At 34.9% G+C, this 70,080-nt stretch overlaps 8 protein-coding genes across 10 annotated transcripts; 7 read left to right on the top strand and 1 right to left on the bottom strand.

Annotated features, from left to right (window-relative positions):
* Positions 1-3,277: 3,277 nt before the first annotated feature.
* Positions 3,278-6,555, top strand: LOC113759535 (xyloglucan endotransglucosylase/hydrolase protein 2-like). The gene is made up of 4 exons (XM_027302112.1): positions 3,278-3,449; positions 3,714-3,814; positions 3,930-4,108; positions 6,192-6,555. Exons 1-4 carry the CDS (start codon positions 3,278-3,280, stop codon positions 6,553-6,555), a joined length of 816 nt encoding a protein of 271 aa, XP_027157913.1.
* Positions 6,556-19,636: 13,081 nt separating this feature from the next.
* LOC113761382 (bifunctional aspartokinase/homoserine dehydrogenase 1, chloroplastic-like) lies at positions 19,637-30,846 on the top strand. Its single transcript, XM_027304344.1, has 18 exons — positions 19,637-19,960; positions 20,352-20,425; positions 20,514-20,891; positions 21,731-21,819; positions 21,966-22,269; positions 22,499-22,551; positions 22,640-22,854; positions 22,935-23,022; positions 23,135-23,248; positions 24,372-24,470; positions 24,809-25,003; positions 26,921-27,003; positions 27,892-28,117; positions 28,505-28,650; positions 29,137-29,272; positions 29,573-29,656; positions 29,770-29,862; positions 30,299-30,846. The coding sequence occupies exons 1-18, from the start codon at positions 19,728-19,730 to the stop codon at positions 30,542-30,544; spliced, it is 2,856 nt and encodes a 951-aa protein (XP_027160145.1). The 5' UTR covers positions 19,637-19,727; the 3' UTR covers positions 30,545-30,846.
* Positions 30,847-31,144: 298 nt separating this feature from the next.
* LOC113763096 (protein PARTING DANCERS) lies at positions 31,145-35,082 on the bottom strand. The gene is made up of 8 exons (XM_027306804.1): positions 34,846-35,082; positions 32,986-33,110; positions 32,823-32,911; positions 32,656-32,751; positions 32,466-32,560; positions 32,349-32,389; positions 32,182-32,265; positions 31,145-31,561 (listed from the first exon to the last, which is right to left on the bottom strand). Exons 1-8 carry the CDS (start codon positions 34,934-34,936, stop codon positions 31,412-31,414), a joined length of 771 nt encoding a protein of 256 aa, XP_027162605.1. The 5' UTR covers positions 34,937-35,082; the 3' UTR covers positions 31,145-31,411.
* Positions 35,083-35,257: 175 nt separating this feature from the next.
* Positions 35,258-37,705, top strand: LOC113761915. The gene is made up of 3 exons (XM_027305100.1): positions 35,258-35,415; positions 35,584-35,689; positions 37,082-37,705. The coding sequence occupies exons 1-3, from the start codon at positions 35,321-35,323 to the stop codon at positions 37,286-37,288; spliced, it is 408 nt and encodes a 135-aa protein (XP_027160901.1). The 5' UTR covers positions 35,258-35,320; the 3' UTR covers positions 37,289-37,705.
* Positions 37,706-38,419: 714 nt separating this feature from the next.
* Positions 38,420-43,692, top strand: LOC113761304 (TVP38/TMEM64 family membrane protein slr0305). Its single transcript, XM_027304237.1, has 7 exons — positions 38,420-39,089; positions 40,333-40,385; positions 41,083-41,175; positions 41,249-41,472; positions 42,465-42,531; positions 43,194-43,304; positions 43,424-43,692. The coding sequence occupies exons 1-7, from the start codon at positions 38,600-38,602 to the stop codon at positions 43,445-43,447; spliced, it is 1,062 nt and encodes a 353-aa protein (XP_027160038.1). The 5' UTR covers positions 38,420-38,599; the 3' UTR covers positions 43,448-43,692.
* An 865-nt stretch (positions 43,693-44,557) lies between these two features.
* Positions 44,558-45,520, top strand: LOC113759534. The gene is made up of 2 exons (XM_027302110.1): positions 44,558-44,611; positions 44,903-45,520. Exons 1-2 carry the CDS (start codon positions 44,558-44,560, stop codon positions 45,518-45,520), a joined length of 672 nt encoding a protein of 223 aa, XP_027157911.1.
* Positions 45,521-48,877: 3,357 nt separating this feature from the next.
* LOC113759533 (protein NRT1/ PTR FAMILY 5.4) lies at positions 48,878-54,577 on the top strand. Its single transcript, XM_027302109.1, has 4 exons — positions 48,878-48,938; positions 49,068-49,285; positions 50,008-50,570; positions 53,698-54,577. The coding sequence occupies exons 1-4, from the start codon at positions 48,878-48,880 to the stop codon at positions 54,575-54,577; spliced, it is 1,722 nt and encodes a 573-aa protein (XP_027157910.1).
* A 10,772-nt stretch (positions 54,578-65,349) lies between these two features.
* LOC113763162 (succinate dehydrogenase assembly factor 1, mitochondrial) lies at positions 65,350-69,839 on the top strand. Of its 3 annotated transcripts, none has more exons than XM_027306897.1 (2): positions 65,350-65,549; positions 69,205-69,839. In XM_027306897.1, exon 2 carries the CDS (start codon positions 69,232-69,234, stop codon positions 69,520-69,522), a length of 291 nt encoding a protein of 96 aa, XP_027162698.1. In that variant the 5' UTR covers positions 65,350-65,549; positions 69,205-69,231; the 3' UTR covers positions 69,523-69,839. The 3 variants fall into 3 exon arrangements, with proteins under 3 accessions (XP_027162698.1, XP_027162696.1, XP_027162697.1); XM_027306895.1 differs by having other exon boundaries at positions 69,134-69,839; XM_027306896.1 differs by lacking the exon at positions 65,350-65,549 and adding an exon at positions 66,519-66,587 and having other exon boundaries at positions 69,134-69,839.
* The last annotated feature ends 241 nt before the right edge of the window (positions 69,840-70,080 follow it).

Here is a 70,080-nt window from a genome sequence, read left to right as displayed (position 1 = left end):
GTTGGAATACAGAAGCTGCACCCTGTGGTCGGAAGTTAAAACAGAGGTTTGAACAGGTGACAGTATTTCGATCATATCTCAGGCTACAAAGCTCCGATTTGGATGATTCTTGAAGCATTGGAAAGCTAACTCAAAGGGCTACAACTTTTGTGTTTTGCACAAAAGCTAGTTCGGCCTTTATGATAGAGAAAATCGCAGATGAAATAAGGCCAAAGTGAATACGCGAGTACACAAAACGTGACTTGTAACCGCGTTTTGTGTAGGCGCGTTTTATAGCCGAAATTCTGCAATTTGACTCAGCCAATTCTCTTGTGTTCATACCACTTTCCAGCTATAAGATGCAAGGGAATTCGGTGCACATGCTTCAGAAGACAAAAGGGCAAGAAAAGTGGCTTATTTTCAAGTCAAAAATATTGGTTTTTGACTATGCTAACAAAGTGGAGATTTGGGAATCAAAGGATAGAATTTGACTTGGAAAAATGGAGCATTGGAGTGTATTTTTATGCAGAGATATGGGGAGAGATCTGGAACATTTCGTAGCTTAGTTTCTGACAGAAAAACATAGTCTCTCTAGCTAGGTACTTGCAAGGGACAATTGAGGTTTCATCTTGTAATCATCTAAGTTCAAGACAAGGAGATTTTTGGAAGGCTTCACCATATCTTGGCTAAGACTTTCTTTACTCTTTTTGTATTTGTAAATTTATGATGATTTGCATTAATGAAGTTATGAGTGTTTCATCATTCATGAGTAGCTAATTTCCTTTATCTAGGGAGTAGATGAAGCTTATGGCCAAATGATATGAAGTGATTGTGATTTATGCTTGTTATGTCTTGTATTAACTTATCTACTTGTGTATGTTGGATTACTTGTTGTTGCTTGATCACCAATGGCAGGTTTATAGTTGTTTTTACTCATTGAGAAATGGTAAAAATAATGGAATGACACAAGTAGAACTTGAGTTGTATATTCATGAGAATAGAAATACATTCAAGTGGATGAAATCTGCATTTCATGTGTAAATAAGAACATATTTAGTATTTACCAAGAGATTAGGAAAAACTAATCTGTTTTAACCCATTATCATCATGAGAATGTGATTTTGGTATTTCTGGAAATGAATTCTTGGTTAAACAAGAGCAGTAACAAGTGTTGAATTAATTCATTTTAGATCTTTTGAATCATAAGTGGAATCTACATCCCTAGATCTTAATATTTAGTGAATTCTATTCCTTTTGTGAAATTGCATTTATCTAGTTAAGAATTTTTGTAGTTGAATTACATTCTGAAATTTCTGCTCAAATTAATTGTAAGTCTAAATAATAGAGTAAATTAGTATCTAATAATTGTTTTAATTGCTCCTCGTGGGATCGACCCGATACACATCTTGTACTACAATTACGACCTGTATACTTGCAGTCCAACGGGTGTAAAATCGGAATTAAACTTGCATTGATAAAAAAAATCCCGTCAGATATATGATTTGAAATCTTGTAATTAACTAAAGTGTAAAGTCACAATGTCTTTTAACCAATTCTGAAAGAATAATGAAGTAATCTTACCAATTTACGAGGGTCACATTTATTTTAAACAAATTGGATTCGTATTTGTTCTCCTCAAAAAAAGAAAGGGAAAAAACAAAAAATACTCGAAATTTGGATACGAAAGGGAAAAAAATCTATTATCAAATTTCTGAGATAAAGATGGTGAAGAAACTGAGATGCAAAGTTCGGGTAAAATCATGTTGAATTCAAAGGGAACGATGAAATTTAATATCAGAAACCAAATACTGGATTTTTTCTAATATTCACATTAGGAACTGCATCCAAGAGAATTTGAAGTGGAAAAAATCATGGAATAAAACAGATAAAATTTAGTCCAAATTAATGCGTTCACACGGCATTATATTTATATGAACTCTTCGAAGGTATCTTATTTACTTTTTTTTTTTAAATGGTAGGTATCTTATTTCCTTAATTAGCATGATAAGAATTTAGTATCTTTTTAATGTGCATATCTTTGATATGATATGAAGCAGCACATTTCACGACTTGAATTAGGTGCTGAAGGAGAAATAAATATTATCTCAACTAGCATTCAATTCTTGTGTACATTTACATGCTAAAAGAAAAAGTAAGACACTAAGCATTGGCCCTGTTTGATAATTCAATTCAGTACTTAAATTTAATGAGTTTAAATCTTAACGTGTTTAACATGTTCAAACACGTTTCATGATAAAAAAAAAATAGAGTATTTCAATTAATTAAGTGGATTTGAATTATCTAGGCAAAACTTACCTCAAAAAATAAGTAAAAATTCATTTACGTATCACTTAATGCTGCAGAATACTACTCAAATGTTAGGATTTCAATATTAAACAATTTAATGAATTAACCAATTAAGATTTTAGATTTTAGATTTCGGATTTTGTCACTAAACATACTTCTCATTGGCATCCCCAAGAATTGTGGAGAAGTAAAAGTAAGATGACCAGACATTGGATCTAGCAAGAAATATGTCGATCAGAAGTTAGGGTAGTTTTGTTATATAGTTGCCTAGTTGGTACATTCTATAAAATAGCCGAATAATAATTGGGATCTTTACAAAAATCAAAACCAGAGATTTGGAAACTGAATATTTTGGAACCAACTCTAATTCTTGATACAAATAGTTTCTCATTTTTCTTGTGAACCAAGTATATATGTCTAACCTAATGTATATATAATCCGTTAACTAGAGAATTCTTTTTCCTGCTTGTTTGCATAAATTCCATCTAGACAACAAGGAGGTCCTACGCGATTCTTGCAATAAAATCATGGCCATCCCCACAGGTATATATCAGTGCTTTATCCTTGTCTTAGCAACACCTTTGTATATGTCCTACAATGTTGCTACTAAGGTTTTTTTTTTTTTTTTTGAAGATTGAGAGACATTATTGGGACCATTTGTTTAGCATAATTTGAAAAAAAAAAAAGAATAAATATTGTTCAACTTGCATGATAAACATAATTTTTAACCATTTTTTTATCTCACATTCGTTAGATACAATGTTATTCCAGATAATTGTGCAATTTTGCCTTCATATTAGCATCAAATAGAGTAATTGAAGGCTGAAATACGAGGAACTGTATATAAGCATCAAGTATGTAAATTGAAATCTACAGAATTGGATCTATACAAAAATGTCACCTTGGTTCAGTAATTACAGTACATATAGACATTTATATATATATATATATATGTATAATACTAAACTTAATAATCTATTTCATTAACTTGATGGAATTTTTGCTAGTTGTCTTTTCCTTGGTTCTTGTTCTTGCAACTAAAAATGCCAATGGCGGCGGTGGATTTTCCTTTGATGAGTACTACTATCAAACATTCGGAGGCAATCATCTTACCATCCTTGACCAAGGAAACGAAGTTCAGCTTCTATTGGACCAATCTACAGGTCAGATTACACAAGAGAAAAATTAATGTTGATTTTTGGATGTTAATTCTTTAAGCTTTGGCTGTTAAACTACATAATATTTCCACAGATAAATCTTTTATATATTTCAGACACATGTAACAAGTTATATGAACTTTTCCGTTCATACACTGAAAATATCTCCAAAAATCTAATCTACATTAGGTATAAAGCTACAAAGATATTTTTCCTTTTTAAAAAATTTCTGGCAATACCTAATTGGTATTTTCTTGGTTATACATGTAGGTGCTGGCTTCAGTTCAAGAAGAGATTTTGGTTCAGGGTACTTTGGTATCAGCATGAAGATACCAGACAAAAACAGTACAGGGGTTGACACATCATTTTATGTAAATCACTAGATTTTACATACTTTCATTAATGATTTAGTCTACGTACGACTTATATATATATATATTAAAAATGTCATAATTAATCTTTTCTATGTTATGTCTGAATTAACAGCTAATTTCAGTTCCAGTAGGACAACCAGTTGGAGGTGTGAAGCATTACGAGGTTGACATTGAATTTTTTGGGACTAATGGCAATCCTCATGTGCTGAGTACAAATGTGTTCATGAATGATTTTGGTGGGAAGGAGCAATTATTTCATCTCTGGTTTGATCCTACGGTAGATTTCCACAAGTATGAGATTCTTTGGAACCAAAACCAAATTGTGTAAGAATTCCTTTACAAATTCAAACTCTTATATATGTACTATTTGCTTTTCCCATCTATTCTTTTCAATTTTGATTAATTAATTGGCTAAGCTTCTTACTTTCTTTTGTCAAGTTATCAAAATTCCTTGCTTTGCGATAATATTGTGAAGCTCTTGTTAAAGAACAAATAGAATTGGTTTTATGGGTACTTGGAATTCTTTTTGAATAATATTGGGACATGAGATTATGTATTTTGAAGAATGGATGTGTTCTTGACAAGTCAAAGGTACATATTTGGTAATAATGAATATAAGAATGAATGGATTGGGTTAATATTAAGATCCTTAAATTGATTTCTCAGAACAAAAAGTAAAATAAAAGATAAAGATTCTTGATATGATTAATGGATTTAGATTTTTTGTTCGACTTTTAAAAGGTGAATTTCATTATCATCACTATAAACCACAGTCTAGTTGTTGTTATTATCGTCATCTTCTGTTTTACTTAAAGATTATCAAAGTATACAAATTCAAGAAAATAAAAACTTTTATATTTCTCTCAATGATAAATATTGGTAGACAGAAAAAGAAGCATAGATTCTACAGAATTAAAAGTATTTGAATAGAAGTCAGAAGTGATAATGATTAATGATTAATGTTGTTGATTGGAAAAATCGTTCAAAACGTCCCTCACATTTTGTAAAATAACTTTTTTCGTCCCTCACTTTTAAAAATATAATTTTACGTGCCTTACAAATTCACATTGATCAAATTTGGTCCCTACTTAGGCTTCTGACTAGTTTTTTGTCTGAATTCACCACGTGCCTTGCACGTGATCATATTTTAAGGGCAAAATTATCAAATCAAATTTTATATAATTCGATTCATAATCCCTTACATTTCACAAAATGAATTTTTTCATCCTTCACATTTTTCAAAATGAATTTTTTCATCTTTTTTTGATCATGTGTGTGAACAATTTTTTTTTTTAAATCCATGTATGTATCTATTTGATTTCAACTGAACAGTACGTATAACATGTGAAATCAAATAGAGATATATTACATACTATTCGTACTGCTCAAGTGAAATCAAATAGATATATACATGGGTTTAAAAAAATTGTTAGTTTTTCACTTATATTCTTTTTTTTTTACTCGAAATTTGAAAATAAAGAAGACATTTAATCCTAAAATTATCAAGCGTTTAGATCGAATTAAATTTGGACAGAAAAAATAAACAAAAGAAAAGTATGACAAAAAAAATAAAGTGATTGGCATTTTCAAATTTTAAGACAATCACAAGACAAGTAATTCAATTGTTGATCTTAAAAGTGTCGAGTAGAAATTTCATATTTAAACTGAAATTTGTTAGCATAATTATAGAATTCGAGTTAGGACCCATTAATTAGATGACCTTATTATATAATTCAATAAATAAATTATTACCAAAAGAGAAATGTCACAAATATTGAATAGGTTCAAATGGTGAAATCATATAAATATATACAAGGGTTTCAAACAAAATTATTAGTTTTAAATCCCTATATATATCTATTGAATAGCATGTGTATAACTACGATTAGCATGATTAGATGAAATCCAATAGAGATAAATTACATGTTATTCGTACTGTTCAGGTAAAATCAAATAGACATATACGTGGGTTTATAGAAAAAAAACTATTCATACACATAATCAATGAGGGATGAAAAAATTCATTTTGAAAAATGTGAGGGATGGAAAAATTCATTTTTTGAAATGTGAGGAGCGAAACAATTCATTTTGTAAAATGTTAGGGACGAAAAAATTTATTTTGTGAAATGTGAGGGACTATGAATCAGATTATGTAAAAATTTAATTTGACAATTTTGCCCTTAAAAAATGATCACATGTAAGTCGTGTGGTAGATTCCAGCCAAAAACTAATCAGAAACCTAGGTAGGGATCAAATTTGGTTAATGTGAATTTGTAAAGGACGTAAAATTACACTTTTAAAAGTAAGAGATAAAAAAGTGATCTTGTAAAATGTGGGACATTTTGAACGATTTTCCCTTGTTGATTTTTTGCAGGTGGTTTGTCGATGAAACTCCAATCAGAGTTTGGAAAAACATGTCAAATTGGGGAGTGGGCTTTCCGGCAGTACCCATGCATGTGGAGGCAAGCATTTGGAATCCTAATTGGCTCGGAACCATAGATTGGAGACAGGGCCCATTTACGGCCCATTATCGTGAGTTTCCCATCAACGGTTGCCGCTATCAGGGTTCGAACCCGCGGGACTGCTTTTCCCAAAATTATTATTGGAACCAACCGCAGTACAGCCAATTAAGTCCTGATCAACAACGTAAGCTTCAAGAAGCCAGGAGAAATTACATGTTCGAGGACTACTGTAATGACCCAATCAAGAAAGGTCAAGAATGCCAGTTTAATCAGTAGAATGATTTCTTGTTAGATAGCATCATGAACCATTTTTTTTATTTATTGAGAAATGAGGAATATTAGTTTATTGGCGTTTCTACAAATTTTTTTTTTCAGAAGATGGTTTGGGAAAATGATTAACAGATAATCCATTAATACAAATAATCTAAGAATTGGATATAAATTAATTTTGCTAAAATACCATACAACATATACATACATACATACATATATATATATATATATAGATGTAGGGGTTGTTATTGTTTTCCATATTTAATGAACTTAAATATTTGTTACAACCATCTTTTGGAATTTATCCTTCCTACAATTCATTCATATGCGAAGGTCAACAAGAAGACGAGAAGTATAACAATTTCCAGGATATGGAGGTTCCAAGGTGAGTGTTATTAGAATCTTTTGTTGTTTTCTGATTTACGTTAATGTTGATTTTGGTTTTTTAGTTGAGATTCCATAGGTATAGAAATTGAATCTTAACCATTAATGCTACATTTTCTGTTTTCAAACTTTTACAACCATTGGATTTAAGATGCTTCAAACTTAACCATTTATAAGAGGAAAAAAATGTCTAAATAACTGACATGTTGATGTGTGATTGTAAAAAAATCTATATGTAATTGATTTTCAAAAGTCTAATTATGAGGAAATAGAATTCAAAATTTTTCTTAATTTCTTAAAGGGAAAATCGCCAATTTAGTCCCTAAACATTTTCATTAACGCCAATTTGATCCCTAAAAATTTTTAACTATGAAATTAGTCCTCAAAGTAAAATACATACGCCAATTTAAGACCTCCGTCGCAGCGCCGCTCCAAACTTGTCTCTTATTGAAGTAGACGGCAGTCCATTCAGGGGCATTTTGGGCACTTCATGCCAAGACGATTTTAATGCTTGGATACAAAATTGATTTGCGTCCAACACTGCCCGAAATTAGGAAAGCTTCGTGCGAGAGTGTGTGTGGTCTTGAGCAGATCCCATTCTAAAATGTCTTCAAATTCCTCTTTTCGAACGCACAATAGGAGGAGAAATATGGATGAGGGTTCGTCCAGTTCAGCCACCAATGGAGATCTAAGGAACAGGACATATCACACTTCAACTGTTGGAGGATTCAGTGGTGAAAAGTTTGAAAACTACACTGAAGATGCCCGTGTGGAGTGCCATTGCCGAGAAGTATGCAAAATAGTTAGTTCGTGGACTACAGCAAATCCATCAAGAAGGTTTTACGGATGCAGAAATTACGGTGTATGTGCCCAATTGGAATGGGATTTATTTGGGTTCATTCCTTTTTTTTAGGCTAATTGTTTTTTTTATTACTAATCTGAGAATATATGATAATTTGCAGAGGCGCCATGCTTGCAATTTCTTTTTATGGCACGATCCTCCCATGCCGGAGTACACCAAGAACGTGATGGTGAAATTGCTACGAGAGCTAAGAAAAGCAGAGGAGGAGAACATGGAAATGAAGAAAGAAATAAAAAATTTGAAAAAAAGGATCGTGCTATTACTGTTGGTTGTGTTTAGCTGCTGCATTTTATTAGTGATAATGTTGAGTGATAATGCCAAAAAGAGGCATGTAGATCAAGGATTCAAAATGTTGCAGTAGCTGAGATAGTGCTGGATGTTGAACCTAGTTTAGAAAGCGGCAACCATGTATGAGTAATAGTGCTGGATAGCGGCAACTAGTAGCTAAGATAGTGCTGGATGTTAAGTGATAACTATGTATGACTATTGAACATGGTTAGGTACTTATTTCTCATGTTTAATTTCAATAGAGTTTTACTTTGAATTTGAAAAATCCCAACCTTGAAACCAAACAACAGCAACATAACCAGCTATGACCGCAACTAGATATCAATTATGTCATACTCACCAAAAAAAAAAATTTCTGCAGAGTTTTGCTTTCATTTTTAAGAATCCTAACTAGCAACCAAATACATAGTACGTTAAGGTTTTTTTAGATAACAACCTGAGCAATAAAAAATTTCAGAACCTGCCAATGAGTATCATTCCAACCATTAACAAAAAAGGGACATGTTCATATCAGTTGGACATGATCGTTAGGTACCAAAATAATAGCACAATTCCAGCAAACTAAATGTTCCAACTAATATGATTTAACTAGGGAACTAGGATACATGTTCCATAAGTAGGCTCACAAACAAGGTTTAGCCAAATATTGTTAGCCAAAATACATAAGTAGGCTCAAAAAACTGCCTTCAGTCCCTATATTCTTCAATTAATATATTGATCAACTTTGGATGTGAGCTACTGCAGATACTTGGCCTTCATCATAACCAGCTAGATGGTCTTCAGTTCTGGGTTCATTCTCCTCGACTGGATCATCTATGAGCTTGTGTGCCTGCATAAACATGCAAGTATAAGTGTGCTGTTATAAAGAAAATATGCAAAGTAGAAACAATTAACAATCTCATAAACTAACCCTCTGTTTTACTCTGCGTTTTTTCCCAACTGACTCAACATATGGGCCATAAGCATCCATAGATGCCTTCCGTATTCTCCAAGATTGTGCTTGATATGTAGGACATGTTTTCCTGTTATGTCCTGGAGCTCGACAAATTCTGCATTTTACAGTCTTTGTCTTTTGTTCAGGAACTTCACTAGGAGTTGAAGATGTCAACTCTATTGTTTCAGCTGGTTCTTGAACTTCAGTTCGTGCATAGGGAGCTACAAGGGAAAATAATAATCATTAGTGGCTATATAGATACAATTAACATGCGAGTTGTAATTTGATTATGGAGTAACTATGTCCTGCACCTCCTGTAGCTTGTTCTCCAGCGGGAAAGCCTTGCCAAGCATGATGTTGATTAGCCACAGTAGGACGTAACCCCTCTGTTTAGAGAAAACATTAGCAAAGAGACTTAATATTACTCAAAATAGTGTAGGTATTTGGTAGGAATAACAAACCAGCTGTTGAAGTATTTATCTCATTTGCACATCTTTGCTCGCTGTTGTGGATTTTTTGGCACGTTCTTCTATTGTGACCCAACTCTTGACAATTTCTGCACCTATTCCTGTTGACAGATGGCCCCCTACTGCTACCATGTGTAGTTAGCTGCTCCGTTGGTATAAGTCGGGGGCATTTTCTTTTAGTGTGTCCTTTTTCATGGCAGTTTGAGCAACTCAGTGGACATACTCCTGCTTTTGACAGCTTTGTAACTCCATTACTGCATTTTCGAGGTTCATCCGATTCCCTTCACCTTGCTTTCTTAGGTCTTCCAGGAAGTCTCACTTTGTTAGGTGGCAGTACAGGTTCCTTGGTCGAGCATTTCCACGCATTTGGACCACTTATTGGAGCAATAGCAGGTTCATATGCAACCAAATACGCCTCCCTTGAATAACACTTGTGCACATAGTCCTCTGGTTTGCCACCGGCAAGTGAAATGCATGCAATGGCATGGCAACAAGGCAAGCCTGTGAGCTCCCATTTTCTACAAGTACCCGTACACTTGTCTAGGTCTACCACATAGGTTTCCCCATAGATGTGTTGGATTTCAAATCTTTTGTCATCTGACTGTCGAGCAATATTGGCAGCACACTCAGTTTTTGTCTTTTCCAACTTGTTCTGAATTTTTGGGCAAATGTCATCAGTCCGTTTCTTCATCCATTCTTTTTTTGTCCTTAATCTCTCCATGAGATAAACTCTAATATTCTCAAGCATACCAAGAATTGGTTTTTCTCTGGCCTCTAGGATGACTGAGTTGAAACTCTCACATAAGTTATTCAATAGAATATCACACTTTGCTGCTTCTCTAAAGTGTGATCTTGACCAGTGTTTTGGATTAGTATTGTCTAGCAGCCACCTGTGAGCATTGCCATCATACTCTCTTAAAATTTCCATTTCAGATTCAAATCTCCTCATATAGGATGATCGTGCACACGTCCAAAATCTATTGTTAATGGACTATCCAGGGTGCAACTTCTTCATGTTGTTGTGTAGGTGCCGTACACAATGTCTATGCTCTACTCCTGGAACCACTTCTTCAATAGCAGATCCTAAACCCTGCAAGTGTAGACCAATAAGCAAAAGACGATTCATTGGCACAAAAAAAAAAAAATCCAGCAAGCATAAGCAGGACAATATTACCTTTTGCCTATCACTGATGATAGTCCAGCTCTTTTGTTCAGAAATTGCCAAATCATACTTCAAGAATTCTATGAACCACTTCCAAGAATTTTTATTTTCGACCTCTACCACGGCATAAGCAACAGGGTAAATGCAGTCATTTGCATCAATACCGACTGCTGTTAACAACATTCCGGGGTGTGGACTCCTCAGGTGACAACCATCCACCCCAATCACACATCTACAACCAGGTTTGAACCCTCTTTTCAATGCTTCAAAGCATATATACAATCTTAAAAATCTCTCCTTACTACTGCTTTCGTCAAGTATGGTCTCCATATGCACTGTTGTCCCAGGATTACACGTAAGCAGTTCATCACAATAGTCCCACAGCTTTCTGTATTGATTTTTGTAACTACCATGAATCAATGACTTAGCCTTCATGAAAGTCTTGCTTGCCTGGTGCTTAGTGATGTTGACATTAAGTTCAAGGTGAACTTTTTTCATGAATTGTGCAACTGTCACCTTCTTATTCAGCCTAAGGAATTCCATGTAATGTCTACTTAAGAAACCAGAATTGGCCCGTTTGTGATAAAATGTCCTACCACAATGACAAGATGGTCCCATGGTTCGTATGACAAATGCATCACTATTAGCCTCTTTAGAAGCATAAATGAACCAGCTGTAATTTGCAGCCTTGCAATTAGCCCTCATTCTTCTATTATCATTCTTTTTCCATTGAAAATTTTTTCCCCATTTCACACCATAGTAATCAACTGCCCTCTTGAAGATTTGTTTATCATCGAATAACAACCCAACATAGAATTTTGGTTCTGCCATGTCAATTTCAGGTCTAAACCTGATATATCTTGGCTTCCTCATTCTTAAACTGTCCTCATCCGAGGATTCACAGCAGCTATTTAGATCCTCAGTGTTCATTGTGGTTGATTCTTCAAACACTACAATGGGATCTCCACCATATAGATTCCAGTCATCCTTAGAAGCCCCTTTTTTATAACTTTCTGGTTTGTATGCTGTTGTTTTTCCTAGTGCATCAACAGTTGGTTTTGTGGCATTATTTTGACTACCATTTGTCTCTCCATCAGCAAGTGTTTCTCCTCTTTTCTGATCAGCCCCATTTTTGTTACTTTCTTGTTTGCATGCTGCTGTTTTTCCTAATGCATCAACTCTTGGTTTTGTGGCATTATTTTTACTACCTTGAGTCTCTCCACCAGCAAATGTTTCTCCTATTTTCAAATTAGTTTTTACCTCTTTTTCAGTACTAGCAACAACTTTCTGGAAAATCACATCATCTTCATCTTTGCTAAAGTCATAATCACTATCATGAAAACTTTCAGCATCAGTAGACTCTAATTCTTCATCATCATCAACAATAGAGTCACCTTCTTCCTCAATAACTTCAACTAGCACTGTAATATCTTCAAAGGTAGTGCAGTCATCGAAGGTTATGTCAACATAACAACAATCCTCTTTTGACACACTAGACTCAGCCGCACCAACATTATACCTGTCTAATTTACTCTCCAACAAGCTAATATGAAATTCTTGTACCAAATATAGTTCAACATCACCAATTTGGCTCCCTATGGCAGCCATATCTGCAACATCATCTTCACTATCTATTTTGCAAAGTTTAAATTCGTTCTCTCTGCCAACTACTCTATAATACATTTTTACATTACCTTCATATCTAAGCAAAATACAGAATGCAGAGAGACTTTTCAAACTCAATCCATTTGTAAGAACACCCTCAAAAGATTCCACACTGCCCCCGACATACTTTTCTTCTGGTGGTCCAAAATATACCCCACCATGAAATATTTTCAGCGTAAAATAATCCAATATGTGTCATGTTTCTTTTTTTTTTCATATAAAGACAAAAAAAAATTTATTAATTATTTTTCACATGCTCAACCTTTATTCTGTCCCTACTTCCAGTACCGTAGAAGCAATAAAATAATGTATTTTTGCCAACAAAGAGACCACATAAGCTAAAGAAAACTAAAAAAAAAAGCAACATTCCAACAAAGTGTGAACTGCCGCAGTAAAGAAAAGTACCACCTGAGCTAACAAAGGGACCACATGAGCTAAAGAAAAGTACCATGAAAGCAACAATGTAATGCAGTTTTGTCAACAAAGGGACCACACGAGTTAAAAAAAAATAAAAAAAGCAATATCAATCCACATTCCTGACCCCAGACATCAATCCCATATTCATCACAATAGATTCACAATAAGTTTCGACTTACCAGACTTTCCCGCTACCATTTCGGGGGATTTAGCTCCAGCACTCTTAGGTGGTCCCAATTGTTCCGTCTTTACCGTTTTCCCTTTGTCGAAGTCGCTTTCCATCATCAGATTCAGCTGCACTGATGCAGATTTCAGTCGGCAGCAAAATGCCCTAAATCGGTTTCACACACACTCTCGCACGAAGCTTTCCTAATTTCGGGCAGTGTTGGACGTAAATCAATTTTGTATCCAAGCATTAAAATCGTCTTGGCATGAAGTGCCCAAAATGCCCCTGAATGGACTGCCGTCTACTTCAATAAGAGACAAGTTTGGAGCGGCGCTGTGACGGAGGTCTTAAATTGGCGTATGTATTTTACTTTGAGGACTAATTTCATAGTTAAAAATTTTTAGGGATCAAATTGGCGTTAGTGAAAATGTTTAGGGACTAAATTGGCGATTTTCCCTTTCTTAAATTGAAAAAATAGATGAAATTGATTTGTGATTAACTAATTATACGGAAACATTGTATAGTTTCTTCACATTTGTAAATTGGAGAATGGACATCGTATTTTTGGGGTAGAGAAATTTTTTTAATTTTTGAAAAAAAGAAAACTAGATATGGCCCCATCAAACCGAGGTCTAAACAGAAAGGTATTGTCCATGTATCTTATTCAGGAACCATCTATGTATCATTCATGAGCATTTGATTACTAATATGACAAGGAAGGAGCAAAAATGGAACTTTATTTTCTATTGATTAACTTGGCATTCTGGGCCATGCCTGTTTGAGTCCTCCTTGCAATAATCTTTATACATATAATTTTTTCTTGCATTTTGTAGTTTGCCTTGTTGCTTAGGGTCTAGTTGCCAATACTTGTTTTGATTCCAATAATAAGATTGAGAGGAACACAGGTCCTGCTTGGAACTTTGGTAATTGCATCCATCAATGCCAAATTCTCTATAGTGAGCCTTGAATGGCCCTTGAGACCAATCTGGCGTCCCAAGATAGCTTGGATTCCAAATGCTTGCCTCCACATGCAATGGTCCTGTTGGGAATCCTACTCCTAGTTGTGTATTGTTCTTCCACACCCTAATTGGAGTGTCATCCACAAACCACCTGCAATTGCACAAAAATACAAAATAAAATAATTTTAAAAGAAAGTTAGAATAATCCCTTTTATTTTAGTATGAAATATGTGGTAAAATTAGCTTTCTAGATTACATATTGGTAACCTATAATGGACAAGGGCAGATGCAAACTTGTTAAATTTTTTGAAGCTACTTAATTTCAAGGATAAATAACTCAAAGTTTATTAATTTCTTTTGGGGTTAATGGATTCAGATGCCTTGAAACATGCCAAGAGTCTCAAGTAAAGAAATTCTTACACAATTTGGTGTTGGTTCCAAAGGATCTCATAAGTGTGAAAACCCTTGGTAGGATCAAACCAAAGATGAAATTGTTGCTCCCTGTTTCCCAGATCATTTGCAAAGGCATTGGTACTTATGATATGAGGATTACCATCAGTTCCATAAAACTCAATGTCAAACTCATAATGCTTCACACCTTCTACTGGTTGTCCTACTGGAACTGAAATTAACTGCAACAACAAATTGACGAGGGGAACAAAAACGTGAGAAAGAGTACAAGTGCTGAAATGATACTTAGGCAAATTAATGATTGTTTTGTTTAGGTCATTTACATAAAATGATGTGATGAGCCCTTTACTGTTTTTCTCTGGTATCTTGATCTTCATGCGAAAATAGCCTGATCCAAAGTCTTTTTTCGAACTGAATCCAGCTCCTACACCACCCAAGAAACCAAATATTAGAGACACCAAAACCTGTTTTTTGCATGAGAAAGTTGGTCTAATGTGTTATCTTTTGGCTTTTCCAATACAGATCTTTATTTTAGTGTAATTTACAGATACTGATTTATACTATCTTGAATTTGATTAAAAACATTTTAGATTGATTTTGTCGAAAAGAGTATCTTCAGCTTGATATCCAGTAGCCAAACACAATAGGTTTTTTTTTAAAAAAAAAAAAAAAGCAGAAGACAAATTCCTTTTACTGTTAACCTGAAGAAGAGTCCATTAGAAGTTGAACTTCATGTCCTTGATTGTAAACTGTGAGATGGCTACCTCCCCATGTTTGATAGTAGTTTCTATAAAATGGATCATCACCATTGCCTTGGGCACAGTTAATCGCAGCAACAAAAACAATGGGGAAAATGATTAACAGATAATCCATTAATACAAATAATCTAAGAATTGGATATAAATGAATTTTGCTAAAATACCACACAACACATACATACATATAGATGTAGGGGGTGTTATTGTTTTCCATATTTAATGAAATTAAATATTAGTTACAACTAATCTTTTAGAGTTTATCCTTCGTATAATTCATATGTGAAGGTCAACAAGTGGACAAGAAGTATAAAAATATCCAAGGAGGGTGTTATTAGAATCTTTTGTTGTTTTCTGATTTATGTTAATGTTGATTTTGGTTTTTTAGTTGAGAATAGAAATTGAATCTTAACCATTAATGCTACATTTATTGTCTCCTAGAGGATCCCACTTTGAACTACTATTTTTTTTTTTTTCAAATAACCTCCCACCCCCTCCCTACATCCTTTCCAAGACCAACCACCAAGTTTAGAATTCGAACCCTGAACTTGTAAACATGGAGAACTTGACAACCGGGAGAACTTTAAGAGTTCTCCCCTAACCACTGAGCCAAATCCAATGGGTGCTCATTTATTGTTTCCAACTCATTCAAATAGGGAGGGATAGGTGGGATGGTTTAGGGAGTGAGAGTGTAAGTGAAAGGTTTTGAGTTTGAACCTTTCTACTTACACGTAAAAAAAATTATGAGATAAAATGGCTATTTGAATTCGGCTAGTTTAACGATAGTTATAAAACCCAACTTGGCCCAACAGTTAAATCGTTCAAATTAGTGAATCAACTATAGGACTGGACTGAGTTACTAATTAAATCGGACAAGTAATAAATCAGTTGACCAATCAATGATCTGGTATTGTAACCGGTGATTTTATTATTTTTGTAATTTAAAATATATTATTATATTATAACCGGGCAACCAGTGGTTGAATCAGTCACCTCTCCTGGCAGTGGTCCGGGCCAAGTTTTAAAACTATGAGTCTTACAATAGCCTAAGTTTAAAATCATCTCAAGCTCAATTCATTTTATAAAACAAGCAACTCAAGCTCAAATTCGAGGTCGTGATTGATTTTCGATATAATTAAGGTTCTATCCAATGACTGCCCACTAACATTAGGGATGACAATGAGGGCGAGGGGCTAATGGGGTGGGCCCCCCCAGTTTAGAAATGGGGCGGGCTGCAGGGGAGTATACCCCCGCCCCATCCCCCACCTCGCCACCCATTAAAAAATAAATAAATATGTATATAATTATATATAATATTTAATTTAATTACTTACAAACTTATAATAATGATATTATTAGTTATATGTATTATATAATGTATATTAGTATATGTAATATAATTGATATTATCAATTATACTAATAATTATATATGTCTACTAATAGAAATTATTAATTGGTTATACTAAATTTACTAATACATTAATACTAAATCCATAATCACACTTAATACAAAAATACTTTTTTCTCAAAAAAAAAGCACAAATACAATAATGAATTAGTGATTGTATTTGTACCAAAAGTGAAAACTTGACTATTTTAGTTGTATTTATTTCATCATGTTGGATTGTATTCAAATAACTTTTGTTTGATTGTTTTTATGAGTTTCAATTATGAAATTACAGTGAATAATAACTTGGTGATGTGTCGATATTTTAGTACTTGATTATTTGCTAAAATTTAACTATAATAAAATTATATAACAAATGCCATCCTAAACTGACACTAACACTTGTTGAAAAATATAGTTCAGGTGTTCATATTTTGAAAAAATATAATTAATAAAAGAAAGTATTTATATGCAGGTAGGGTGATAGTTGGTACTTACTAATATGTGTATTCATATGGTAGATTGTGAATTGTTTAAGTGTATTAATGAATACAAAAAAAAAAAAAGAGTTTTTGTAACAGTTGCCATAGGGCATTCATTAACACACCTAACATTCGCCTAATCTACTATATATATACACATACTAACAATTATTACCCTCCATTGCATTTATATACTTTCCCTATTTAATCTTACCTATTCTCACTTGTATTTATTTATTTTCTCTAAGTAATCTTATATTTCCAAAAATATGACAACTGAAATCTATTTTAACAAGTGCTCCCGTTAGACCCAAAAAAAAAACCTTATCATCAATTGAAGCAAAGGAAAAGAAAGAAAAAAAAATCTAAGACCTAGAAAATTTATAAATCAATCTGTTCATACCTGGTGAAAGAACAATGCGAAGGGTTTTTTTAAAATAACTTTGCCATCTTTAAGCACATCAAAAAGTATGCCGTCAAGTTCTTTTAATATACCATTTGACAAACAGATTCAAGTAATTGTTTTCATATATGTATGTACGTTGTGTACTAGTAATCTTAGTAGTAAATTCTTGATTGCATTTTATGTCGTGTTAATTATATACTTTCCATTTGTGTTAGTATGATAGGGTACTTAATTATTTAATTAAATTGCACTTAGAAGGTGCCAAAAGTTCCCGAGGTATAATTAGAGACCAGAAAAAACAAGTGAAAAAAAAACCCAATAAAGTTCACAACAAATGGTAGGAGACTCTCATCCATATCATATGTACGTAAATTACCATTGTTGTTAATTTCATTGGGTTTTTTTTTTATTACCCCTATCCTATTTTTACAATCTAAAAATAAAAAAATAGATATCCTTATTAACAAAACATGGGTCATCAACATTTAGCTTCAATTTAGGTACGGATTATAAGCAAAATATACTTCGAAAAAAATTAAATTGATCCTTGCCTTTAAAGTCTAAAAACAGAAAAGAAAGTAAAATTACCTTAATAAATTTTGGCACCAATGTTAGGCGCTTAAAGGCATGATTTTCTAATTTATGTAAAACAAGTATGAACTTTATATATCTCCTTATGGTGTTCTAAGCTTTCATTTAGAGTTTTTGAAAGTTTTCTTTTCTATGCCAAAAAAAAAAAAAAGATGCAGTAACAAATACAAAAGTGAAAAAATTTTAAAACTATTCTTTCTCTTTAAATCAGTGATTTTGTACATGATATTAGAGGTAAAAATTGTAAATTTTGATTTCTCTTTTCCTTTTGCAGTAATTATGTGCTTATAATATAAACCTTGAAATAAAATACTTTTGCAGCTCGACAAAGCAAGAAACATTATTCTTATTGCATAGTTAATACTTTGGCACTAATATTTTCGAAAGAATATTATTTAGATCTTGTCTTTATTTCCAACCTTTTATCTCCATACAAGATTGTTATAATTTAACAAGTACGACTATCAAAGGGCATTTGTGGCATGAAAATATTTTTCTCTCTTGAAACGACCTTTTTAATCTTACATATTATGACATGGGTTGAAATGTTACACAAAAGTCAGAATTTTGGATGGTAGATGATATTTTCAAAAATTCAGGGGATGCTAACGTTAGAAGAGGTTTCTGAAATTATCCTAAAAAACAAAAACCAAAAACAAAAGACGAAAACCAAAAAGGTATTATTGGGTATGTTTCACGTGAAACATCTTGAAAACATATTTTGACCATATTCTCTAATTACGTGCCTAACTTTTTCCCCTCATATTCTATAATCACATTAGTATTGGTCTCATAACTTTCTAATCATGATTGGTTTGTTCAAGTAATTCACACATAATTTATTACTTAAATTCACCTTGAAACATTTTCTTAATTTAACTTTACTATTCTAAAATATTGCCACATAATATTTATTTTAAGAAATGCGATTTGGACTCCACATTCATCCGATAAACTTTTTACAAAAGCGTTATGGCATTACTATTTTAAAGTTTCTAAATGCACCCAAGTTTTACTTAATTTATCATTTAAATACACATAGATATAAAAAGCATTGCTCCTTTGTTATGCTCTCAAATCCCTTTGTAATTCACAAATTATTAAATCTATTTAATTACTCAAATAATTGTAAGATTACAAATTGAAATACCATCCAACTCATTCACACAATTTAAAGATTTGAGAGAATTTCCAATATTTCATCAAAATCCCTCAATCTAAATTGTTAGCACCTAAAAATCGTACAACGAAAGTATATTTGACACATATGAAAATGGGTGAGAGAAGGAAAGAAAAAACTAGAAGTATATCTGACTCTTATATTGAGAGTGATATAATATCAAAACAAGATTGTCCTTACAATAATCACGACTCTCTGCAAGATTTCCTCACCTTTTTCAATTGAATACAATACTAAATTACCTGTAGCATATAAGACTTGTATAATTGGGAAACTACTAAAACAAGAAACTATCAAGTAATTTCTTTAAATCTTAATCAAATAAACTACTAAAATTTGACTAGAATTAATGTTAATTTAGAAATAGTAGGAAATTTGGTTTAATTATGCCATTATAAGTGCATAGCTTTAGACACATTCCTGATTTAAATTCAACTCTTTTTCTTTTTTAAGGATGAAACTAACACCTTTAAAAGATGCAATATAAATCAGGCAGTCCAGCCAATTGATTAATCATAAGCACTACTATAATAAAACTAGTTCTACTATTTCCCTGCAGCCGCCAATTACTTAAGTAGCCGACTATCTGCCACTTCCCACTGCAACCGACCCCCTGCGGCTGACGGCTGTTAGTTCTCCTTCTTGGCAGCGGCGGCAATGGCGTTGTCTTCTCCGATTTCCCAGCCATCTTACTTCCATAATATCACGTCTTCATTATTCTTCGCCGGCGGAGGCGTAAATGGGAATAGTAGCAATTGTGGTACTAACAGGACCACAACACTGATGAGGAGCCGTGCTAATAACAACTATAGGAGCAAGAATTCTTCACTACTGCCCAAGATCTATCCTTGTTCTCCCCTTCTTCGCCAACATCCCAACGCTTTCTTTAGGTATTTGTCTTTCCCTTCATTGTGCTTAGAGTTTCTTCTGTTTCGTTAATCTGGGGATGCCAATGTTTTGCATTTTATGTTAATTTGCTGTCCGACTTTTTCATTGTCCATAAGCTATTTGATTAAACTTTTTGCAAATGAGGGCCCAAGGACTAAATTTAGTTGTTACTTTAATAATTATGCCGAATAAAGTATCAGAAGAAGTCTATAGATTGAGAGTGGGGGAAAAAAACCAAAAAGTCTTTAATTTGATACAAAAAAGAATAGTTCTGCCTCAGCTTCATCTTAAAATGAAGAGAAGGAGAGCGAAAATTCATTGCTACGGTAATTGGTTTCGCGATACTGAAGTCAACAACTGAAAATATTAGTATATGTTTTTCTCTTGTTTCAGCTCAGACTTCAATTTGAGATGTGGAAGAAGGGATTCGTCTACATCCAACATATTGGTTTCAGTAGCAAGCGCAGGTGTATAAAAAAATTATGGAGAATGTTAATCATAAATTTTTGGAGTTACTGAATAAGTTATTTACTTTTCTTTGGGTTATTGTTTCAGCTGATGTTTTGCTGGATGAAGCTGTAGAACAAGCTCAGCTTCCGAAGGGTGATACTTGGTCCATACATAAATTTGGTGGTACTTGTGTGGGAAGTTCGGATAGAATAAAAAATGTGGCAGAGATAATAGTTAAGGATGAATCTGAAAGAAAGTTGGTCGTTGTCTCTGCTATGTCAAAGGTTACTGACATGATGTATGACCTTATTAACAAAGCGCAGTCGCGTGATGATTCTTACATAACTGCACTTGATGCTGTTTTAGAAAAGCACAAGTTAACAGCTCTTGATCTGCTCGAAGGGGATGATCTTGCTGGTTTCTTGTCTAGCTTGCATGACGACGTCAACAACCTCAAAGCTATGCTTCGTGCAATACATATTGGTACCTTTCTTTGTTATCTTACTCTTCTTCTTTTGTTTTTTGTTGTTTATTTTATCAAATTTGATATTAAAAATTTGGGAGTGCACCTTTCTACGGTGTGTGAGTAATACAGAACAGACAAAAGTACAAGTGGTTGAGAGAGATTAATTTGTACAAACTCACAAGCAGACTTGGTCGTTAAGTTGGTTTTCATAAGTATTCTGGAGGTTAATGGATGTTCTGATTGAACTCGGATTGTATGTGATAATTTCTGATACTTCCTCCACCCCATTGGTACTGTCCTACTTTCCCTTTTGGGTTGTCCCAAAACTCATGTAACATTCCTAAAGTGGCTAGTAGTTTTCAAATATTCTCCCGTCTATTCCACTCCTTTACCAGCCAGGATAATACTTTACAATTTCTCTCACTATAGTGGACCCTCAGTGAAGTTTCATGTTCTGGTGCTGTTTCCTACAGAAAAATGTGCTTAACCGTGCATGGAATGGATTACTTGGATTCTTTCTGTGCAATCACTCCTTTTAGAAACAACACTTAGTAAAAATGTGACCCCGCCAAAAAGATCTTATGAGAGGGGAATAGGAATGGAAAGCAGAGCAAAACAATTCAATTGTTGGTCACTTACCGAAAAGCACAACATTCAAAAAGTCCAATATTTATGGGACGGAGGGAGCATTGACTTGATTAGTAGAGTGCTAATAATGCGTAGGAAAAGCCATATCATAGATTTTGAGTCCTACTTGATAGGTGTTTGTTGTTGTTACTTTTGTTTTTTTTAACAACTCCTTGTTTTCCATTTTGAAGGAATTTGGCTTATAAATTAATGGCTTACTGTATTGCAGCTGGTCATGCAACAGAATCTTTTTCGGATTTTGTTGTGGGTCATGGTGAGTTGTGGTCTGCTCAAATGTTGGCGGCTGTTGTCAGGAAGGTGGCTAATCCCTCAGTTACCTCTTTTTCATAGTGTGCATTGTTTGGGTTTTCTCTATACTATCTTCATTCAGCAAATACTTTTTCTATGATATTTTATGTTCATTCAGCATATACTTTTTTGTGGTTTTTTCTATCCTTTTGTAGAATGGAGTTGATGCCAATTGGATGGACACTAGAAAGGTCCTCATTGTAACTCCTACAGGTTCAAATCAGGTTGATCCTGACTATTTAGAGTCTGGGAAAAGACTTGAAAAATGGTACTCAGAGAATCCGTCCAAAACAATCATTGCTACTGGTTTTATAGCTAGCACCCCACAAGATATACCTACAACTTTGAAGAGAGATGGGAGTGATTTCTCTGCTGCTATTATGGGTGCATTGTTTAGAGCAGGACAAGTAACAATCTGGACTGATGTTGATGGCGTATATAGTGCAGACCCGAGAAAAGGTTTGTTTTGGCTCATTGAATTTGTCTGCTGATTGCCTCCACAGAAGCAGATTGTACTCTTCCTATTTTTCTCTACTTTGAGGCCATGTGATATGCAGAACATCAATCTTCCCCAGATCTGTTGCCTGTAGTTGGATGCATTTTTAAGTAGATAAATCAAGATGCTTACCATTTCATTTGTACTGCATGATAAAATGCTGATCTCTTTCTTTTTTTTAATCTTCGGCAGTCAGTGAGGCTGTTATCCTGGAGAAATTGTCTTATCAAGAGGCATGGGAAATGGTAAATGCACCGTGTCTGGTACTTGGAATACATTATAAGTCTGCTGATTAAATGCGTTTCTGACAGCATAGTTTGAACTTGTCAACAGTCATACTTTGGAGCAAATGTTTTGCATCCTCGGACCATTATTCCAGTTATGCGGTATGACATACCAATTGTCATAAGAAATATCTTCAACCTTTCTGCTCCTGGAACTATGATCTGTAGGCCATTGGTCAGTGAGACTGAAAATGGTCAGAAATTGGAATCTCCAGTCAAAGGATTTGCAACAATAGACAATTTGGCCCTTGTGAATGTTGAAGGGTGCGATACTATATCATTATATTTAAGTATATTGTGACCTCTATGCTCCATCAAGTCTTAATTGCGAATGCTTTCTGCAGAACTGGAATGGCTGGTGTTCCTGGTACAGCTAGTGCAATTTTTGGTGCTGTCAAAGATGTCGGAGCTAATGTAATCATGATATCCCAGGTATCTTTAATCTTGTCTTGTTTATGTATTTGTTAACTTGTGATTGTTGATCCTCCGAATTTGTCATTGTCACATTTTTGTTAATTAAAGTTTTCATTTAATACAAGTGCAGGCTAGCAGTGAGCATTCAGTATGCTTTGCTGTACCTGAGAAGGAAGTTAAGGCTGTTGCTGAAGCTTTGGAGGCTAGATTTCGTCAAGCTTTGGCTGCCGGGCGCCTTTCTCAGGTTTTTTCTATATTTCCAAGTGTTCACAGACCTTTTTTATTCATTTTTCTTAAATGCTGAAATGACTTGCTGACTGGTATTGATGCACTGACAGCTTGAGTACTAGAAATGTTGTGCCTTCTAATTGTAGAGCCATGATCATGATGACCATAAAATCAATTTATTTTAACCTGTGCTGATTCCTGCACTTATCTTGGTTTTCATTTTCTTTCTTCTTTGGGACTAGGGGAGTAGGGAATGGGGTAGGGGTCCTACCAAGTTCTCTGTTTTAAAGATCTTTGGTTTTCTACCTAAGCTGTGTCTATATACCTGTGCGAGTGGCAGGCCCTTGAGTGCTAATGATGCTCTGATTGTACAAAGTTCGCTGCAAACTAGTTTGAAGGATTGTGTTGTCTTGTATGTGTTACTATTAATAAAAAAGAGCATTGTGGAGTGCTGATTCAGAGAGGTATCCCGTGAATTATTATTACTTTTTTTTGGACAAGAGAGTTGTATGCTGCTGCATTATAGAGGAATTTAAATGAAAAAGGGGCAATTTTGAAGCTTGTGATTTCAGAAATTTTTTTTTTTTAACTTTTGCTGGTGCAAGAATTATCGGAGGTGGGCGATCTGTCTACTCTAAAAAAGCATATTAATTTTGGAAACTTTTTATCCTACTAGTGACAGACCTATCGAACCTGTGAATTTTTCCTTCTTTGCTTAACTATGGACCATGCGCTTTGTTCTAACCAGGATGCCTATTTTATCAGCGAATGACAGGGCTTACGTTGACTGTGGGGTTTGCATTTGCTGCTTCAGTGTCTTAGTTAAAGCAATTCGAGTGATCATAATTCCTTATACTTTAGGATCTAAAGTCTTAAGACAAAGTTTATAGCATATAAGAGATGCTAGTACAAGAAATTGTACAATGATTGAATAGAATGCTTCATTTGGTATGCTTTTTCTTTGCTGGTTTTGGTTTGTTAGCCGTGTTTTCATAGTTGTTTTGATTTTATCAGGCTTTGTTGAAATGACTTCGCTGATGTCAGTGATGTCTGCACATAATTGCAATATAGCTATTTGATGAGTTTTACTATTTTTATTTGCTTGATTTCCACACTGAAATGAATGCAGTTATTTCCAGGTTGCTGTTATTCCAAACTGTAGTATTTTGGCAGCAGTTGGCCAAAAAATGGCAAGCACCCCTGGAGTTAGTGCTACTCTATTTAATGCACTTGCAAAGGTTGGGAACTTTTTTCTTGCTACTATATAGCACGCCCCCGCCCCCTCTGAAATTTATTTGAAAGGCATCTATTTGAGAACATTTTCTTCTTATTTCTTTTGGAATTTAACATGTTTCTGCTGCATTGATTTGTGATTTTTGTCATGGTAACTTAAAGATGAAAAAGATGGGTGTCTAATCTTTTCCGAGTAAGCAGTGAAAATTTCCTGTTTCTGTTGTAATCATGTTTCTGTACTTTATGGCATTCTTCTATGCTATAATATTGGGTTAGATGCAATAGCTCAAGATATTGTTTCCTGCTATAACAATATTCTAAACTTCATGGCATTTTTCTGCAGGCTAATATTAATGTCCGTGCAATAGCTCAAGGTTGCTCAGAGTACAACATTACAGTGGTTGTCCGGCGTGAAGATTGTATAAGAGCTTTACGGGCTGTGCACTCTAGGTTTTATCTGTCACAGACCACAATTGCTATGGGAATTATTGGTCCAGGGTTGATTGGTGGTACATTACTTGACCAGCTCAGGGACCAGGTAAATCCTGTGCTTTTTTGAGCTGCCTTGCACAAGTTCTGACCTGCAGAATGTAGGCGGGGCTAAGTCCCCTGGTGTATGCTCTGATGCTTATGTTAGTTTTTGCTGCAAGGAGATAGAAGTATGGAATAAGAAAAGAGAAGTGTTAGAGAGAGAGAGAGAGAGAGAGAGAGAGAGAGTTTATTCAACCGCTTTACCGTTGTCACTGGGCATCCATTTATAATGAGTTTATTATCTCTTAGTGGTAGAACACTGTTCATGAACAGTTTTACATTCAGTAGTACGAGCTCCAGCTTGAATGCATGTGTTGAGGTGCATGACCTGGAACATCCAGCACTTGTTTTATACTGATACATCTGGTGATGATCTGTCATCATATCATAGTGCACAACCAGGGACTTCTTCAATTTCCATTTTGTCTGATGATTAGGACATGCATCTAGGATTTCTTCACTTCATGTCCAATAATTTATCAACTGAGTGTTTGTCTATCTTGTTAAACTGAGTTTGGCTTTTCACTATTACTTTAGAACCAAAAATTTTCAACCACTTGACATTGTATTATCTCCATATGTCCCTGTCAAACTTAGTTCAGGAAGTGATAAAATGAAATTTGCACTTAGGCAAGGTGTGCATCTAATAAGTTTCAAAGATTTAACTCAACTATGTGTATCATCATCTGTGACTTCCGCCCCTAGCTGATATCCATTATTGACTTGTGCAGTAGATGTTGTTTACCATTTCCCATATAATCATTTCATCCTAACTTGAGACATTTAGGGGTTTCTCATTTTTCCAAGCAGCGCTTATAATTCCATCTGCTGTACCTACATCAATGGTGTTGATTTTCATGTAGTGTACCTGCATGAAAGAGAAGTTAATCCGTGGAGTTATCCCAAGAATATTCTTTGTAGGTTTTTTGTACATTTTAAATTGAGACAGTTGGCCAGGGACCTAGGAACATAGTGCAACACAATTGATTCTTTCTTTTTGGTTGTTTATTTTTCCCTTCTTTCCTGCTTCAGTTTTCATCCGTTGATTTGTTTTGTATTCATAGTTTTCTTCGAACTTTCCTAAAATTCTGAATTCCTTTGTTGATAAGAGTGATCTTTTGCTATTTGAAACACACCTTTTTTTTTTGGTTTCTTTCACTTTTTTCCTGTATTAGTTTCATTCTTTGATTTGGTTTTCCCCATTCCACACAGTTGTTTAAAAAGTGCCATAGGCCTCTGGGTTTGTCACTGGTAGTGATGTTTCTGATACTCCATTGCTCGTGTACGGAAGAATGATTGGATTTTCTTGTTATCCTGTATTACATGTCTAACTGCCCCTATGTATTGATAGCTTAGTACCTTTTGTGATCTCTATCTGCTGTGAATATGTGGCAGTATTCAGATGAATATGCTTCTCTAACATTACTTTGAAGATTAGCCATGAGTTTCTGCAACGGAAGGATGAATATGCCTGCATGTTATTAGACTGGTTTTCTTGTAATAAGAATTGATCTCATACTTTTCAATTGCATTTGTTATCACACTGTATCGACGTATTTTTTAATGAAGGAGGATCTTTTTACAGAGAAGACATCAGTTGTTATAGTATATTACAATCCATAACCAGCACAAAGAGCAGCAATGAACTTAATTCAACTCAGTTGTTGTAATAGATCACAATCCTATGCAAGCATAATGAGCAGTAATTCAGTGGATTCATCTTTCTGCTTGTCTTGTATATTTACTTTCTCCTTGTACTGCCTTCTGCTAGTTTCATTGAGGGATTTCTAAAGCATTTACCTTTTCCCTTTCTTCATGGATAACATGTAGTCTATTGCTTTTTTTGCTGGTTTTAACTGATGTTTCACTTTTATGTCCACCGGGGGGGGATAACTGATGCTATTTGTGTATTTGTTGATGGCAGGCGGCAGTCCTCAAGGAAAAGTTTAACATTGATTTGCGTGTTATGGGAATTACTGGATCAAGGAAAATGCTTCTAAGTGATAAGTAAGTTTGACATACTCAAGTATGAATTTTAGTTGAAATTCTTTAGGACTTCATTGATCTTCACTGTATGTGGTCTTTTGGTTGCCTGGTCTATGTGAAAGAAGCAGAATATGAGAATGTGGGCTATTTATTATGGCTTTGTAGTGTTTTAACATAGGTTGGCACCTAAGGAGATGCTGCATGGTGATAGGTTGTGGGAAAATGATTCTTGGTTATAGTGTTAAAACTGGTGTTACTATGTTAATTTGGGTGTGGATAAGATTTTATCAGATTTTTCTTGAGAACATTAAGAGGCTAGAATTTTGTGTTCAATTTTGTAAATGATAATTATCAGCTTAATGCTTCTCATGTGTACTCCATCGTTTATACCTGTTGGGTTGAGCATCACTAGTAAGTCAACAAACCTCTTGAAATGTTAATTTGGACCAGCTTAGTAATGACGTATTTATCTATGGGTAAAAACCTCAGCAGTCATTAAACTATTGCTTGCATCGACTTTTGACGATCAAACAATTTTTTGTCACAAATTAGCCATTAAACTAACTAACCAGCACACCCGTGGCCATTTCGTTGATTATTGCTCTTAATCTACAAAATAATTAGAATACGTGTCAAAACACAAGGGTATATTTGTCCACCATGGGTACTTTTTGTCAAAACAAGAGATTGATTATTTTGTAGATTAAGAGCAATAATCGGTGAAATGGTCACGAGTGTGCTGATTAGCTAGTTTATGAAAAATTGTTTGATGGTCAAAAATCGATGGGGGCAATTGTTTAATGGCTGCTAGGATTTTTTGCCCTTTATCTATTGTTATCTGCTTCTTTTAGTGTATAGGTACCATTTCAGTGGTAAATACAAGGCTTAATTTGTTGTTACTGGTCTTAGGGGCATTGACTTGTCTAGATGGAGGAAGCTTCAAAGTGAGCTTGGTGAAAAAGCTGACCTTGAGACCTTTGTTCATCATGTGCACGGGAAGCATTTCATCCCGAATACTGTTTTAGTGGATTGTACAGCAGACTCTGTAGTTGCAAGTCATTACTATGAATGGTTACGTAGGGGAATACATGTTGTCACCCCAAACAAGAAGGCCAATTCAGGACCACTTGAGCAGGTTAGTCTATATTTTAGAACAAATTTGCTTTGGTCAACAAAGGGTATGAAGCTTCTCGCACGAGGTGTTTTTTTTAGCAAGATCTGTGGTTATTTGCAGGAGATACCATTGTTTCTATCAGCAGCGTCACTTTATTATGTCTAAAACTTGTGGTTAAATCTTTCTATGATGTCAATTGTTATCTGGAAGGCGTGCTAATTTTTTTATTCAGCAATATTCCTCATTATCTGCAATTATATCTATCTTGACATACTGCCTTTCTCTTTCCAATCCGTCTCTCTGTCTCTTCCTCACACACACATTACATACACACTTTTTATTGTAGCATGGTCCATCTTGCTTGAAAAATCTCTTAATGATTCCTGCATATTTTTGCACTGAATGCAGTATCTGAAGTTGAGAGCTCTCCAACGTCGATCTTATACGCATTACTTCTATGAAGCTACTGTTGGAGCTGGTCTTCCAATTATTAGCACCTTACAGGGTCTAAATGTAACTGGTGATAAAATATTGCGTATTGAAGGCATTTTCAGGTTAGTAACACTATAAGGGAATCATCTATCGGAGTAGGCAAACTTTTCTATTATAAGGTTTTAGAGGATAACTCAGTCTCTTGAGTTATTTCAGAAAAGGAAATTAGCCATCTATCTCATCTTGGATGAGTGTACTTCAAGTGGCAAGTTGTACATCAAGTAGGCTACAACCTAAAGAATAGTATACTGACTGGGGAAAAAGAGAGAAAGTCGCATGTTTGGTCTGCATGGGTTTCCAGGTAGACAGCCAACATTTTTGTCTTTTTCTAGTCACAGCTTAGTATGTGAACCAAGGATTGAGCAAATTTACCATTGACAAGCGAACAGAACTTGGGTTTAAGAGAACTAGGCTATCTGATTTGTTACGGAATAAGTGTGAGATGCAATCCATTAAAATGAGTTATTTACACATTTTTTTTCTACCTGCATGGACAATTTGTATTGTTTTCTATCTGATCACATTGATTTGATAATTTCTAATTTCAGTGGGACTCTGAGTTATATATTTAACAACTTTGCTGGAGCACGAGCTTTCAGTGAAGTAGTGAAGGCGGCAAAAGAGGCAGGTTATACAGAACCGGATCCTAGAGATGATCTTTCTGGAACCGATGTGGCTAGAAAGGTAGTATGTCTTGATTTAATGATATTGCTGTGCTGCATATTCCTTGTGCAATAAATGTTCTCATACATGTGCCTGTGCTTCCAAAGTTAGAAGACGGTCCATTGACTCTTCTTTAGCATTTGTTATTTTCAGTCATCTATGCTGACATTCAAAGACCCATTTGTTTCAATTTGGTCTCTGCTTGTGCGTTACTACACTGGTTTATTCTGTTTAAATATGCATGCCATATTTTCAGTCACGTATAACAGTTTCATCAATTTTGGGTTGGTATTTCCTAACTGAGTAGCTTCAACATTACAGGTAATTATTCTTGCTAGAGAAGCCGGATTAAAGCTGGAACTCTCAGATATTCCTATTGAGAACCTGGTGCCAGAACCTCTGAGGGTCAGAATTGTGCTTTCATCATCTTCCGCCAGCTCTAAGAGTTTAATATTCCTAGTCTGCTAATATTTTGAAGCTTGGCTTATCTTCGAAATGTTTATAATGTCGATGTTCAGGCTGTAACATCTCCTGAGGAGTTTCTACAGCAGCTGCCACAATTTGACCAAGATTTGGCAAAGCGAAGGCAGGAGGCTGAGGATTCTGGGGAAGTAAGTATTTTTCTAAAATGCATTCTCTGTGTAAATCAGGAGGCTGAGGATCGAGGAATTTGACGAAGGATTTGAAATCCTCTAGGTTGTTAGGATTAATTGGGAGGTAATTGGGTTTGTACTCTACCAATTATTTTAGCATTTAAATGTATTTAAATAATTGGTGGATTGCAAATCCAAATACTTCCCAAGCAATCCAAACAAACCTAGAGGATTTGAGAGGATTTTAAAATCCTTTGTCAAATCCCTCAATCCAAATGCAAGGGATTTCTGTCTGGGAATTTTGCATATCGGTACTCTCTGCAAATGGTCATGGGGGAACTTGGTTGCAGTTTAGTGCAACAGCAGTTTAGTTTGGAAGCTCAATTGATTGCTTAAGTTAACTTTATCTGGCTTCGTTTGTTAAGGATGTCTTGTGATTTTCACATATTTGAAGGTTCTACGCTACGTTGGGGTGGTAGATGTTGAAAACCGAAAGGGGACGGTAGAATTGCGAAGGTACAAAAAGGAAGATCCATTTGCACAGCTTTCAGGATCTGATAACATCATCGCGTTCACAACTGAAAGGTATAAGAAGCAGCCACTAATTGTCCGCGGCCCAGGTGCTGGAGCAGAAGTGACAGCAGCTGGAGTATTCAGCGATATACTGCGACTTGCATCGTATCTTGGTGCTCCATCATAGTGTTAGTCAACTTCGAAACTAGTATAGCAAATTTTGTCTCCCTGAGCTTTTAAATTTTCTTCTCTGTTACCCCTAAATGTGGTTGTAGTAGATACAAGGCTGGCTGAGATGTGTCTGTTGGTTCATGCATAATCTTTTTGCTTAGCCTTCCGTGATTTGTTTTGTGCTCTTCGCACTGAGCACTATTGTAGTCGTTTGTAACGCTTTTTGTGACTCCTGCTATGTGTATCGCTCTAGTTAGAAGAGGTACAAGTTCCAGAAGGAAGCTATTTCGTAGCAAATTTCAAGAGGATATTTCTTCATTTTGTTTTGTAATTGTATTTTCGTGGCAGGACTTTCAAATCAATCTTGTGGGAGGCTAAGGTTGAAAAAGTTGAGCAAATTTGAGAGAGACATGGATGCAGTCAAGGCTATTGCCAACTCAGCTGTACTTGGGCACGTACGGTACAGCCACATAATCCTCAGCAATTTTAACCATGAGAAATCAAGAACGGAACGAAGACAAAATTACTTCGTACTACAAGATGTTAAGCCCAGAACAGGAAAGCATCATGCCGACGTACATTAATTTTCATCATGCGATTAGTAAATGACAATTCAAGCCAACCAAAGCCCCCATTCCAACGTTTTTTACATGCAAATTTAAAGCAACAAATGCAACGACTTGTATTTATACAGCAAACATCAGATAACACCAGGCATGATGACCGTGAATTGAACAGAGAATAAAACCCTTTTTCAGGACAGTCGCTGTGCTATAGTTCTTTTTTAAGCATACTTATATACGAGTAGAACTTAAACTAATCTCTGACACGACAAATTTGCCTCAAGGGATATCCAAAGTAAAGTTGAACTTCTAAGATGAATCTAACTGATTTTGGGACCAAGATAATAGCTTTGATCTCTGAAAAACCTTGTAATCGTCTCAGCTTTCTCCGCAGAAAGATCAGTATATTCCAAAATGTACTCCTTTGATGCTTTTGCAATTGCTTCAATTGAACCAACAGCTTGATTTAGCTGCAGAGGATAGTCGTCAACCTTTGTTACTATTTTGCAGATATAAGAATATAAATGTCTCTAAACATTAGAGCAGATTTTGTGGTTCAAATTGGAACAAAGAAATATTGCCAAATTTCACACCGCAGTCTTCGGACAAGATGTGCAGTTTCATACTCCACGAGGCAGTAAAGAATGAATAAATCATTTTATGTTGTTTGAAAAATTTCTTAATAATAGCATAAGAATAATTAAAGTTCTCCCACCAAAGGAAAAAAAAAAATCCAAAAGTAGAAGATAACTCAGCCCATGAATAATATATGACCAAGAACATGTAGAGAATTTACAGAAATATATTGCTCAACAAGAGGAATGGTTCCCATGCCTCACTGGATGAGTCAAGTTCCGCCAAAACCAGAGGTACGCTTAAGATAGTTGAGATGGTACAGCCATTATACATGTATGCAAATTTCTATATGCAAAAGAAATCATCTGGATCTTCAACTGCAGAAGGACTTAACAAATTGACTCTTCTCAACCCTACCCTTTTTGTCTCTTTCCACCAATACATAGGGAAGGGTAAGGCTGTAATAGAAGGAAAAATGAAAGCTAAGAATGTAATTGGTAGGAAGTTTTAGTACCGCATTTGCATCATGACTATCAATGCCTGGAATGGAGGTGACCACTCTGAGATACGCATCCATTGTTTGCACTGATCTTTCTCGCTGAAAGCATGGAAAAAGGAATTGGCTACGCATCTAATGCAAAGAAGTGCACCAAGAAAATGGTAAGCTATATCTCCACTTACATCTGCTTTTAGTTTTGATATAGCATCTTGTCGCTTAGCAACTGCATTGAGAATTGCTAAAGTCAAAATAAACTAACCAATTACAAATTTATCAGCTGCATTAACTAAGAGTCTTACTCCCGCGAGCAAGTGCAATCTTCAAAATCTTCTCAAATCCCATCTCTATGTCCAGTACTGGCATAAATGTTGGCCTGCCAAACTCCATATCGGATCTTCAACAACATCCAAACAAATACCAAGTCCTTCATTTTGTACAGGGCCATTTTATGGCAAATGCAGTTCAGACGGCAAAAGGGAAGAAGCTCACTTGAAATAAGAGCGAACAAAAGAATCATTCTGCTCCTCTGTTGGTAGATTGACAACCACATACAAGTGAGCAAACTGTTCTTTCAATTTCTGAACTCTGCGTAAAACAAATGATACCTGTTTAGATACATTAACAGAAACTTTGAATAGAATTAGCAAAAGACTGACCTTGTAAACACCGATGCAGTTAAGTTAGAATCCCAGTTAGTCACAAAAATGAAAGCTATGGACAAACCTCCACAGTTGAAAATGAAATCCTGCAAGCAAGGCATTTCAGAAACTGCATGGAATCAACTCTAGAAATAAAAAATCAGACAAAATGGGTAATAACTGGAGCAATTGGCACAATGTTCAGACGGAAAGAATTTGCACTGAGGAAACATGAGATGAAGTTGATGAAGGATGGCTGTTGTTCATCTCGCCATGCAGTGCTCATCATACAAACTCCACTGCTACCTGCAGAACGTTGAAATCAAGACTAATCAACCACTCCAAGAAGCTTAAAATTGGCAAAGTATGATTCAGGTGGCAGCCTCAAAGATCTAAATTCAGGCATTCTAGTGTATCTCTTCTTTTAGTTTCAGTCTCAACCATCCAGGCACATTAAAGTTCCTACATTAGATTTACATAATTAACATTCTATAGCTACAGATCATATAGGCCGCGAAGGATGATATATAGAAAGGCATAGTTAGTATCTGAAAAAATGTACCAACTCATTCTTTTTGGTAAACTGATCTATTCTATACTCTATCCCTACAATAGTTATATACATAACTCCACATCAAATCCTTATTCTTTAGAGAGCAGTTTCTGGGGAATCAACTTTTGTGAAATAAAAGAGGACTAGTACTACAAGCAAGTTCCAAAAGCATGAGAAGTTTAATGCAGCATAGAGGTATCTAGATAGAATGGTCTTTAGAGAAGAACTTTTCATCAATAAATCATACATATGGTAACCAAGTCTTATTAAGGGTCAGATACATTCTTCTTGCTGAAAGAAGACAATTTAGGAGTAACCTTTTAAGAAAAAAAGAAAAAGATTAGTGCAGTGACTTAAATCCTGAAAAGTCTTTTAAGTAATTAGGGATATAAAACCGGAAACCAATGTACTGTGTTCATTAATGACACTGACTGTATAAAGCAACAAATATAAAAACAAGCCGGATAACTCATGGAGGCTTTTAAGCATGTCAATCAAGTGCATAATGCATCAACACAAGCAAAAATCATTAACAACAGTACAAAGTCAATGTCAATTCAACAGCAGACAAATATGTCAAGGAATAAATGTGTTGACGATTGATTACCAAGTTTCACTATTAGCTGGAAAGAAAACAACCACCTAAAAACAATCACTAGGATTTAGGACTTGGAGAAGATAAAGCACAAAACTTTCTTATTGACATAAAAGCTAAACACAGGTCTTGATTGGCAATGATTCCTTTTCCCAAAAAAGGCAGCAAAATCTCAATTTTCCAAGTGCCAAGTAAATAAACTACTCCAATTGTAGTTGTACTATGTTTTAAACGTTCTCAACATTTTACATATTAAGAGATGCTCGATGAGCAGAACAGAATAACCTTAGCTGAAATGCAACTTAGTCAAAAATAAATGTCGAAGTCAAAAGAATATCCTGGTCAAATAGTATCGGGAATCACAAACAGAATTTAATATTATGAAACATAAGCAGAAGTCTCCTTAGAAGTCTGCTGCACCAATTTAATCCAAATCTATTCTTTAGCCAAATGATCACATCAAATTATACATCATAGTGACCAGTTTCAATTTTCTAAGACGAAATAGCATTTCAAGTACATTAGGAATAAAATTTTAAATCAAAAACAAATACGGGAATATATGCCGGCATATTGAAATTTTCTTTTTCCAGTACATAAACTGAAAAATGGAAGGAAATGAAAAAGGTCAGGTACATGAAATAATAAACTTCAAATCTGAAAACTCACAAAAAGAAGAACCAAATCTCGCCTTTTTTGTTTTTATCGATCTAACAATATAAATAATTACACAAATGTCAGCTGAATTGGTTTTCTAAGTATATAGTAGAGAAAACTAATTAAATTAAACTAGATAATAACATACACTACAAACAATAATAATGCGAGAAATTGAAAAGAAAAACAAAAAACAAACATAAAAATCGCATAACACGAAATCGCGAAGGAAGAACCTGAATTGGAGATGGCGATCGAAGAATTAGAAAGTGACGCAGTTGATTCTCCTCTATACCGTCCGACTCCGGCTTGCCTCTTCATCATCATCGTCTTCTAGCCTAGCGTTTATCTGACAGTGCGAGTTCTCTCCTTCCCTCCTCAACTCCTTTTTCAAATTTCGTATTTATAGCCACGAGAAATGGAACAAAAAAAAAAGAAAAAGAAAAAAGCACGATGATTTATCCCGGGGAACTTAAAAAAAAAAATAAAAGCAGTGGACCGGCTAAAACGCCGTCGGTTGAAATCAAAGTGGAAATGAAAGTTGAAAGCGGGTTGACACTTGACACGCGGACCCTGAATCGGGTAACACAAAAAAAGGGGTCTTTTGAGTATTATTTTTCGCCAAATAAATAAATAAACAATAAAAAACCGTACTGTAAGTCTGTAACTGAAACGAGACTGAGGCTGACGCTGAGACTGAGGAGGAGAAAGATGGATAGGGGTCGCCTAAATTCCAGCAATTCTCAGACACAAAACAATAACAATCCTAACAAATGCCTATGGTTCGATCGGCGCTACGGTCTGGTGTAAGTCGTCGGCGATGACTCTTGACTCATCTATACTTTCTGGAGTACTCATTAGTACTACAACTAGGTCTAGGACTTTACCCTTTTACTTTTGATTCATTTTGTTTATGTTTATTTGATTGGATATGAATCATAAGGTATGGGGTTCCTGTAAAATGCTTGTTTCAGGTATGATGTTTGGAAAGACCCACAGGAAGAAGCTTTATCGGGTGCCCGTGGAATGTTCTGCATCTTGCCTCTCACTCAAACCTTCATAAATTCTGCTTCTCATGCGGTACATGACAGATAAATTACTAGCCCACGTATCTTTTTACACATTTATTCTGAATTTATAGTTATATTGTTATAAACTCATCTGGGTTTTTCCTCATTATTAGTAATTCATGGTTTTTTTTTTTTTGGAGAGAGAGAGGGGGGGGGGGGGGGGACGGGCGGAAGGGGGAAGGGGTTATATGTATGTTTTTGATAGTTTGTTGAGAAATTGTATTGTAAATGGTAGTGCACCTAATTAGCATTGTACTAACATTCGTTATTCAGCTTAACATTTATTTTTTGGTAATTGCAGTTGGTATACATTCTTCACTTTCTACTGCATGAGATAGCTGTATTTGTAGAGATATTGAACATTCTTATTCACGTTTTAAACAAAAAATCTTTGGAAGTCGGCTCCTTTGAAATCGTCTTTTATGTGTGGCATGTTATCTTGTTTTAACAAATGTGCCTAGCTATTTTAATTTGACTGACTATTGCATGTTAAATGATGTAGCAATTTTTGAGCCTTTACTTCACAACCTATGCCTAATGATTGACATGGTAAATTCATGCTGGAATGGATGATTACACCGAACAAATCTAATTTTAAGTGACAGCCTTAGCTGTATGGATTGGAAGAAAACTGATAATACAATTTTCTTACAGATCTTGGATTAGAAGTAGAAAAAGGGGATTTTCTACCAGCACTTGGTTTTGAAGTTATGCTTAATTTCTTTTAGACTAGCCGTGGATGCTAGAATCAGCAATTGAATATAAAACTATAGGTTCTTGATAGGGGAGCCTCCCTAATGTAAGAGAGATTAGACTTCATAGCATGTTTTCAGTAAGGACGATTTGATTTGTAGGAACACCCCATGGCTACTTCTCAACTAACTGTGAAAGTATAACTCGTATATCCAGCATGTTCGGGTGTTGAGATTCATTTCTGTCACAGCAATCATGAACATGGTTACTTGCCTATGCCTTTGCAGCGGCTTAGGTTTGAACTACTCTGACATTGTTTTTCCATTTAATTTTCTCCTTGAGGTATGACATGTTCATTTTGGTACATTTTTGTGCTGCGTTTTACAAACATGGTAACCTCTGTGACACATCGAATTGGCATTACAGTATGCTTTGGGCTTCATCTTGAGTCTTGCTAGTAGTTTCTTTGTGTTTTCTTGGTCATTATACATCATTAGATTTATGATTGGTTTAGAGTGTCAAGCTGATAATTGTTTTCTTGATGCATTGCTGAACCTGCTTTCTCTAGTGTTATTCGAGTCTGGAAATATGAATTACTTGGCTTCTGTTAATGATGCATTTTCGTTGATGTCTCTGATGATTTAAATCGTTAGAGTGAGAAGTTTGCACCAATATAGTTGCTCATTGGGATATTTCTGATCTCTTGCAGATCAACCTCACTGCAACATCCGCTCTGCAACTTCTTGAGAAGCCAGACCTATTTACACCTGAAGCTCTGAAGTTAAAACTGAATGGTCTAGTGCAAAGAATTACATCTTGTATGAAGAAACCACAGTTTGATTTGCCTATAGTAAGGAGAAGCCCGACATTTTCATCTACTCCACATGGAGAAAGAAATGAATTGCATAATGCATAGCAGTCATGAGGACGCTGACATTTGCTTTTGTGCTCTAATATTGTTTCTACAAAGTATCAAAATTTGTTACAACTGACCACCACATGGTGCATTGCCTCATCCATATGCATTTTGGTTGGTTGCAGCAAAGCTCTATGCGATTTTAGAAGTTTCATCATGGATCGATAGCAATGACTTGAGAATCCAGTAAAGTTCCACAGTCAGAATATTAGTTCATGAGTGATAAATGTTTCTATTTTCTGATGTAAGTTTTCCAACTGGAATAGCAGTTATTAGTAATGAAACGCAGTCTTGAGATAGAATCTTGGTTGATTGTTGCATGAGATGTCTGATTTTCATCCCTCCACTTTTAACGTGATTATATTTTCTCCATATTGACTTGAAGTAGATCAAATCTTACTAATTCTTCTCCTGCCATTTTCTCAAGGACTCAAAATTGTACAATATACTACCATCAATGTTAATTTGCTGTACACTTCTGCAAGGAAGTGCCTATCCATGGATTGAGGAGCTTCATTGGTTTTGTGTCCATCTTCAGCAGTACCTTTTTAAATCAGTTGTGTCCGGTAGCTTTGTTTGGACAGCAATTTTCCAAAGAAAACTTATTACGATTTCCGTGAACACATTTCTCAATTATTTTTTACCTCACATATATTAAATCGTAATTTTTTTACAAAAAAAATTCAGAAAAATACAATCCAAATGTGCCTAATTGCAACTCTAGTTTGATTGCCAATGTCGCCATTCATTTACCAAGTAACACAATCTGAAAATATATTTTTGGATGATGCTTGTAGCAAGACTTTTATGCTTCCCTGATTAATTGAAATTTATATGCTACATGAGTGTTTTGTGGGATTTGAATCCTCCCCATTTAGCAAAAGTTCGGACAAAGTTTATTCACCAAAGCTGTACCTTTCTCGAATGTATCCATGCAGAGCAAAGTAAGAAACTGAAAACTGCTACAGTACAAAAGAATGGGGAGAAGAATTTCTTAGAAGCTAAAAGATCAACGAAAGAAGCACAAGACGTACGTGCTGCAATAATAGACACACACTTTCATGTGACTTCAAACTTCATTTATCAAAGGGAAAAAAATTAACACATTTTGACAAAATTCCCCAATTAAATGGTTTGAACATAATGAATTAAAAAGCACAGTACATCCTGCAGAATCTTTCGAATCTTCATGGCCTAAAATTAACATCTTCCTAGCCTCCAATCAGTGACCAGAACAAGGAAAAGAGAGCTAAAAGCTCTGCTGAGCTCCCTTTCTTCCCTCTTTATCCTTCAATTTCTCAACAAATTAAAATGCCCACCATTTCTAGATCACCACAATTACAACCACCACCACCAACTCCACTCTGCCTTACCCTCTCCTCACCCCTGCAGCAAAGGCCCAGTCTTAATTTTTCCTTCTCAAACCCTTCTTCATCATCATCTTTTTCTTCTTCTTCCTCGTTATTTCACTTTAAATTCAGACCAAAAAAGTCCCATTTCTTGAAGCCATGTTCTTCATTGAGGGAAACCAACAAACAGCAGGAGCAACAAATGCTTGTTCCAAAGACTGCCCCACCTCCTCAGGGACTGAGGAGACTCTTGAATTTGAGCCCAAAAGAGGATAATACCGATGATGGGGCTGATGATGGGGCAGTAGAGAGTGGTGGTGACACTGCTGTTAAAGGCAGCATCTTGGCTGGTCTTTTGTTGGTTGGTGTCGTTGGAGGATTTGGAACAGTTGGGTATCTTTACAAGGACCAGATTAATGCTTTCTTGAATCAGTTTTCCGGGTTCATTGACGGTAATGTTTGATTAATTTTCACTGCCCATTGAACTTAATTTTATGTTTGTTTTAGAATTTTGATCCAATTCTTTAGTTTCTTGCAAGAATTACGTTTGCTGCTTCTAATTGGCTAGTAATTTTTGCTAAAATAATGTTCGATTCTAGTGGTTCATTCATTGATTTAGTCTATGCTTAGTGAAACTTTTTCCGAAAAGATGAGATTTTTTTAGCATAACTGAATAGTTTGAGCATTTAGATGAGTTATGTGCAGCATTTTAAATTTACTCTTTTGGTGCACTTTTATTGCATTTTTATATTAGTTTAAGCTATGGGATTGGATGTCTTTGACACTATCTTTTCTGTGGTCACATTTTAGTACCTATTACTTGAAACTAATGTCCATGACACTTTTACACTTTTTCAGACCTTTTCAGCCCCGGATTTTTCTACGAATTTTCTCTGGTTTGCTAGACAAAGTTAACTGGTGCTAGATATGTTGAGTATCATGTTGACAATTTACCTTTACTGAAAGTTCAGTACTAAGTTCTATAGCTGGCATTAGCATAATAATGGAGCTGCCATTAGCATAATATAATTTGCTTAGTATAATTTGGTGACACTGAGATTCTACATTAAGTTCTCAAGGATGTTTCCCTTCATCATGGGGATAAGGGCTATTCCTAGCTCTTATTCCATCCTTTGTAACCTAGCTGAGAATTTCATTTCCTTTGGTCATCCTCATAAATATAATTTGTCCTAGTTCTTATCTTGCTACCATGTCAAACACCTGAATTGACTGTACTAAGCAGCGTGATAATAGAATGGTATACATCGGGATTTGTTGTTCTTGTCATTAATAGTTTGTTAATTACTATCTTCGCAAAAGGTTTTCCTTCTTTGACTGAGAGACCTAGAAGAACAATAGTCCTTTGGGTTATCTCATACCAGTGAAGCAGGTGAACTCTTTAATCAGAGGATTCAAGAAAAAGACCAGTTTGGCTAATTTGGGTTGAGATATAGATTAATAGTAGACCGTATTGCTTATATGTTGCATATGTATATATCGGGTCTGATTGTATAGTACTTGCAACTTCCTTTTGGGTGTTATGTTTTGTTTGCTGCAGTAATGCCACAACTCTTGGAAGGTATTTAAAGTTTGACCAGGAAGATTAATAGCTTCTGTAGTTGTTTTCTCTGCATGAAATAGTAAATTACTTTTGTTTGGCCCCATGAATTGCTTTAACTTTTCTATTCTGAGCAGACTATGGGCCAGCTGGATATGCTCTTTTTGTATTGGTCTATGCTGGTTTGGAAGTAAGTTTGACTTCTCTTTCTTGAGTTCATTGAGTTAACCCAAAGCTATCTATGCTAATAACTGGTTTACATTTCCTATTTTTTTCATGGATTATGGAGTTCTATCACTTATATGGCTGTTCTTTGTAAGAAAATTATTTATTCCACCTTAGAGAGGATATGGAGTCAGAATTTGCTGCTTTTTATTAGTTGCTGAATCTTTTGCATTTGGTGTATAATTTTCTGTGATTTCAACAGAATTTCTTTTCAATACTGATAGATGCAGTAGTTAACTTTGAAGCAATTAACTTTGCTATTGCATTTGAAAATGGAATCTAAGAAAATGATTTGGCTAAGATTTCTTTTTGTGTTATTGTGGTAGGAAGGGTGAAAATTCCTAGAACAAGGCTATTGAGATAGGTTTACCTTTTTTATGTTTTAGTAACTAAGTTTCTTTGCTTTGCATATAATATAGCGCTTCTCTGATGTAATTAAGTCTGCTGACCTTTGTACAGACTTACTTTGTTCATTAATTAAAAGTTAACATTTGCTCAGCCAAAGAAAAAAGTTTTCTTTTCTTGATGGCAATATTGATCTTTCTATATGTTTTACCCTGCATTTACCAGCATGTTTCGGATTCAATTATCTCTAGAGTAAGTTACTCATTAAAACTCACTAGTCGTTCTATACTGATTACAGAGAATTATGCTCATGGCAGGTCCTTGCAATACCTGCTATTCCGCTGACTATGTCAGCTGGTCTTCTATTTGGCTCTCTGATTGGGACAATCATTGTCTCTATAAGTGGAACGGTAAGCTGGTTTTTCCATTGAAAGAATAAAAACAGGTCTTCAAAATTAAAGTGTATTTTCCTCCCTCTTTTAGGTGGCAGCAAGTGTTGCCTTCCTAATTGCCAGATATTTTGCTCGTGAACGCATTCTTAAGCTGGTTGAAGGGAACAAGAAATTTCTTGCAATTGACAAAGCAATTGGGGAAAATGGTTTCAAAGTTGTCACTCTTCTCCGTTTGAGCCCTTTATTACCATTTTCTCTTGGGAATTATCTCTATGGACTTACTTCTGTCAAATTTGTGCCTTACGTATTGGGAAGGTGAGATTTAGATGTATAAATTTATGAATGAGTTTCTAATGTGTTACAGATATAACATATGGATTTTTTTGTTAAGTTTATGGATTGTTTTGTTAAGTTTACCCATTTTTGGTTAATCAACTCTGTTTCTATGTTAAATTCCGTTTGACATTTGATATCTTTTTCATCAAAATATTTGCGAATTGTAAGCATTTTTTGTGGATCATCATGCTTGACCCCAAAGATGGACGTATAGCATCATGCCTTGTAAAAGTTCATAAATATGCATATTGGCCAGAAACATAGGGATGTGCAAATTCTTGGAGGTTATAAAGAATGCTTTTCTAGATTACAGTGTTTATTGAGCATGTTTACTGGATTGGATATGTTATTATTATTATTTTTTAACTTTTTATGTATCTTGATCTTTTACTTGAATTGTCTGGTTCCAGAATCTTTGAAAAATACTGATAACAATTTTGTTTGGTCAATCATTCTCCTGACCGCTGGGTCATTGAGCATGGATGATTAACCTTAAAATTTTTGGGGATAAAAAAAGAGATGAATTCTCAAATCGGGTTGAACTAGATCTTTGAACTTCACATCATTAAGTCACCTTCGTCGATTTGTCATGTTTGGCCCTGTTTGGAATTTGGGATCTTATGAGGGGAAGAAAATAAAAAACTAGGTGACCTTTTTCTTGATTTTCCAGTTAAGGAATCAAAGAAGAAATAAATATATTATTGATAAACAAAGGGAGTTGCTATATTGGCATTAGTTACATTTAAATTTTGAAATTTGTTCTCACGTTGACAATGATCAACTACATAGAGCTTTTTTATCAAAGAGCTAAATTTCTACATTGAAAATAATACGTCAAGATAAAGCTGGATGGTAGTTTGTGTGAGAGTGGCAAAAACAAGGGCGTGCAAGTTTGAAGAGTGTACTGTACTATTTCATTCTTTGATAAATAGCTTCCAACTAATGCGGCTTCAACTACTATCTGTGTGCAGTTGGTTGGGAATGCTCCCTGGAACTTGGGCTTATGTTAGTGCTGGTGCGTTTGGTCGAGCAATTATTGTAAGTTATGACTGAACCATCTCAGAAAAAATGTCTGCTTTCCCTTTGCTTTTACCTATATTTCCTGATTATGATTTACTTGGGCGTTGTGGTGAAGTACTTGACCTGTTTTTGCATATCTGGTGATTTTCAATTAATTCGAACTCTCAGAAGCTAGAACAAGCAATAGTGGTTAATTCTTGAAACCGAGTCAGATCTCAACAAATAATGTAACAATCTTGTGAAATGAGAATCTCGTTCACTTGATTTAGTAAATCTCTATTCAACCAAAGCCTGTTGATGTGCTGGCTGATAACTTGGCCAAGCATGTACATGCATTATGACATGTTGGAATCAGAATTGACCCAAGAACCATGCTTAATAGTGTGCCTAGCCTTTCTGATCAGGGTCACTGTAGGTTTGGATTTGCCAAATTTTTCCACTATTCAATTTAGTTCTTATAAACATACGTTAAACTGATTATGTTTTTGGTTCACTTTTTCTTAATGATTTCTTCATAAGTTTGGTAGAGAATCCCCTTTTATGTTAAATTGATCTGATAGGTCTTAATTTTCCGATATCTAGATCATATACGAAGCCATACCAACACTCTGCTTCTAAATGCTTGATCAAGCTGTTAGATTTGCTCATTCTTCTTCTTCTTCTTAATTCTGACCTTTCAGCAAGATGAATCTGATGCTGGTTTACTGGGAGGAAATGGACAGCTGCTAACACTCGGATTGGGGCTGCTATTCACTGCATTAGCTGCCACTTACGTTACCCGGTTAGCAAAGGTAAGCGAATTGCAAGCCTGGTGCTTATGATGAAATTGTCCTTGGCTTGATCATTGGTGTTTGCTTCTCTTTGTACTAGATTGACTCTGGCAATTTTTTTTATTTTGCTTCTGGTGCAGGATGCTGTAAAAGATATCGAGTAGATGGGGGCCTAGGACTGCCCCATTGTAAAGCATAACATAAATGAGATCAACTCAAAGATGCAGCAAAATCCTTGTAAATCCAAATGTAGTTTAAGCAAGTTATATAGGAAATGTACCATCAATTTTGAACTGTAACATCCCTTCCTCTGCTAGATTGAAAGATGACATCTGATATGCATTCTTGTTCATCTTAGACTATGTAAATTTGAGCATCAGAATGAGAAACTCTTTTTGGTCCAAAAAAAGGTGTACAATAATGCTTTGCAGAAGGACAATGCGCTCAAAAGGGTCATATTTTCTCTGAATAGAGATCAAGAAGTCGTTTACAGTCACCTTTTCTTGGCACGAACTACAGCCCCAAAAAGAATGAATCAATCAATAACTAAAATATGGGGGTGGGGAAGCTTTTACATCAGGGCTGCAAAACACATTCCCATTTGCAGATCAAATTTCTGAACAAATTAGCAAACTACCGAGTGAATAGCTATTTTCTGTGCATATACTACTTTCTCGTAAAAGGTACGTGTTTAAATTTTTCTGTTAATGTGATGGTTGTGTTGATAGATAATTTGTAAGCGATTTATGGCTCAAAAACATATTCCGATTCACATCAAAATCGAACTCATTCAAATTTTTTTTCTTAAAAAAATAAAAGAAAAATTACTTCTCTGCCCAAATGAAATAATCTTATTACACGTGACACAACATTAATCATAGAAAAGAAGATCCACTTACGTGGACTGCCCCAAACTTGCATGACATTAGATGCAACTGTTAGCATTCCAGGTGTCCTGGCTACATCACTGTCAAGTTGACCTAGAAATTATAAAATTCTTCTGAATTCTGTGTCATCAGCAGCTCACGAGAATTGCTCAAGTGACGCCACGAATCAGCTCCCATGCAACTTTTCTTCCCCTCATTCTGCAAAAGTGCCAAGTGTCCTTGAACTATAGGAAACTTTGACAATCTTTCATGAAATCACAAACGAAAATTGACTTTATATATGCGTAAGTTACCTTCAGTCCTTCCTTACCTAATATCTTTGAAGCCTGGATTTCCTCGAACGAACAGCTGCCAGTCCTCTGTAGACATTTTACTGCTTTTTCCATGATGGAGTGGTGTCCTGAACATGCCATGAATGCTTACTTGAAGACTTTACATCTGGTAAAATCCCGTTTCTTGCTTTCCTTTGCTCTTTTGTCGGATCCTTAAATGTTTATTTCGGTGCTGTTTCATTAGTTATAACCGTGGGTTTTGTACATCTGATCACTGAAAACCCCAGAGATTAATGCAAATCTTACGCAATAGTATACATAAAATCTGCTCTAATCCCAAAATATGCATGTTTGTTTCTAGACTATGATGAAGTAACTACTGCTGTATTGTGGTAATAAATCTCAGCAAAAAATTGCGTTTTGAAGATTTATCTGACATTTTTCTTCCAACTTCTTGCAGCGTAAGAACTATTCTGATCGAACTAGCACTAGAGGAAGTCCAGAATTTGAGGAGCCTAAGATCATGGAGTTTTTATCAGCTTTGGCAGCTGGAAACTGTGCTAAACTAATAGTTCAAATAACCACAGAGGGAGTGACGCCAGTAACACTTGCATTGGCCGTAGCTGCAAGACAGATAGGAGGCAAATTTGTTTGCATAATCCCTCATGATCATGATGATGAAGAAGATATCAACAAATCTATCTGCACGCATCATCAGCTTAATGGCTGTGATCATCTCAAAGATGTAATACATATTGTTGCAGGAAATCCTTGTGAAATTATTAAACAGTTCAAGAAAATTGACTTCATGGTTGTTGACTCAAAGGTTGGAGATCACTTGAAATTATTGAAGACTGCTGATTTGAATTCAAAGGGATCTTTGATGGTAATGACCAATCTTTTCATCAATGGTAAAAAAAGGGAGTCACTGCGAGAGATACTCAAGGCCAAAGATGGAGTTTACTGCGAGTCTGTCACCATTCCAGTAGGAGAAGGAATTGAGTTGACAAAAATTGTACCTTCCAACAAGCATGGCAGAAAAAGACGCACAAGATTTCATGTCACTTATGAGAATTAATCGATCTTGAATGGTTACAATGTTTTTTGCCTCCCCAGAAGAGAAACTAATTTAGCTATGCTTTTATGCAGTTGCATGTACAATTGTTACGCATGGTTAACAATGTACATAATTCGATAATGCAAAATATGAGCAGACCATCCAAATCAGGATGTGAACTTATTCATGTGGTTGAACTACAATCAAATCTCCTTTTTTTTTTTTTTTGAAAGTGATTTAGATCTCTGCTGAAGAATCAACAATCAATATCTCAATGCATCAAGTTCTCTAACTTGTCGGCCTGCAATACTACATCTTACTCATTAGTTCTGCACAACTAAAAGAGGTTAATTCCACTAACACTTTTTTACTTGTCAAAGAATAAAATAGAAAATTATAGAAACAAATAGTTTTCTTTTCCTTATTTTTTGTTATCAAAATGTCAAATATAATGGGTAGTGGTCGTTTTTATCTTTAGGAACACTCCTAGCTATATGGGTGAAGTCATCAAAATCATAACCTACAAACATGCAAATGATAGGTATATACTCTGTCAGCATTTGATGAAAGCGTTTGATGAATGATAATTATGTAAAATTTAAATTTAAAATTCAACTTTTACACATATGTCATGAATTTAACGTAGTAGTTTATATACTGTCAGTATATATAATATTTACTCTAACAATGTATGCTATATAAACATAATCAGTTATTGACAAATTTAATTTAGAACCATAGGACATAGGTTACTAACATTTCGATTCCAAAATAGCCAATTACTCCAAAACCCTTGCATTTTCCTCCCCATGTAACTGGTAACTTATGCAATTAATTTTATGTTGAATCTTAAATACTTTTGTTAGAGAACTCCAGCAATTCTTAAAATCATTAATCTAGTAACTATAAGGTCATTTCTGCACATTTTAAGCTCCCTCCATTCCTATTTCCTCCTGTTAGGCTCGACATCTCCCTTAAAAGCACTAAAAGAAAAGCAGGATATAAATAGCTCACATGAGCAGGATTATAAATCAGACCATCAGATCTGCCCTACCTTAGCATTCTAGTGGTGACAGCCGGACTAGCAGACCTCAAATCTTGGAAAGCCACCAAGTGTGTCAGAGACCAGAGATTATGGTACAGTTTAATGTATTAATGGTCCATATTCGGTGTTGGATTTGGATCTAAGGAGAGATTTAATAATGTACACTGTACAGTGGATTTGAAATCAATAAACTCCAATTTGTTATTAATCCGAAACCCTTTTTTGGTAGGAAAATGAATATAAATTTGATCAAAAAATTTTAAGTCCAAAATCTTTTTATTTGGTAAGCTTTACATCCAAATTCTGCTTAATTGTAGTCTTGTGCTTAAGCCCTCCAATGAATAGGAAAAAGGGGAGAAGTCTGGGAAAAGAATAGTTGAAAATATTGCTAAAGAATAATTCATAGTTGAAGAGTAACGTTCACAAAATGGACAGGAATAGAAAATACAGTTGAACAGAAAATCTTACCTTTATACTAAGTATTAGTCCCCTTATGGTCACTTTATTGGAGTCTTAAACCTTCGCTTGACATAGATACCATAACATTGTACCTGCCAAGAGCCCACTATAGCTTATGATTCCTCACGCCTTCTTGGGTTTTCCGTTGAAGGCGTTCATTTATATGATTGATCCATCACGCCTTTGTCCTGGTGCTGTGAACAAGGCGAGAAATAATAACATGTAACAACTGCCTCCTTGTAGGAGATATGACTGTGAATGCATGAAAGAGCTTTCATTTTCTTGATGCATTGCCTCTGCACTAAAAGTTAGTGAACTGGTGTAGCCGTACAACAATGAGAACACGCCTCTTCGTTGGGGTGGATATATGAAGTTCGCATGCAGTTAATTGTACGATCAATAGTTGACGCCTTAGTCGAGTTTGGGACTGAGTAAATTACTCGGATAGTCACTAAACTTTTCGAATGGTAGAGTTTTAGTTATTTAACTTTTAAGAGTATGTAATTACTCCCTAAATTATTAAAAGGATAAATTTTGGGTCATTTCGTTAGTTTCTACCGTTAAGTCCAAATCAGGTAGACTTAACGGGGAAACAGACAAAATGGGTCAAAATTTACAAATTTAATACTTTCATGGGTAAATACATACTTTTAAAAGTTGAATTACCAAAACTATACTATTCAAAAAGTTTACTGACTACTCGGGTAATTTGCTCGCTAGGGATTGAAGAGAGAAGCAATACGCCTTCTAAATAAGGTGCAACCAGAGCCCGAATGCGTGGGATGAACCTTTTCTTTCTCCGGTATTTTTTTCGGGGACAGAATGAACTTGTAAGTTAAAGAATACGTGTAACTCACAATTTGGTGATCGAAACCGTCTTCTCCTTAGGTTACACCACACTGATGAATTATATGATTGCATCCAAAATAGGAAATTGAGAAGTTGTCTTGTATACGTGCTAGCCGGCTAGAGATCATGAAAATCTCTATGGCGGTGAGATAAATAGGATAAGCATTTACTTAAGGAGAAAACAGTTCAAATCACTGACAACTTGTGAATTCATCAACAACTGCATCGAGGAGAAAGAAAGGAAAGTGTTATTCAAAAGAATCACTTATAAAAGAAAAGAACAATCAGTGAATCACGTACGCTTGTTGGGTCTGTGATAGTAGTGAAGTTGTTGCTTTGCCACGTTTTGTACTTAGTTGATGGTCCATTAATTCCTTAGATGCACCAAAATAAAGAAAAAGAAACTAACACTTTTGGATAAGAACCATTGATGTATTACCGTAGATTCAGGTGGCACTATTGGATATATATATATATATATATATATATATATTGGCACTATTGGATATATATATATATATAGTGATATGAGTCCAACACTAGGAAAGCTTGTGAAAGATGAAAAGAGTGTCTTATTACTTATTATAAACATAAGGCATCATACATCGGCTAAAGTACTTCTCATTCTTCTTTTCTTCAAATCAAAACGAAATTCTTTGAAAATGGTTTTAGGGAGAATTTCTTCATATTGCTCTAGGAAAATTCTGTGTTGAATTTCTTAATCCGGTGCCATTAATTAATCCATGCTTTATATTTTGTTGTTTATAGTTTTGCTAATTGGCACTGATTACCAAAAATATGTGGGAGGGAAGCTAGAACAGTTTTTTTTGACAAGATAGGTTACCATAACGTCTTGCAGGTAATGCACAATCAATAGTACTCTTCCTTAAACTCACGTGTATAAATGCTGTCCAAGATACTCCAAAAGTGTGCACCCCAACCCAAGCTGGCGAACTTCATATTCCAGTCTTTTTCGAAGGAAAAAAAAAAAAAAAAACTCCTATTAGCGTTTTGAAGTAGTGAATATGTCCTCCGAACCAAAATCTTCCAAGGGAGGAGGTTGGAAAGCTGCTATTTTCATGATCTGTTAGTAACCCTCCAAAAACGTCTAATCATCTCTTTATCCAAATTTCCTCCGCCCTGATTTCTTCTTTGCTTCTTCTCCTTCTTGGTGTATTGCTCCTAAAAGTTAGTTTCTTGTTCAAATTATTGCAGGTCTGGAGGTGGCTGAGAGATTCTCCTATTATGGTGTCGCTGGAAATCTTATCAACTACCTCACAGATGTTCTACACCAGCCCACAGCAGTGGCTGCCAAGAATGTCAACGTCTGGATTGGTGTATCTTCAATCTTCCCATTGTTAGGTGGCCTTGTTGCTGATTCATACATGGGTCGATGCAAGACTATTTACGTCTCATCCATCGTGTATCTTATAGTAAGTTCATCAATCATCACTCAACTGATCAATTACGTAAATTCCCATGACTAACTATTCCAGTCTCCCTCGATATTGCATGTCTCAGCAGCCATTGGGCTGGTTGACAGGATTGGTCTAATGTTTGTTTTCTAGTGCTAGAGTGACTCTTGACAGGGATAATTCTATCTTATGCTAACCTCGTAAAAGCCACATAGCATAAACAATTAACAAATGTTGATTCATAGATTTTTAAAGAGTTGTACCATTTATATTATGATTAATTTGTATGATCTTCTAGAAAGGTAAAAATATTTAAAGCATAGTGGTCTACAAGATCAAGCTTTATTAATAATTTCCTAGAAAGGAAAATATAATCCTTAAGTCAAGGGTATTTGACAAATAAGGTTACATGAGCACGCCTATGACAGTGATAGAATTGCTAGGACTGCTTAGGATGGAATTTTCCCTTTAGATTAGACGTATGCATTTATAACATTTATAGTTCTTGCAATTTAATCCAAAGATTCTGTTCAGGCTCTTTATCTACTGTGAACTCATATCCAAATTATGCTAAATCAAACTTGGATGTTTGGTGGCAGCACTTTTTATTATCTATACATTACACCACCCAAAAAAAAAAAAAAAAAAAAAAAAAAAAAAAAAAACAAAGAAAGAAAGAGGAGAGGGAGAGAAGTTGAGGAGACAGATGGATTCTGATTCTATCTAATCAAAATACACAGGGTTTAGTGGCATTAACCATCACAGTTTCAACAGTTCCATCAAGTGCTCGCGAAGCAATCTTCTTGACATCACTTTACATAATGAGTGTGGGGGAAGGCGGGCACAAGCCATGTGTACAAACATTTGCAGCAGACCAATTCGATGATGAAGTTGCTGAAGAGAAGGAAGCCAAAAGCTCGTTTTTCAATTGGTGGTATCTGGGGATTGTGTCTGGTGCCACTGCTGCAATTCTCGTTGTGATCTACGTGCAAGAATATGTAGGGTGGGGCATTGGGTATGGAATGCTAGCAGGGGTTCTGGCCATAGCACTTGGGATGTTTTCTATTGGAAGTTGGACGGGTAATTATCGCCTGCAAGCTCCAATTGGGAGCCCATTTACGAGGGTGGCTCAAGTGTTTGTAGCAGCTGCTAGGAAACGACGTTTGTGTGATCAGAGGGTTGATGATGATGGCCATAGTGGTGGATTTTTTGGCCATGAAAATAAGGTTAGATGTCGGAATAATGGAACAGACGAGGTAGATGGATTCAGAGTTCGTGCATTGGCTCGCACACCTCAATATCGGTAGGTTATGTTCTATTCTATGCACCTCTTATTTGGTTCCAATAGTGGCGATCACATCACATCATATCATATCAGCATGTGTATGCAGTACTTTTGGGGTTTGCTAGGTACATGGAGAAAAGCTTGTCAAAATATGTGCACATTAGTTAGGTTAACCCCAATTGGAGAATGGTTGGTTTCACTGCAAAATGAATGGATAAAGATAAAACGAGTAGAATAAATAAGTGATTGAAAAAACAGAGTTAAATAGGTAAAATAAGTAATATATGAACATGGATGGCCTTGCTTTATAATAATTAGAGTCATTGAAATAAATTAAATTTCTTCTATATGTGAGGCAATAACTACATGCAATGCAATAGTAACCAATTCTCCGACTTACAATTTCTTCTATCTTACCATCTGATCCAATCTTTCAAAAAAAATAAATTAAATTTTTTTGCATATTTTTTTTTCTTTCTTTCCCTCCCCTTTTTTTTTTTTTAAGTGGGATGTGTTGAACACGGAACTTCTTTTATACAATCCTTTTCAACTTACTATCAAATCCAATCCCCTCTCTCTCTTTTTGTATGGTTGGCTTTTTTCTTTTTCTTCTGTATGTGCTTCCTTATATGAGTGGCTACCTGAAGACTTGAGCATTTTTTTCCTGGAGTCTAGTTAACTTGCCGTGATAGGACAAAGAAGACATGGAGTTGCCTACACTCCAAGGATTTCCATGTATCTATTTGCTGGTCATCATAAAAGTCTATAGCCTTTATAGCCTGCGTCGGCACATTTCAATTCAAGCAAGACGAAAAAAGAGAAGAAAAGAAAAACGAGATTTGACCTATCTTAGTCTTTAATATATTATTCTTAATTTTTAGTGATTAAATTTAAAGACTTCAGGAATTTCTACTGCTCCCCTACTTAAAAAAAAATGCTATTCTTAAACATTCTTAATTTGAAATTAATTTTGTTTAATTAGTTGAAACATATAATTGCAGACACCAAAATATATGTTACCTGCAGCCTATTACAGCTACGTACTACACTACCCTCACTAAACATCTTCGTTTTGAGTTTAACAAAGACTTATTTGCACCCTTATTAAAGATTGTTTATTCGGTCAGTGCTCTATTAGTAAGTATTAGTATCACTTAATGGAGATAATCATAACATGACAGAAAGTGGATTAAAGTGTGATTAAAGTAAATTGCATTAGCAGCACAAAAGTCAACAATCCACTATTTCACAAAAGAAAGTGGGCAACTAAAGATTACCGAGTAAGGTAAGTCACTAGCAGGAATACGTAGCCAGTCGCTTATCCCCAAGGTACATGCACCATTTAAAGTAAAGGTTGACATGAAGGTTCCATTAGAGAACTTGACATGACTAGAGTCTCAACATGGGGAATGTTTTGCCAGAATGGAGGGGGAAAAAATGTCATGTCAAATGGCTTTGAGTCTTGTATTTCAATTTTAACCATTCATTGTGATCTACTAATTCATAAATTGAGGCATTTGGTACAAGATATAAGAGAAGTGTCAAATCTCTTCTTTTTTTTTTTTTTTAAATAAAAAACATCTTAGTTTGTTGCATTTGCAGTAACCATAGAAATTACATCAGTCATACACAGATACAAACAGATTTGAAAAACAAAACAAAACACTATAAATCTAAAAAGGTAAGGGAACATTACATTGTGAACTTTGAAAAATACTTAAAAGATAAAATATTTATAGTCCCACGATCATTTGTGTGTGTTTCTAACCGTATTGTTTGCTTTCCCACAAATCTGCTAATGAATTTATTTAGGTTTAGATGTTAATGTGAGATCCGACGAAATAGATCTAAGAAATAACTCGTTTGGATTGCTATTTTTGGGAGTTTTTACAGAAAAATATATTGTAGCGATTTGATATATGTGAGGTAAAAAAATGATTGAAAAATGTATTCATAGAAAGTGTAAAAAAATTTCTGTGAAAAATCACAATCCAAACAAAAAACTTAGATCAATAAAATAAATACAAAACTAATAAAACTCTCACATAAAATTTTGTCTATTTAAAACTAGGGATGTGTCAAATCTTGAAGATGATATAATGTCAATTTTTTCCCCTAATATACATAGCAGTTAGTTCAACAAGAATTTATGGATTTAATTTTGAGGGCAAAATTACAAAAGTTTTGCACACACACAGCAGCGTTATGTCTATTTCAAATTAGAATAATTTTGCGTTGCCAAATTGTGAACGAAACTCATCCCACCATAGTCAATCAATTGTGAATATTTAGCAAGATTCATTTGTGCATGTACGAGTATTTATATTCATAGATTATAATTTATCGGATGTCCCGGATGCAATACAATCTAGTGTTTATATTCTTAGGTAGATTTACGTCTTCTCTCTCTCTCTCTCTCTCTTATATATATTAGCACTAAATGAATCTAACAAGCATTTAACATCTTTTTTTATTAATACAAGATTCTAAATAGAAATATAAATTCCTTTTTTCCCCCTAACTTTTGGCTAGATGGCCAGAAGAAAATTTTACTTCAATAATCAACACATTTGAAAATTATCGTTTGCAAAGTTTTATCTAAACATATCCCATATTCTAGTTTTCAAAGCCTATATTTCTAGAGATCCACTATGAAGTGATGATAATTTGCCAATTAAGTTTTATCTAAAAATATGGCATAATTTAGTTTTCAACACTTTCTTTTTTAAGAAATTCACTTTGAAGTGGGGTTTTTATAGAACTTTTTCAAAGAATTGAAGGTGTAGGAGAAGGTGGAGGAAAATAAATAAAGTGAGTGTCTTGCTTTCAATACTAGGATAAAAACCTTTATTCCCTTTCACCGTGGATGAATGGAAAATGATAAGCGAGGCCTAGGATATAATTTTTCTTGTAATCTTTCCATCTTCTACTCTTAATATTCTGATATGGGTCATTCTATCAAATAAAAGTGCATTTGATGCTATTTTGTGCTTAAAAGTTAAATTCTTTTCTACGCTAAAATGTCGCAACCAATTCATGGGGAGAATGATGAACAGATGAACCCAACCTTTTTCGATGTGCGTATTGCATAAAATAGAAAAACCCTTCTAATATTTCCAGGTCTTCTTGCCAATTACATCGACAGATTTCTAGACAAAGCAGCAATCATTGATTCCATAGATGCATCAAGTGAGAAGAGAAACCCCTGGAGGTTATGCAGCATGAATCAAGTAGAGGAGGTTAAGCTCCTACTCCGCCTGATTCCCATATGGGCACAATGCTTCATCTTCACGATGGTCACAGCACAACTCAGTACATATTTCACAAAACAAGGCAGCACCATGGTCCGTGCATTCGGTCCAACCTCAAAATTTCGCATACCAGCTGCTTCATTGCAAGTAGTTACAGGCCTCACAATCCTCATATCTGTCCCTATTTATGAACGGGCATTTATTCCACTAGCAAGAAAATTCACCGGCCAGGCCTCTGGAATAACAATGCTGCAGCGAATCGGCACCGGACTATTCTTATCTTCGATAGCCATGGTAGTTGCTGGACTGGTGGAGGCTAAAAGAGTAGAAACTGCAAGAGAGAATGGGCTTACTGACTCGCCGAAATCGATGGTCCCCATGAAAATTTGGTGGTTGATTCCACAATATATGTTGTTTGGGGTCTGTGATATGTTCACCATTGTTGGAATGCAGGAGTTGTTCTACGATCAAATGCCTGAGGAAATGAGAAGCATGGGTGCGGCTGCATATGTTAGTTCAATTGGAGTTGGAAACTTCATGAGCAGCTTAGCAATTACTGCAGTTCAAGGGATCAGCGGGAAGAAGTGGCTTGTTGACAATCTAAATCGAGCAAATCTTCACTACTTTTATTGGATATTGGCAGGGTTAAGTGCTGTGAATTTTTGCGTATATCTTTTTGTGACAAAGGGCTTTATTTACAAGAGATTTGAGTATTCTGAGTCAGGGAACGAGAAAGAGATGGGTATGCAAGTGCATCCAGAAGGGAATGTTTGAGAGTGTCAGTACTCCGTATGAAGAATGTTTGTACTTTGTAAGGGTGCATATGTTGTACCAATTAATTTCTTAAATAAAATTGAGGATTAATACCATCTTTCTCCTTCGAAATCTGAATTTGGTCTCTCAAATTGAAAATGTGTCATATTAATCCTAAAGTCTCAATTTGGTATCTCAAACTTAAAAAGAAAAAAGAAAAAATGTAGTAGTATCAATTATTTAGACCTTGCAAGTAACAACAAATGTCAAACAGGTCACTAAGATTGGGAAAAATTTTAAATGTGTTTTTTTTTCTTAAAGTGAGGGAACTCTTATAACTTGGTCCATCATACCTACTTTGATAAAGTCATTAATAACTGTTGACAAATTATGAAAGGATCCAACTGCCAAGAGAGGAAACTATACAAGGCCATTTTTGTCCTTCTATATATATATATTTGCAATTTTAATAATTGTAAGGATAATTACTAATTGAAAGATAATAAAACTTTGGTCTAGTGATCATATAATTAAAATTGACACTAAAAAATTAGAGGTACTAAATTGTAATTGAACTAATTGCACATATGATTTGGTAACGCGTTCATCTCACCATTTGTCCACTTATTTGAGTACGTTTTACTTATGTGCTAGGCTCTCTTTGATAACTCAATTTAGTACTTAAACTTAATATGTTCAGATGCGTTTGATAAGCAAAAATATAATATCTGAATTAATTAAATGGCACTAAATTTTCTAAGTAAAACTTACTTAATGTGATATATACTTAAATGTATCAAATCTAGTATTTAACAATTCACTAACTTAATAGATTCAAACTTCAGATTTCAAATGTTATTTTTTAAATTTCAGTTTTATCAAGCGCAACCTTAGTCCTCTTTGGATCGTTGGTTCCTAATTGTAATTATAACTAATTATATATCAGTGTTCATGAGTTCTACCATACGTGACCTGTGGCAAAACTGTAATTGGCTAATTTTAATATTGTTGAATCAAAATTTAAGGTGGGGTTGAAGAGATTTGGGGCAATTGCAATTGAGATTAGGTACAATTGGAACGTTGATGTATTTGTTGCAGAAGTTAGTGTACCTTTATCGACGTGGTTGTATTTATATATTGAATTAGTTTAAATAAACATAAAATTTATGTATATAACAAAGTAATTTTTTAAAAAAATATATATAACAAAGTAATGTTATTATAGCAATTACACAATTTTATACATGCTCAAAACTTGGGCTAAAGTTAGAGTGGGTTAGTTGTAATGGGCTAAGTTCTAGATTCTAATATTTGCAAACTAATCTTTCTACAAAAAAAAAAAAAAAAAAGGCAGAGTAAATAAAATAACCAAAAAAATCTGATTGGAAAATGAGAAAAGTAAAAAAGAAACATAATCGAGCGAGCTCTGACCTCTGTAGAGGGCTAATTGCTTAGAATATATGCCAAAAAAAAAAACATCGCACAAATGTATCTCTGACACACTATTTCTAATTCTATACCGGCCGTGCTGAGTCAGCATGGCTGCAGAATGAATTTTCTGCAAACATGTTAGTGGGTCAGCGGCCCACAATCTTTTTTGTAAATGAGCCTGTCTCCAGCCGTTCTGACTGGGCACGGCTGGGGCAGGCGGTAAAAAAAAAAAAAAAAAGCCTAGGGCCTGTGCTAGTTGCAAACTTGCAATACATTGTGTTGTTGTGCATTAGCTGCTGTAACTACTAGTGCGCCTAGTGGGGTTACAGGAGGAGAGCAAGAAAGACTTTGCATTATTCTTTTACTGGTGATTAATTCCTACACATTTATATGTCTTCCCTTAATTAGCTTGCAATTTTTTCAGGGATCTGTTTGGATTCAGCATTTTTCGAAAAATAATTTTTTTCATTTACAATGCTACAGTAATATACAAAAAAAACTCCAAAAATACAATATCCAAATAATATATCAAAAATAACTCCAAATATATAAAAAAATATATTAAAGTATATATTTATAAAAAAAAAATTTGTATATAAATATATACATTAATATATTTTTTGTATATTTGGAGTTATTTTTGATATATTATTTGGATATTGTATTTTTGGAATTTTTTTTGTATATTACTGTAGCATTGTAAATGAAAAAATTATTTTTCGAAAAATGCTAAATCCAAACAGATCCCTGAAAAAATTGCAAGCTAATTAAGGGAAGACATATAAATGTGTAGGAATTAATCACCAGTAAAAGAATAATGCAAAGTCTTTCTTGCTCTCCTCCTGTAACCCCACTAGGCGCACTAGTAGTTACAGCAGCTAATGCACAACAACGCAATGTATTGCAAGTTTGCAACTAGCATAGGCCCTTAGGCTTTTTTTTTTTTTTACCGCCTGCCCCAGCCGTGCCCAGTCAGCACGGCTGGGGACAGGCTCATTTAAAAAAAAAATTGTGGGCCGCTTGACAAGGGTTTATTTTACGTATTTTTAGTGTGTTTTATTAGTTAATTTTGGTTTGATTATTTAGTTTTATAACTAAAATAACTAAGGTTTTGGTAAAAATCTACATTTTATGTTAAATTGGCTAAATATTGCATTTGTTGGATTTTTATGGGAAAAACTTCATATTTTGTAGGTTTAATGATTCAATCATCAAATGAAGTGCATTGAGAAGATATTTGGATGATTGAAGATGGATTAAAGTGGTGAAAATAAAATATGAAGTGTAAAAAGGAAAAATGCAATTTGAATCAAGAAAAGTCAGGTTTTGACAACTCTGACACGTTTTGGTATTTTGACTATATCTGGAGCTACACAGATCGGATCAAGGTGATCTTGGTACCATTTTGAAGCTAAGAGATATATCTACATTTGGTATGAAGACATCAAAGTCCAGTTCAGCCGTTTTCATAGTCCAAAAGTTGAAATACCGAAATTCAACTCAGCTGTCCAAAGTGGAAAACAGAGCTCTGACCAGTGTTTAGTATTTCGATCATATCTCAGGCTACAAAGCTCAGATTTGGATGATTCTTGAAGCATTGGAAAGCTAACTCAAAGGGCTACAACTTTGGTGTTTTACAAAAAATCCAGTTCAGCCTTTATGATAGAGAAAATCGCAGCTGAAGTAAGGACAAAGTGAATACGCGAGTACACAAAACGTGACTTGTAACCGCGTTTTGTGTAGGCGCGTTTTCCGGCCGCAATTCTGCAATTTTGCTCAGTCAATTCTCTTGTGTTCTGACTACTTTCCAGCTACAATCTGCAAGAGAATTCGGTGCACATGCTTTAGAAGACAAAAGGGCAAGAAAGTTGGCATATTTTCAAGTCAAAAACAAAGGCTATTGACTATCTTAACAATTTCAGATTTGGAAATCAAATGCAGCAAATTTGGACCAATGGAAAAGGAGCTTTTGGAGCAGTTTATATAGGGAGCAACCAGGACATGCAGAGCAGACGGGAGAAGCTTGAAGAGTGCAGAAATGTAGTTCTTCCATTTCCTTAGTGTAGGATAGTTTAGCTAGTGTAATTCATCCACTCTTGTATATTGCTAGACTAGGATTAAGATGGAGATGAAGAAGGCAAGGTGATGAGCTCAAGTGACATGGGTTACATTCCTTTTCAACTCTTTATCTTTTGTACTTGATTCCAAATTTAGTTAATATGCAAGTTCTGGATTTTATGTTTAATATGTGCTTTTAAAGTTTATACCTTGGGTTTGGTTGAACTTTCTATGATTGTTAGTGCTTATTATTTGGCTATTTGACTGCTATGATTTGAGCAAGTTATTTAGCACTTTAGCTCTTGAAATCATGATTAATCTGGTACCATTAATTGTGATTATCTAAGGTGTTATTTCTGCAATGAAAATTGAGATTTAACATTAGTTCAAGAAGTGCTAAACATAGGGAGTACACTCACGAAAGTAGAGGTGCACCTATGTGGTTTTTAGTGATTCATTTCATGTAATTTCACTGAAGAAATGAACTTATAGCTAATTTCATAACCATGAGAATAGGTATGGATTAGTTATAAGTATAATTGATTCACTACGAAAGTAGGATTCAAATGCATAAGGAAATTACACCATAATTAGCCTAGATGTAGTAATTAATGATCCAAATATAACACTTGCATGAGTAGTTAGGGATACCACAACCTAAGGAGCTTTTATTTGTTAATTTCTTGTATAAGTGCAGTAGGTTAAATTTCTTATCATTCATTGATAGTCTAAATAATAAAGAAACTTTAGTAATACCGGTAATTGTTCACTCTTCCCTGTGGGATCGACCCGATATATACCCTAAACTACTAGTTGATCTGTATACTTGCAGTGAACGGGTGTAATTCGGTATTTTTTAGCTTGCACGTATGTAAAATACCCGTCAAGTTTTTGGCGCCGTTGCCGGGGAAGATTTGGCAATATCGGTGTGAAGAGCAACTTTATTAATTTAGACAATTTTTCTTATTTTTGTTGTTTTTGCTGTATCTTATGTGTTTTATGTCATTTTTTTTTTTAATCAACTTTTATTTTATTTTATTTTTTTCTGTTTTTGTTTGTGTCTTGGAATCTATCCTTCTTAACTAATCTTACTTTTGAGATTGTTTAAAAGTAATTTTAGATAATGAGGAGGGTAGGTGAATTTGGAGGACAATGCTTGAGAAGTGGAAGATTGGCAATGGATGGTTACCAAGTGCAAAACTCCTTCAACAGAGGTAACCAAGAAATTACTGAAGGTATGTCTTTTAAAGATGGTTTAAGGTGCTTAAAGGCAAAATTTGATGTAATTAAGTTACAAGTTCAAATGGACACCATGATGCATGAAATTGAGCAGAGAAGGAATGTTAATGCTTTTAATTCTTATCATGTGATTTGTGACTTGTGTGGAAATTATCATGCTTCTAATACATGTAGACAAGCACAAAATATGGATTATTATGATGAATTAGAGCATTACAATCCTTGTTTTGATCGATATAGTGCTAATTTGAACAATTCTCCTGCTTATGGTTGGAATAATCAATGTACTTATAGTAATTCTTCATATTTTTATGATTACCAACCTGAATGTGTCCAATATGAATCAAAACCATCTTGGGAGTTGGCAATTGAAATGGTAGCTAATGATTCTAAGCCATCTTGGGAGTTAGCTTTAGAAAAATTAGCTAATGCAACTTCCAACCGTTTTGATAGGATTGAGGAAAGAATAGATGAATTAACTTCTCACTTTGGCAGAATAAATGAGCAATTGAATGCATTGTGTGAGGTTATTTCTTCTAATAAATTACAAAATGATCCTAGCATGAATGGTAAGAATGTTGTATGTGAAAATGGATTGCATGTTGATGAAAATGATGAATCTCAATTGTGTTTCAATGAGCAAATGTCTATTTCACAAGATAATATCTTTGGAACTAACTTTGAGGCTCAAGAGGTGAGTTTTAATGACTCATTTTTCACCCCTCTTGAGGAGTGCATTGAAAGTGTAGGTTCTAAGGGTATTCCTGCCCAAGATACTTTCATGACATTTCCTTTGGTAAGTTCTCAAGTGGTGCATATTCAAGGTAATATCTATGAAACACTTGGAATATTTAAGTCACTTCCATCTCTCATATCATTAGATCATGTGGCTTTTTCTATTAAGTCACCTTACAATGATCCACCAAGGCATAAAATGGTGGATTATTCTTTAACCAAACCTCCTTGAAAAATGAGGTTCAATAGTCGAGCCAACGACTATAAATAAAAGCGCTTATTGGGAGGCAACCCAATGTTTGTTTAAGTTTGTGTTATTTTGGGGTGATTTTATGTTTAAAGTATGTGTTTGAGTTATTTTGTTATTTTTCATTTGTAGGTATTGGAAATGGAAGCAAAAGTGACCAAATGAGGTGAAAAAGGCGAAATTTGATCAAGGAACTCAACCCCTCAATTTGAGTAATTGTTGTTTTTGATTTGTTAGAAGGGGTTAAAATGCATATTTTGATCATTTTACATATGCATGCATTGAGAATTTTAGCAAACAAATGATCTATGATGCATTTTGAGTGATTGGGGTACAAATGGTAATTTTTCAAAATTGGCTTTCTGCAAAAATTTCGCAGAAGAAAACGCACTTGGGCTGAAAACGCGCCTTAGAATCGCGTTTTCCATAATCGCGTTTTCGATTCTGCGCCTATACTGAAGAAAACGCGCCTCAAAACGCGACAGGAAGTCGCGTTTTATACCAAGTCGCGTTTTCCAGCCTGATCAAAAATTGAAAACGCGACTTCAAATACGCGACTCCAAGTCGCGTTTTTAAGCATAGCCGCGTTTTCGATCCTGCAAGATATGTGAAGAAACGCGACTTCATAAAACGCGGCTTAGTGGCGCGTTTTGATGAGTCGCGTTTTTGGAAAAAAAAAATGCAGATTCCTTGATTCTCTTTTTTCTTCTTTTCCTCATATATATTTTCTTGTACCTTGAGTTGCTTATTGTGTATTTTTTTTTAGGTACATCACGAAAACAAAGGATTGAAGTTACGGATCATCATTTTGTTTATTAAACCTTTGTTATCACTTTTGTTTCTCATTTTTCATTTTTTAGGATTACATCACTAATGGTTATCCAATGAAACTCATGAAGCGTTGGAGATACACGGACAATGGATTTTGAAGCTTCATATTCAATCGCAACAATAGGGGAGTATTACTTTTCTTTATCTTGATTTTCCTTTTTACACATTGAGGACAATGTGTATGTTAAGTGTGGGGGGAGAATTGAGATTATATACATTGTATGTGATTGAATTATTAGTTGCAAATATTGGACTTGTGTTAAAATTCAAAATTTTTCTAAAATCTTGTCCAAAATTACAAACTTGCCCCAAAAAGTTTCATATTTTTTCGATTTTATCCAAGGGGTACCAAGTTCCATACCATTAGTAGTTCAAATTCCTCCTACATTTGAGATAAATATATGTGATTTGGAAACTTCTTTTCTCATTTAACTTGGAAATGACTATTATGTGATTATAATTTTTGCATTTGTAGGAAAGTATATCTTTTAAAGTGGAGAAAATTATACCTATATTTTTTTTGCATATTTGATGAAATTTCTTCTCTTTATTGGATTTTATAAGTTAAGTGATAAATATGGTCAATAAGTGCAATACTCTTCTCATGATTATTCTTTTGAGGAATTTATTATTATCTTTGCTGTAAAAAGAAAAAAAATGAAAAAAAAGAAGAAAAAAAAAAGATCTATTCTACTCCAATGATTCTTGTACTTAGTAACCGGGAGTCTTCATCTACAAATGTCGACTTTCGCGTAAAACGGTACTTGAATTAAGAGTATGCAAAGCAACTTGAGTATGTGAAGTGTTGAGTAACCGGTGATCTTCATCTAAAAATGTCGATCCTCGCGTCAAAAGGCATTCTCACGTCTTAAGTAATATTTAGATATGTAATATTAATAAATATCTTTTTAAACAGAATTAAAAGATGATCATGAGTTTAGGAAGCATTATTATTGACCATATGAGTTGCTTGCTTGTGAAATCAGGTAAGGATGAAAAATCGATTTGAATTTGTTATAATGATGGTATAATTGGCTCTCCTTTACTTGATATTATGAGTACTTGAACTTAATTGAATAATTACATAATGGTTATTTACTCTGTTTTGAGGAAATGAAGTTGAAATGCTACATATATTTATTTTCAAATTTTGGATCATTGTTGGTTTGTATTTTTATTGCTTGAGGACAAGCAATGGTTCAAGTGTGGGGGTATTTGACAAGGGTTTATTTTACGTATTTTTAGTGTGTTTTATTAGTTAATTTTGGTTTGATTATTTAGTTTTATAACTAAAATAACTAAGGTTTTGGTAAAAATCTACATTTTATGTTAAATTGGCTAAATATTGCATTTGTTGGATTTTTATGGGAAAAACTTCATATTTTGTAGGTTTAATGATTCAATCATCAAATGAAGTGCATTGAGAAGATATTTGGATGATTGAAGATGGATTAAAGTGGTGAAAATAAAATATGAAGTGTAAAAAGGAAAAATGCAATTTGAATCAAGAAAAGTCAGGTTTTGACAACTCTGACATGTTTTGGTATTTTGACTATATCTGGAGCTACACAGATCGGATCAAGGTGATCTTGGTACCATTTTGAAGCTAAGAGATATATCTACATTTGGTATGAAGACATCAAAGTCCAGTTCAGCCGTTTTCATAGTCCAAAAGTTGAAATACCGAAATTCAACTCAGCTGTCCAAAGTGGAAAACAGAGCTCTGACCAGTGTTTAGTATTTCGATCATATCTCAGGCTAAAAAGCTCAGATTTGGATGATTCTTGAAGCATTGGAAAGCTAACTCAAAGGGCTACAACTTTGGTGTTTTACAAAAAATCCAGTTCAGCCTTTATGATAGAGAAAATCGCAGCTGAAGTAAGGACAAAGTGAATACGCGAGTACACAAAACGTGACTTGTAACCGCGTTTTGTGTAGGCGCGTTTTCCGGCCGCAATTCTGCAATTTTGCTCAGTCAATTCTCTTGTGTTCTGACTACTTTCCAGCTACAATCTGCAAGAGAATTCGGTGCACATGCTTTAGAAGACAAAAGGGCAAGAAAGTTGGCATATTTTCAAGTCAAAAACAAAGGCTATTGACTATCTTAACAATTTCAGATTTGGAAATCAAATGCAGCAAATTTGGACCAATGGAAAAGGAGCTTTTGGAGCAGTTTATATAGGGAGCAACCAGGACATGCAGAGCATACGGGAGAAGCTTGAAGAGTGCAGAAATGTAGTTCTTCCATTTCCTTAGTGTAGGATAGTTTAGCTAGTGTAATTCATCCACTCTTGTATATTGCTAGACTAGGATTAAGATGGAGATGAAGAAGGCAAGGTGATGAGCTCAAGTGACATGGGTTACATTCCTTTTCAACTCTTTATCTTTTGTACTTGATTCCAAATTTAGTTAATATGCAAGTTCTGGATTTTATGTTTAATATGTGCTTTTAAAGTTTATACCTTGGGTTTGGTTGAACTTTCTATGATTGTTAGTGCTTATTATTTGGCTATTTGACTGCTATGATTTGAGCAAGTTATTTAGCACTTTAGCTCTTGAAATCATGATTAATCTGGTACCATTAATTGTGATTATCTAAGGTGTTATTTCTGCAATGAAAATTGAGATTTAACATTAGTTCAAGAAGTGCTAAACATAGGGAGTACACTCACGAAAGTAGAGGTGCACCTATGTGGTTTTTAGTGATTCATTTCATGTAATTTCACTGAAGAAATGAACTTATAGCTAATTTCATAACCATGAGAATAGGTATGGATTAGTTATAAGTATAATTGATTCACTACGAAAGTAGGATTCAAATGCATAAGGAAATTACACCATAATTAGCCTAGATGTAGTAATTAATGATCCAAATATAACACTTGCATGAGTAGTTAGGGATACCACAACCTAAGGAGCTTTTATTTGTTAATTTCTTGTATAAGTGCAGTAGGTTAAATTTCTTATTATTCATTGATAGTCTAAATAATAAAGAAACTTTAGTAATACCGGTAATTGTTCACTCTTCCTTGTGGGATCGACCCGATATATACCCTAAACTACTAGTTGATCTGTATACTTGCAGTGAACGGGTGTAATTCGGTATTTTTTAGCTTGCATGTATGTAAAATACCCGTCACCGCTGACCCACTGACATGTTTGCAGAAAATTCATTCTGCGGCTGTGCTGACTCAGCACGGCCGGTATAGAATTAGAAATAGAGTGTGTCAGAGATACATTTGTGTGATGTTTTTTTTTTTTGGCATATATTTTAAGCAATTAGCCTCTGTAGAGTCGTAGTATTAAGGTAGCGATAATTTCAGAAACCAATCTCACTAGCTTCTCTTAAAGTTTGTAAAATTTACAAACCTCCCTTCAGATTAAGATTTTGATAACAAAATTAGTCCAATTAAAAAAGTACTTTAAGAAAAGAGATGAAACTTTTATTCCATAAATACTCCTTATGCATGTGCATAAGTCGTATTAGTAAAAGAATAAAAATAATTAAAAGTTAGAAACAATTAATACACATATTTAACCACTCAAAAAGTTCACATTTAATAAATTAGATAATACAAATAAGTAACAAAATTACACTAATGATTACAAGATTCAACAAAATAAACTAGTCAACTCTTTTAACATAATGTTTGCTATGATTCTTGTAATTTTGAATAGAAAAGTTTTTAAATTTTGCATTTCTTTTCCCTCTTTTTAGTTTTCTTTGAAACTCTTAAAGTTATGACAATTGTAAAGTAATTTTATTGAAATAAAAGAGATAATTGTAAAGTAATTTCATGGAAATAAGGGAGAAACAAGGGAAAAAGAACAAAATTTGAAAATTTTTGAAATGGAGGCAAAATTTGTTGCTTATTAGCATTGTGTAATTTATTAAATGTGAACTTTTTAAGTGGTTAAATGTGTGTATTAATTATTTTTAATTTTCATTATTTTTATTTTTTTACTAATACAACTTATATATATGCATAAGGGATGTTTATGAAATAAAAGTTTCATCTCTCTCTTTAAAGTACTTTTTTAATGTTATTTGTTTTAATTGGATTAACTTTGTTATCAAAACCTTAACCTTGGGGGAGGTTTGTATAATTTTATAAACGTTAGGGGAGGCTAGTGAAATTATTAGGAACCTCAGGGGAGGTTTCTGAAATTATCCCATTAAGGTATTACTATTAAGTATTAACAGTAAAAATGTCTCCTCCTTCACCTTCACCGCCACCGCCACCGCCACCGCCACCGTGCCACCGTCGCCACCTTCTCCCGATATATTTCCTAGCATCCGGCTGGATAAGTCCAATTGCACCTTTCGCTTTCAACAAGTCTTTTTCGTCTATTCCGCCATACCTACCCTCCTTCCTCTTTCTGCCTTGATCTTTTTTCTCCATTAAATACCCCAAAATATACAGCTAGCACTTGACGCCGACGCCGAACACCGTAAGTTTCTCTTTCATTTTATTTTAATGTTATTATTATTATACAGTGGTTAATAATTGTTCGTAAATTAATAATATGGCTTTCTCCGTGTGCAATTTACCTCTGGTTAGAGTGAATGGCATCTAGCAGAGCAATTTTTCCTGGGCGGCGCTACCGTTTTTGTAGGATATCAATTAGCTTGGTGGTTTGGTTCCTAGACTAGTCTTGAAAATATAATTGTACCAAAACAAATTGTTGTTTTTTCCCTCAAGTCTCTCCACATGTTGGTCTGGAAAAGATTTGACATGTATGAGCTATGAAAGAGCAATTTCGATTGATTGGAAAAATGGTAGTTAGGAGATTAAGATCAAGGAAATGTGTTGTTTTTTCTAGTTTGAGCTTTGTATTTCTTGGTTGTTGGATTTTTTAGCTTTTTAAGAGGAGATGCACTCTGGAATTTGTTGAGTTGCTTGTTTTGTTGGTCAGGTTCTGGAGCTCAAGCTTATGATAGCTAAGGGCGGTAGAAATATAGAGCTATCCTTTGTGCTTGCTGGACTTCTAAAGTTATGGTTCAATCAGCTTAATTCTACTTAGATTTTCACAGTTAAATTTTGTTATGAATCTTAGAAAACGTCCAATGGAGAGATGCTCAGTTTGAAGATTTTCAGACTGGGATGTATTTAAGTAGAAACTTATAATAGAAGCACGGATTATAGTTGCACTGTGTATCTGTGTTTATTAGCTTATTCAAGAAAGTAAATTGAACCTCTTAGTAGCCTAGGCAGGTTGAATTCGGTAACTGAAAATGGGAACTAAAGGAAAAAAAGATCTGTTAGGATATGAAGATCTAGAGGGTAGAAAGATTTCAAATGACCCAAAAAATGCTCTTTTTCGTTTTTCAATTAGAAAGCAGATATAAATGTCATTTTCCTAGCTATACAGACTATTAAGTTTGAGCAAGATGTACATGGCCTGAGAAAATGGTCTTGGTTGTTGGATTACAGAGAAGAAAAGATGACGGTTAAGGAAGGAAAAGAAGTAATCATCTCCACCTCCTTGGTTAGTAGCTCATCACTCCCTTGCAGAGGCATATCCTACTATTTCCTTTGTCTACTGGAAAATTTTATCCTAAGGTTTCTGTTTTCTGGTTTTCATCAATGAGGCCAAGTGGGTGATTGCTTGCAAAGATTCTTACATGTGATTCTTTTTTTTCATCTTGATAAGCTCTTCTGATAATAATCTGGAACTTACCTGTGACATCAATTAGATTAGACATTCCCCTTGGATTTGACTTCGCAAGCTTAATATAACCTCAAACTCAGATGCCAAGGTTGAAAATTGTTTTAGAGCTTGAACTGAGCATGTGGAATCTTAAAATGCTAAACTGCATTATGCGGGGCTCAGTTCAACTGCAGCTCTATTATAGATCTCAAAAACAGAAAATCTTGGCTGCTCTTAAATGTAGAGAAGTGAGAAATACATTTGCGTTTAACCTCCCCAGAAACAGATATGCCTGTTTAATTTCTCCTGGGGAAAAAAAATAAGAAAGACAGAAAAAAGAGTGCTTTCTTGGTGTTTCTTTTACTGTCGATACGCAATCTGGAAGGAAACTCAGATACCTCAAGATGTATAAAGAGCAAGATTTGAGTGGAACAATTAGCTGGTGTGATTCTGTGCTCAATGTGATCTTAAGTCTTTTAGCAGGTTGTTCTTAGTCTAAGCTTTGCTGCCACTGTGTACCATATTTGGCAAGATTGGAATCAGAGAGTTTGCAGAAGTGAAGCATGGACTACTGAGGTGGTAATAAATTTCTGGTGATATTCAAGCTGCTGTTTCAAGTTGGGAAGATGTGAAAAGAAGTAGGGAGAATTGGGAATTCTGTATAACTTGGAACGTGGATCAGATAATTTGTTGTTGAAATTAGAATCGATAATCTTTTTTAAGGATAATTTTAGAAACCTCCCCCGAGATTTCTAAGAATTGCTGACAGTTCCCCTTTAATTTGAGATATTACACAGACCTTCCTTAACACATTGAATTACCTTAAATGATCTTCATTTAGTTCCCAATTTACATGGAAAAAGAGCTTGTAGGAGAAAAAGTTTTCCCAGGATGCTCAGGTCTTCTTAATTTGCAACCTCTTCTCTCTCTTTTCTCTCTTCCTCCTTTCTTCATTGCTCTCCACCCAACTTCCACTGCCTATCAGCCACCCTGCTCCTCGGGCTCGCCTATTGTTCACCCCTGTCCCTCGGTCTGTGGTTCACAAAATTCCAAATAACTCGGTGCTTTCTCTGTTGAGTGTAAAAGGAACAACTTTCTCAGGCCAAAGATTTACCCCAACAAAGAGACTTAGTCCGATTTTCTGCCAAGCTAAGGCTGCAGCAGTTTCCATCAATTGTCTCTCATGCATCACTGAAGGAAGAGCAATCGTTAAGTTACCAAAGCCTGGGGAGCCAAGGTGACACTGCCTTTGTCCTGCCCCAACAGTAATCTCTACCAATCTTTTCCTCACCATTACTTAGCCACAAATTCTTCCAACATCCACTTTTCTTTCTTTCTCCTTCATTTATCCACAACCAGTGGACATGATTATTTTTTCCTCTGTCTAATCCCTAAAATTCCTATACCATGTAGAACTTATTGGTACATCCTTTATTATATTGTTTATGGATGTAGACTATTTTGGGGATAATGATAACTAACTTCTGGGTGCTGGTTTTTTATTTTGATGTTCCCTTTGCATTTTGCTTGTGCTTTTATGCTATTGGTAAGAAATTAGAGGAGAATTTCATGCACAAGCAGTGGCCATCATTGCCCTATGATAACTGTAATTTGCTTAGAACAAGCACTGAATGGAGAATTCTCCTCAATTTTCCTTCCACAATGACGTTCAGAAGTTTAACTTGTCTAATTTTCTGTTTAGTTGGCCTATGAATCCATTGCAGTTTTTATACTTTAATTAAAATTTTTTTTTTGAGTAATTTGTTGGTTATGGTCTTTGTCTTGTGTTTATGAGAGTTGATGAAGGCTGAGCTTTTGTAGGATTGAATGGATGGTGGATCTCTTGGTAGAATACTTGGTTCTTGATATGGGTATAAGGATATGTGGTCAAAGGATTTTCGATTTGTGTTGTTTTGATGATTGAAAATGGTGGTGGTAGGGAAGAGAACTCTAAAGCTGGTGGCTGTAGTGGAGGAGATTGAATATGGTGGTGGTGATTGGATATGGGACGTACCTTTAAAAAAAAGGGTTTAATAGGAGGCATTTTAGGATATTCATTGAGTATTTTTGCTTACATAGGCAAATTGGGTTTTTTGTTGCCCGAAACATGAACATAGGGGGTTTCTGAAATTAGAGGGGCACTGTCTGCAATTGCTAGAAAAAGGAGTGTGCGTCAGTCCTGGTAGATATCTTGAGAAAATATTTTCAGATATATCTGTGTGTGTGTGTGTGTGTGTGTGTGGCTCACTGGCCAGGGGGAGGTTCGAGTCCTTTCCTTTCGCCATGCATAATTTGTGCTTTCTTCATTTATCCTGCATTTTGCTTCCGCTTTCATTTTTAGGCATGCATATAAGTAATTCAATCTTTTTGTTATTTTCTTTCAGGCTGCAACAGAGCACTACAGAGATAGACAAAATACTATTCATTGTTTCTAAACTTATTATCCAGTACATAGGCTGAGAAGATCTAAAAAGGCAATATAATGGGACTCTCGAATGGGCCAAGGCTCTCTGGAATGCAGAAGCAAGTGCTTGCTCTGTATAGAGGATTCCTGCGAGCAGCACACTCCAAATCTCCAGAAGAGAGACACAAGATTGAGTCATTTGTGTCATCTGAATTCCGTCGCAATGCCAAGCAAATCGATCGCAAGAATTTCCAGTACATTGAATACTTGCTTCGCCTGGGTAAGAAACAACTCGAGCAGCTGAAGAACCCTGATACTATTGGATTGTCATCATTGACTGTAAATTCCTCTCAAACCAGGAGACCCTGAGCCCACGAGTAGTTCCAATTTTTGATTCCTCTAATGGGATCGATTTATTTTTTTCAGGGTAGAGAAGAGTATAAAATGTCTTGGCTCATTTGTTGCAAGATTTTATAGCTTATTCTCATTTGCCCAGTTAAGGTAAATCCATTCATTGTCTGCAAATTGGCAATAAAAGAGTACAATCAATTATGTTTTTGGAATCACAACGCAATATGATGAAGTGCTTGTGTACTTCCAATACAAGTAAGCTAGCTTGATGAAATGTTCCTTCTGGAGTTTGTCAGAACTGATTCCCCAATCGAAGTATGGAACCTTAAAAATATATTCAAACGTGTTTAATAAGATATATACTCCCTGATTTATATGCAACTACAGAAAATTGCTCTTTTCTTTGTATAGAAGCTGACAGAGTAATTTGCTCAAGTCAAGGATTTTTTGTTATATTTTTTGTATGGGCATCCAAAAGACCTAGTCCACCTATTTGGCCCAGTGACATCTGGTCGAAGTTGAAAATTAAACAACAGATTAGCACTGGTGGTGGTGGTGGAGGAAGCGGAGGAGGAG

Source organism: Coffea eugenioides, chromosome 2 (assembly GCF_003713205.1).
Source record: "Coffea eugenioides isolate CCC68of chromosome 2, Ceug_1.0, whole genome shotgun sequence".
In the NCBI taxonomy this organism is placed as follows: domain Eukaryota; kingdom Viridiplantae; phylum Streptophyta; class Magnoliopsida; order Gentianales; family Rubiaceae; genus Coffea; species Coffea eugenioides.
Note: the sequence above shows the minus strand (reverse complement) of the source record. Positions and strands in the feature narration are given on the sequence as shown.

Excerpts from the sequence above, each read along its gene's own strand:
- LOC113759535 (XM_027302112.1), top strand. The coding sequence starts at position 3,278 with ATGGAATTTTTGCTAGTTGTCTTTTCCTTGGTTCTTGTTCTTGCAACT. Across the intron at positions 3,450-3,713 it reads TCTATTGGACCAATCTACAG|GTGCTGGCTTCAGTTCAAGA; the intron begins GTCAGATTACAC and ends TTATACATGTAG. Across the intron at positions 4,109-6,191 it reads CCTACGGTAGATTTCCACAA|GTGGTTTGTCGATGAAACTC; the intron begins GTATGAGATTCT and ends GATTTTTTGCAG.
- LOC113761382 (XM_027304344.1), top strand. The coding sequence starts at position 19,728 with ATGGCGTTGTCTTCTCCGATTTCCCAGCCATCTTACTTCCATAATATC. Across the intron at positions 21,820-21,965 it reads TGGCGGCTGTTGTCAGGAAG|AATGGAGTTGATGCCAATTG; the intron begins GTGGCTAATCCC and ends ATCCTTTTGTAG. Across the intron at positions 23,023-23,134 it reads ATGTAATCATGATATCCCAG|GCTAGCAGTGAGCATTCAGT; the intron begins GTATCTTTAATC and ends ATACAAGTGCAG.
- LOC113763096 (XM_027306804.1), bottom strand. The coding sequence starts at position 34,936 with ATGATGATGAAGAGGCAAGCCGGAGTCGGACGGTATAGAGGAGAATCA. Across the intron at positions 32,912-32,985 it reads ACATTGTGCCAATTGCTCCA|GATTTCATTTTCAACTGTGG; the intron begins GTTATTACCCAT and ends CCTTGCTTGCAG. Across the intron at positions 32,752-32,822 it reads ACTGCATCGGTGTTTACAAG|AGTTCAGAAATTGAAAGAAC; the intron begins GTCAGTCTTTTG and ends TGTTTTACGCAG.
- LOC113761915 (XM_027305100.1), top strand. The coding sequence starts at position 35,321 with ATGGATAGGGGTCGCCTAAATTCCAGCAATTCTCAGACACAAAACAAT. Across the intron at positions 35,416-35,583 it reads GATCGGCGCTACGGTCTGGT|GTATGATGTTTGGAAAGACC; the intron begins GTAAGTCGTCGG and ends TGCTTGTTTCAG. Across the intron at positions 35,690-37,081 it reads TAAATTCTGCTTCTCATGCG|ATCAACCTCACTGCAACATC; the intron begins GTACATGACAGA and ends GATCTCTTGCAG.
- LOC113761304 (XM_027304237.1), top strand. The coding sequence starts at position 38,600 with ATGCCCACCATTTCTAGATCACCACAATTACAACCACCACCACCAACT. Across the intron at positions 42,532-43,193 it reads CGTTTGGTCGAGCAATTATT|CAAGATGAATCTGATGCTGG; the intron begins GTAAGTTATGAC and ends CTGACCTTTCAG. Across the intron at positions 43,305-43,423 it reads ACGTTACCCGGTTAGCAAAG|GATGCTGTAAAAGATATCGA; the intron begins GTAAGCGAATTG and ends CTTCTGGTGCAG.
- LOC113759534 (XM_027302110.1), top strand. The coding sequence starts at position 44,558 with ATGGAGTGGTGTCCTGAACATGCCATGAATGCTTACTTGAAGACTTTA. Across the intron at positions 44,612-44,902 it reads ACTTGAAGACTTTACATCTG|CGTAAGAACTATTCTGATCG; the intron begins GTAAAATCCCGT and ends AACTTCTTGCAG.
- LOC113759533 (XM_027302109.1), top strand. The coding sequence starts at position 48,878 with ATGTCCTCCGAACCAAAATCTTCCAAGGGAGGAGGTTGGAAAGCTGCT. Across the intron at positions 48,939-49,067 it reads AGCTGCTATTTTCATGATCT|GTCTGGAGGTGGCTGAGAGA; the intron begins GTTAGTAACCCT and ends AAATTATTGCAG. Across the intron at positions 49,286-50,007 it reads CATCCATCGTGTATCTTATA|GGTTTAGTGGCATTAACCAT; the intron begins GTAAGTTCATCA and ends CAAAATACACAG.
- LOC113763162 (XM_027306897.1), top strand. The coding sequence starts at position 69,232 with ATGGGACTCTCGAATGGGCCAAGGCTCTCTGGAATGCAGAAGCAAGTG.